Raw genomic sequence first — 68,829 nt, 5'->3', positions numbered from 1 at the left:
TATTCCTTCAACTATTTTTATTTATTTATATGTTCTCACAATTCTTTATGTTGCACAATGTTTTAGATAGATAGATAGATAGATACTTTAAGAACAAAACTTTTTGTGATTTGAATATTATAATTGTTAATACACTGTACTCCATCAGGCCTGTGTAATGTGGCATGTTATCCGGTGACACAGGAGCCCGAATCAATCAGTGTGTTTGTGAGGAGGGCTGGAAGGTCTCTGAAGGACACTGGTGTAGGAGGGAGGAGCTGCGAGCTCTAGATCATCCAGCAGCGCGTGCACGAGTCCAAGAATGACTCGGGATAATACAGTGTACATGATTCCTGATGTTTGAATCCATTCGTTCGGGTTGCGCTCCTTTTGTCTTTCTCCAACTCGGAAAGCGCCGGGCTGAAGGTAAGAACTCAACTGGTCTCTGGTATAGCAGGGTGGATTTAAACGCGTGTGGGTGAATTAAGCGGTCACATTAGGTATCGTAATGTCACATCGATTTAATTTCCCTAATTTATTCTCATTGATAACCTTGCTTAAATTACGCGCAGCCGTGTGATGTCATCAACTCTCGCGTTTACGTGCTTTTGTTGTTATTGAACATTTTTGGCAGTGATGTTGGGCTTGATGGAAGATAGAAAGTAGAAAGTTGCTGCCACTTTGGTTTATTGAATTGCACTGTGGTCGAATCATGCTATTTGTCTTCTAACCGTTTCCTGTAATGTCTCTTTTCTTTATAGGCTGTTTTTACTTTTTTTTGTTCTTTACCGGCTCGTGATATATAGGCTACATAAATAATACAAATTCAATTGTACAATTACAAAGAATATATAACTTAAACAGAGTTTTGATGTTAGTTTACAACATATAAGGCATTTTGGGGCATTAGCCACAAATTCGACACCTAAAGCCGCACTTAAAGGATTAGTTCACTTCTGAATGAAAATTTCCTGATAATTTACTCATCCACATGTCATCCAAGATGTTCATGTCTTTCTTTCTTCAGACAAAAGAAATTAAGGTTTTTGAGGAAAACATTCCAGGATTTTTCTCCATAGATTAGTGGACTTCACAATAGGGTTGAAGGTCCAAATGTCAGTTTCAGTGCAGATTCAAAGGGCTCTACACGATCCCAGACGAAGAGTAAGGGTCTTATCTAGCGAAACGATCGGTCATTTTCTAAAAAAAATAAAATAAATAAAAATGTATATACTTTTAACTACAAATGCTTGCTTTGCACTAGCTCTGCGATCCGCACGCATGACGTAATCACGTTACAAAGGTAATGCGTGACAATGGCGGAAGTAGCGATCCAGTGTCTACAAAGCGAACGTGCAAAGATTAAGCTAAACGCCCTTTATATATGAAGTTGGAGGAGAAAATTAGATTAAGTTTTTCACCCTACCGCTGTACTTCCGCCTATATCACGTGTAACCTTTCAACGTAATGCATGTCGCAGAGCAGTGCAAGATGAGCATTTGTGGTTAAAAAGTATATACATTTTTATTTATTTTAAAAAACGATCGATTGTTTCGCTAGATGAGACTCTTATTCCTCGTCTGGGATCGTGTAGAGCCCTTTGAAGCTGCACTGAAACTGACATTTGGACGTTTAACCTGTTGGTAACTGTTGAAGTCCACTATATGGAGAAAAATCCTGGAATGTTTTCCTCAAAAACCTTAATTTCTTTTCGACTGAAGAGTAAATTATCAGGAAATTTTTCGTTCAGAAGTGAACTAATCCTTTAATGTATAGAAGTTATTGCATTTGGCTAAGGAACTAATGTTTAAATTATTAATCAACAACACAAACTGTTTAAAATGAAGGCAAAAAAGAGTGCAGTGCTTTGTAATTATCAATTGTGTGAACACGAAAAAATCACATTAACATCAATTGATGCAGTTAATGCAAAATTAATTGCAAAATGGTGCAGAAGAACAGTTCTAAAATTGATTTTAATGATGCTACTCGATATATTGTTATGTCTAGGTTCTTTTGGACCACTGTGCTGCATGCTGTAATGAGTCTTTAATGTTTAAATGTTTAATGACATTGATGTATCACTGGCAAATTAGGGTACTTAAAATATTCTGACTATAATGCTGTGTTCTGATGTTAAAAGTCCATTGATTCTCTTTCTAGCTCACTTTCACAGCAACACTTTAGATTGTCAGTATTTAATGCACCTTAAGCCAAAGCTTTACCTACGTTAGCTTGGAATTTATAGCTAGCCCTTTCAAACACTAATCCAGTACATTTCAATAACTGCATATCTAGCCTAACATATCATGCATATGTTTTAGTACCATTTCAGTTGTCCGTACTTCAGAAGAATTCACTGCATACTCATGTGGGGTCTTTTCCAACAACAGAGCCATAAACCTCTGGCTGCCTTCTGCCTGACCGCCGCTCCACATGTTTGAAACTCAATAGACTGACCATCTTTCAGAAATTATACTCGATAAATACAGAAATCAAATATAATTGTCTCTAAATATTAGCTCCCCAGTCTGGCTTCCTGCAGACCCATGAAGCTTTCTTTTGTGAAGTGTAAATAGAAACGGCTGCGCTTTGCCAAATCAAACTGTATGTTAGATTTGAGCAATGAGCATGTGTGCGCTTTATTAGACAGACTGTTAAGATTTAGTGATCGCGGCCAAACCTAAGGGCTTGAGGGTTGGCGCTGTGCCTCTGGGATTAGACTGCCAGCTACTCCAGGCTTTATTACTCGTAAGCTGTCTCAAAATACAGGATAATACAGAATACAGTTCTTTTGTGAGCTTAGGCTACGTGGCATATTGTTTTTTTTTGGGTTTTTTTTGGTGCTAAACTACATCTATAGCAAAGGTTTAGAAGTATACATTTATGTTTGTTGTAGTGTCTTCTAATAAAATGGTCTAAGAAACAATTCTCTAAGGTTAGTTTGTGAGAATTGGGATGACAAGTTTTTTAGGGGAATTTTTGAAGAATAAAATGTTGTTCTTGGGTTTTTTTATTATTACATGGCTTTCTCATGGCATTCTGCAGTTAAACTATTTTTGGTCTATCATAATGACATCAATTAAAAAAATTTGTGTGCATATGGTTGGAAGACGAGATCTTAAGAGAGAGAGAGAAAAGTTTAGCTAGTTTATTGTTTCTTGCATCACCTGTTTCCACCTGGTATTAAGATGTGTTTTGGTTGATCGGATCACAAGTGGATGACGCTAAATACAGGTGTAAACAGGGTGTAAAATGTTTTGAGCTTGTCCACTTTTGACCACCAGAGGTAGTCGAAAACGCATTCGACCGGATTTCTTTCGTAGTGTAAACGCTCATGTGGTCGAATGAGCCACAAAAGACCGTCTACTGTTCACTTACTGAGCTAACGTGTAAACATTATGGGACGCGCGCTAGGCAGACAGGATTTAAACTTTGTAGGTTGAAGACCCAAGTTTGGTGTGAAGACAAAAAATGCACCAAGCACAATGTTCTCTCACCTACCTGATTTCTAGTTTATTCTAGTAATTTCTAGTAAATTTCCGGAAAATTTCCACGGGAACTTAACCTGGGGAATTTTGGAAATATTCCAATTTGGAAACTTAACAGGAATTTACGGGAATTTATGAGATTTTATGGGAATTAATTGGAAATTTTGGGAAATTTATATAAATGTATAATATTTATATAAAATGTATCATATACAAACAAATATAAACATTTTGTTTTGTCATAACATGAAATAAGTTATTTCTTTTTCGCATTCAATAAATTTTAATTTATTAAATATGTAAAATAAATATATTTTTAGTGCAGCAATTGTTATGTGTTATTTATTTCAGTGTCACATGATCCTTTAGAAATCATTCTAATATGCTGATTTGATACTCAGTTATTATCAATGTTGTGCTGCTTAATATTTTTTTGGAACCTGTAATACTTTTTTCAGGATTCATTGATGAATAAAAAGTTAAAAAGAACAGCATTTATTCAAAATAGAAATCTTTTCTAACAACATCACTTTAATATTTATAAATTTCACACATAGTTGCTGAATAAAGTATTAATTTCTTTCAAAAAAAGAAAAAAAACAAATTACTGACCCCACAAATTTGAACGGTAGTGTATATTGTTACAAAATATTTCTATTTTAAATAAATGCTGTTCTAGCAATTTGTATTCATCAAAGAATCCTGAAATAAAGTATCACAGGTTATAAAAAATATTAAGCAGCACAACTGTTTCCAACATTGATAATTGAGTATCAAATCATCATATTAGAATGATTTCTGAAGGATCATGTGACACTGAAGACTGGAGTAATGATGCTGAAAATCCAGCTTTGCATCACAGAAATTAATGTATATTAAAATAGAAAACCATTATTTTAAATTGTAGTTATATTTCACAATACTACTGATTTTTCTGTATTTTTGATCAAATGTGCATGTTATGGACTGGGGGAATGCACAGTGCATGCAGGGGGTGTGGCCTCAATAGCCCTGTAGTAAGTAGTGTGCTGCGTAAATGTGAATGAGGAATGTGCAAGGTAAAAATTCAACTGAAATTGCATTAAATCTGGTTGTTTTAACCAAAATTATGCTGTAAGATGTTTTTTTTTTCAACTACATTTAAGTACCCTGTTATAGGCTAACCTGCAATTTTGCAAATTCCCTGTTTATTCCCATTAATTCACGTTAATTTCCATGGAAAGTTTCCAGCTTTGAAAATTCCCGGAATTTTGCAACCCTATTTCTAACACACACTCACAGCGTTCGGCCGGTCTTGCGGCTGTCAGAGCAGAAACGAAAGCTGCTGCCCTCCATATGTTTTTCCATCATCTCTGGGCGCGTTCATATGTAAATTATGTGAGCTTATTTTGTCCATTAGATTGAAAGATCTGAAAAAGCCCATATTTACCCATCTATAGACCCTCCCCTCGAAGAAATCAGGACAGAAGTGGCTGAAAGTGGACAAAAGAGACGGATTACAACACCAGGTGTAAACGGGAATGTGTCTCCCTCATCTACTTGTGATCCGATCAACCAAAACACATCTTAATACCAGGTGTAAACAGGGCCTCTGTGGTGTCTTTCTTAACATTCATCAAAGCAGTATTTTATGTCCATTTATTTATTCATTTGGTAAGTAACCATCTAATAAGCAAGATAATGTACAGTCTGCAGGTCATTATGGGTGATAATTACCAACTAATGGAGATTTACAATCAGATCAGAATCTAATTAGATTTAGAATTTGATTAAAAACCCATTCACTTAAAATCTGATTAAAGTGCAGTTCCATTCATACTTTCACCTGCCTTAAGAACATCTGTTGTGTCTTTTTACTTTCCATTCCCCCTTTTGACCTTGTCAATATGGAGGATGACATGAGGTTTCCTGATCTAATTGGAGTTGGCTAAGTCTTCTTTTAATCCGATTCCTCAAAGCAATCCTCTCTAGATCTGTTAAGGATCTTTGGTGTCACCTTTGGCCCTGTAATGGTAGAATTGCATAGCGGTTCACATATTATAAGTCTGACAAGTAGATTTCTGCAGGTTAGGTTGTCTCTGTAAAATAAACTGGATTGTGTGCCAGGATTTTTATATTTTATAGAAGGAACTGTTGCTTCTTCAGAGGGTTGAGAGTTTGATGTAATATGTTAGAGGTTTGTTAGCAATTATTTCCATCCATGAAGCATTTTGCACAGTCTAGGCTTTATTCACACTGCTAGTACTTCAGATTTTGTTTCTAATCTTATTTTTAGGACTGACTATCCGCATTGTATAACCATTATAAATGGTTCCAGTTTTTGATTCTGATTGGCGGCTATGACCGCGCCCTACGACCGCGTTTTCCCGTGCCCTGACACTGACAGCGCTAGTGTTCACAAATCACAACAGTATCAGTCCTTTAAAAATAAAAGTCTTCCCTACTGACTGACTCACTCAAACAGTCTTTGCCACCATCTGACTTTTCCTAGTCTGTTTTTAGTTGATCTCCATGAGATGACGCATTCTGTTACTGTTCACGGTCAGGGGCTATTTTTTTCCAGCGGAAGGAAGGTTGAAAAACTTAATGAAAGTTGCATCGATATACATATAGTTGCTTTAATATTTGTATATATGGAATGACCATTTTATTAAAGCAATAAGCCCTTGAAACCGTGGTTTACAGTGAATTTATAACAGCTAAGGGGTTTTTAGGCAACAAACACTTACCACGGCTTCTTGGGGCTTATTGCTTTAAAGGGTTAGTTCCCCCAAAAATGAAATTTCTGTCATTAATTACTAACGCTCATGTCGTTCCACACCCGTAAGACCTTCGTTCATCTCCAGAACACAAATTAAGATATTTTTGATAAAATCCGATGGCTCAGTGAGGCCTGCATTGCCAGCAAGATAATTAACACTTTCAATGCCCAGAAAGCTACTAAACACTACTAAAGACGTATTAAAGACGTATTTAACAGTTCATGTGACTACAGTGGTTCAACCTTAATGTTATGAAGCGACGAGAATTCTTTTGCGCCAGAAAAAAACAAAATAAGGACTTTATTCAACAATATCTAGTGATGGGCGATTTCAAAACACTGCTTCATGAAGCTTTACGAATCTTTTGTTTCGAATCAGTGGTTCAGATCGCGTATCAAACTGCCAAAGTCACGCCCCCCAGTGGTGAACCATTGAAATTTCGAAACACTTATGATGTAACGAAGCCTCGTTTACTGAAATCACATGACTTTGGCAGTTTGATACGCGCTCCGAACCACTGATTATTTCAAGTTGTTATTTTGTTTTTTAGGCACACAAAAAGTATTCTCGTCCCTTCATAACATTAAGGTTGAACCACTGTAGTCGCATGAACTGTTTTAAATATGTCTTTAGTAGCTTTCTGGGCATCTGAAAGTGTGGCAATGCAGGCCTCACTGAGCCATCGGATTTTATCAACAATATCTTAATTTGTGTTCTGAAGATGAACGAAGGTCTTACGGGTGTGGAACGACATGAGGGTGAGTAATTAATGACAGAATTTTCATTTTTGGGAAACCTAACCCTTTAATATTGACTCGCTCTCATGCCACACATCCATATTCTCACGCAGTGAATAAACATCGAGGAGCAAAGAGGACACGGACAATGTGCTGACAAACAAGACAGAGCAGGTTACTTTTGATATGAAACAAAGTCTCAGCTTTCAAAGTTTGTAAGTTTTATTACGAAATTCAGTCAATAAATACCATTTTGCCGTTTTTAATGTGCCGTGACAGATCGCTGTAGTGCACATGAACCAATCATCTCTTCCTCTTTACTACTAAATAAACATGAACATCAGAGGGTATGTCAAAAGAACCGGTACGACTTACTGAAGTGTATTATGTCTCATGTAATCGCTCAATCAGTGTTGGATAAAATAGCTTGTAAACAATGTCACATAACATTACATTTACCTCAAAAAAGCCATTCATTGTCCATAAACTGTAAAGTTAGCAAGAAAAATGTACTCTAGAAAGGTGTTTTTTTTTTTTCAAGAAAAAAGAACGCCCACTATATTACATACTCCTTATATTTTTACCATTAAAACATTATCATTAGACGATAAAAATGGCCTTATATGCAGTTGAATACAAATTAGTTGTTACTGGCAGGGTTCCCTGTATCTTAAAACATTAGTTTTACAACAATAGATTTTTTTCCTTGAGAAAAATTAACATGTACTATATATCCATATCCAAATGGATTGAATCGAGATCGAAATCGAATCACAAGCTCATGAATTCTCCAAGCTGAACTCAAAAGTTGGCAACCCTGTATGTTGTTCAATGAAGTCAATATTTGGTATATCTACATCACTTGCTACTTGACTTTCTTCTGCAACAATTTAGAGTCACTGTCAGTGTGGAAAGAGAGGACATAAAACTGGTCATTTTGCCCCCGCTTACATCGTATGCATCCATACATATGCTGTTTTTGAGCAGATAAACCAAATAAAGAAATGGTTTCAGTTCGAGACATTCCTGATTCTGACTAATTCAGAGAGAACATGAGATTAACGTACATTAGTTCTCACTATGAGCTTTATGATATGATGAACGAGCGCAGCAGGATGGAGTCTGTCAGTAGCTCTTGCGTCTGGGACTCAGCAGGGATTCTTCGGTTGCGTGTCGTAACGTAAATAGGAAGTGTTCTATTTGCTGAAAGGGCAGAATATTAACGAAAGAGTAAAAACAAATCTGAGGAGTAGATACTCTTGCAAAAACACTTTGAGAAGCCTGGAAGGAAATGGCAGATCTCATTAAATGTGTTTTGGACAGAGCAGTCAATGATTGAGCTCTTCTTTTATGTAAGATGAGGTTGATTGGGCTTTATTTGATTACTGTTATGAATTAATAAATGTATTCTATTTTAAATTGTAATAATATTTCACAATATTATACTTTTCACTGTATTTTTGATCAAATAAATGCAGCCTTGGTGAGCACAAAATACCAATAAGTTCATGTTGAAATTTACTATGAAAACATCATTGTTTTTGATTACTCCAAAAAGTTCCTCAGGCAGTGTTGAGTTAAAAATAAACCCGTCCAGAACTTGTACAATTAAACCTTGATTACATTTCCAAAAACTCAAGAAACTCAGTATATTGTTTTGTAAAACAATCCGTCTGAATAGCCTACTTCTACAAAAATTTATGCCATAAAACAAATAATTACATATGCAGATCTTTTTGAATAGCAAAAACATGGATATACAGTAATAAACTGTTCAACAACAAAGAAATAAGACACGAGACCCCTGAAGCCAGATGTTTTGCAGAACATAGCTGTGTCAGTCTGCATTTATTACAGAAACAATCCCACAACCCTTAATTAGCAGAAGAGGTTGGATGCAGTCATCCTCATATAAGACCACAGGGTATAATGCTGTGTTCATGTTTTGTGTAATGAATTATTGTAAAAAGGATTTATGCAAGGAGGCCAGACATGTACTCAGGCTGTAAGTGAGATTATGTCATGTCTGTGCTGTGTGACAATGCCAGTTGTGTTTCTGACTGAATCGTATTGGTCTGCTGGAAACATTCACCCATCTGAGTCACTCATTGTAAATTATGTTTTTTTTTATCTTTATTTTCAACTGTAAGTGGACCATTGAATCTTTCAGTTCCTTTTATGGGAATGGAGATGAATGAGAATGAGTCTCAAATTAGTGGCGCCGGAGTCATTTAAGTCGGTTCTTTCTAGTGATTTAGTCAAACTGGTTCACGAAGTATTTGCAAGTATTGGCAACAACATTTTTACACAATCTATGATAATAGCTAAATTGATAAAAAAAACATGTTATCTATCAGTGTGTGTTTATGTGTGTGTATATATATATACAGTCAAACCAAAATTTATTCAGACACCTTGAACATTTCATTCATTAATTCAGTTTATTCACTATAGTTTAAAAAAATGGTAAATATGACAAGATCTCAGAGTTAAAAAATTAATCTTAATTATGTCAGATAACACTTAAGCAAAAACATGGTCAGGTCAAAGTGTCTGAATAATTTTTGGTCCCAAATTTTAATCAATTTTAGTGGTAGTCCACTGTATGAAGAATTGTTGGGTATAATATGTCAGTTTACTTTATTTTGCTATCCTCACTTACATAAATGAACTATAGTGTCCTGCACCCACTTGTAAAAATATATCAAAAAGTATATCTAGTGTCTGAATAATTTTTGGTTTGACTGTATATATACTTATATTAACTTTTTTGCTCACCAGTCACTTTGGCTAGTGGCTTTCCAAAGTTACTAGCCACTCGGCATTTTCACTGGCCACAATTTTGACATCAATACTATAGCTAAAAAACTGCCACATAGATATTTTTAATATTATCTCATAATTTGGCAGCAGGTATATTAGGCTGCTGTCACTTTAAGACCTGACGCACTGATCCATTACGCTGCATTCACACGGGGCGTAGGCGTTAACGCTTCTCATTTACTTCGAATGGGTGCATTGCCGAACTGAATTGTGGGTTCCGTCATATCGCTTCACTCGCGTTGCAAGCGGCAGAAGATGAAGATTTCTCAACTTTTCAAGTGCCAACGCAGGCGCCAGCCAATCAGATCGCCTTATGCAAACACTCTAGAGCAGTCGCTAGGCAATTGCGTTCATGCAACACCGGAAAGTAATGTGATTGGCTGTTATCACTATAACAGTCGTGTCAACACAAGCTTCAGACACGCCTTCCGTCAAGCGTTAACGCTGACGCCCCATGTGAATGCAGCGTTACACACATGCGTTTTCTTTCTCAACTGTTTACGTTCACTTGAAACATAACTGACTGTTTACATGAATACTCTCCAAGACCGGAATTTTGACATTATTTTGTGTGTATTTGACTGTTTAAGCGCAATAAGCAGCGAAAAAAACTCAATTTTTTTTTCGGAGAGATGAGAGAGAGAGAAAGAGCAGCTGGTATCATGTATCTGTTCTGCAGAAAATGAGTATTGGAAACGTTTCAGATATTTCAGTATCTAATATATATCTAAAAATCAATATTTTTGACACTACATTGCACTTAGTTTATTATTTCAGATGCTTTTTTAAAAGACTAAAATTTAAATATGTATATATTATATATAAAATTCAACACGCCAGTAGTGGCTAGTAGAAGTGACTGTGTTACACCTGCATTTGATGGTTAATGTCAAGCCCTGTGTGTATGTGTATATATATATATATATATATATATATATGTGTGTGTGTATATATATATGTATATATATTTGAATAGCAAAAACATGGGTATACAATAATAAAATATTCAACAACAAAGAAATAAGACACGAGGCCCCTGAAGCCAGATATACACACTCTTCTTATGAATAATAAGGTTATTGAAACAACCACCTGATTTAAAGTAAATGTATCTGTTGAATGCTGACCAGAAAAACAACAACTACCGAATATATCATATATATATATATATATATATATATATATATATATATATATATAGATAGATAGATAGACATAGATATAGATATAAATATATACTGTGTATAGATACAGTAAGAACTGAAGATGCTTTTCAGGAAAAATGGTGTTTTATTAACCACAGATGCAAACCCTCCTAAACAAGTAAAAGTAGCACTATGCAAACTACATTAATGCAAAACCTGGACGGCAGAAGAGTTACAGTGTGTATCTTACCGTTGCTGTGAAATTCACTCATGTATTTGCATGATGAATCTCTTAGCATTTAAAAAAAGAATATCATTCCCATATGCATTTCCTCTGTTAGGTAAATAATTTAAAAAAAGTTATGGTACGATATGGTAATTTATGGTATAACACCATATTTTTATTTTAATTCACATTAAATCCCAGTGAACACTCCTATATTACACGTTGCTAAAATATACAGTGTTGTTTTATTCTTTTAAACAGGCTTCTCTTTTCACTTGGAGTTGATCATATGTAAGGCATCTCGTTGGTTGCCCTGGTAACGGCGGAGCTGAGCGGGAAGGTGTGAAAGTGCAGGAATACGGGAGTTGTTCCTTTGTCTTCCTTCAGATCTCAAGACCTGCTCCTTCACTGGGAACATCCGGCAGGAATTCTCTGGGTAATTCTCAGTGTAGCCACTTTTTAGATCTTATGAGTTCCATAAATAGTTGGAGCGACACAAATCTTTGATCTTTTCTTATATTTCTTGAGAAGCGTTCTGAGTGAGGAATAAATACAAGCAAAAGTAAGACCTTCATGGAATTTGTTTATTTCTCTCTTGGGCTTGGGTGTTAATTTTAGATTTATGAGGGATTGTGGTAGATTATGCCCACTAGTAGCTGTATGATGTGGTTTTAATGGGAAATTAGATGGCTTGAATTCATGTTAATGATAAACACTGCTGACACCGACTTTTCCTTTTTCCAGTGGGTTTAGTATAATACTGCTGTTATTTACACCAGCCAGCAAATCAGATTACAGGAAAAATCTGGATGGATGGGTTCACAAATGTGCGTTTGATTATGCTGCAGGTGACATTGAAATGTTGCTTGCAAATTTTTATGTCATCAGTGGCTCATATTTGTTCATTGGTGCTTCATGTAAATTTGGTACATTTCCATAAAAGCTGCATGTCATGCCTTACATCTCTTTGCATCTCTTGCAGGTTCTGTTGTGGTGAAGAATGCAGAGAGAAGCTGTTTTCTTACGATGCAGTAAAACCAAAACATAATCTGCCATAATCACTGAGGATTTTGATTAGCAAAAAGAAACAAAGGGAAGTGACAATGGGGCGAAAGAAGATCCAGATTACCCGCATAATGGATGAGAGAAACAGACAGGTAAGATGAGGACGTCTGCTTCACACATCCAAACTGAAACCTGTAGTAAAAAATCTGTCTGGTTTAAGTAGATAAAAGAAATCTTTGAGTTGCTTCAACAGACCAATATATTCGCCAGACTTTGCCAAATATAAGTGAATCGGTGCTGAAATCTACAATGAGCCTTGCACATTTTCCGTTTTCAGATAATTAAAGATAAACATTGTGTTCATAAATGTCCATTTCAGTTATTTGCAAAAATGATGTTAAATATATACATAACTGTTCAAAATTTCGGGGTCAGTAAGATTTAAAAAAAAAAGAAATTAATACTTACTGTATTCACTATTCATTAAAGAATCATGAAGATAATGTATTATGGTTTCCTCAAACACATGAAGCAGCACAACTGTTTTCAACATTGATAATAATATTACAAATGTTTCTTGAGCAGCAAATCAGCATATTAGAATGATTTCTGAAGGATCATGTGACTGAAGACTGGAGTAATGATGCTGAAAATTCAGCTTTGATCACAGGAATAAATTACATTTGAAAATATATTGAAATAGAAAATAGTTCTAGAGTTACTGGTCTCTAGATATCAACGTTAAGATTTGGTTTAATTTTTTTTTTATTTCCTTGCTGGTTGCACACAACAAGCATTCCTCAAGACCAGTAAAATCCGGTTCATGAGCAGATGACTACAGTATTATGAACTATTTTTTTAAGGGGATTGGTCGAAAAGTCTGAAAATCAGACACAAACTTATGAGTTAGCAGTTTGAAGCGATTCAGTGGCTCTGAGTCATTCAGAGCGTTTCTTCACTAAACCACAATTAGTTGGGCTAAAAGAATGAATGGAATCATTAAAGTGGACCTATAACGCCCCTTTTACAAGATGTAATATAAGTCTCTGCTGTCCCCAGAATTTATCTTTGAAATTTTAGCTCAAAATACCCCACAGATCATTTATTATAGCTTGACAAATTTGCCCCTATTTGGGTGTGAGCAAAAACACGCCGTTTTTGTGTGTCCCTTTAAATGCAAATGAGCTGCTGCTCCAGAAGAGGGTGGAGCTTTAACAGCTCGTGCTTCGGTTGCTCAACAACAACAAAGCGGGAGAATCTCACGCAGCCAAAATGAGGATTGTCAGTAACGGTGTTCAGCCTTACATTGTTCAAGCCGGAGTCGACACTGATGGAGAAACTCAGGAAGAAGTTACAACTTTTAGAATGAAACTGGACGTCTCTGAATGGTTAGTGGATAAATGTATGTAGTTGCTGTGGAGTTGATTCAACTCATCGACTAGCATGTGCCGTCATGTTAATCTTTTGTGCAAATCCAGTGTTGAATTGACCCTCGTTTGTGAAGCAGTCCGGCGTAAAATGACGGCATGGTAACAACACTCTACTACAACAACTCTTCCTCTTCTCTAAAGCAGCCCAACATGGCCTCACCCCCTTTGTTGCGTGTTCTCGGGGGTGGGGTTTATGTAAATTTTAGGGTTAGTGATGTCATTAACCTGGGAATAAGCTCGTTGTAGTCCCTACCAGCCGTTTGTTGTAGTCCTTAAACAGTGATTTCTGTAAAAGAAAATATCTCCCTTTGCATGAACTTTGAGCGTCGTAACTTTGCAGATGTTGTTTATGCTCAAACAGCAACATTACACACTAACTAAAGTTAAAAAAGTCAAATCATAATCAACCACCCCATTAAAGGGTTAGTTCAACCAAAAATGAAATTTCTGTCATTAATTACTTTCCCTCATATCGTTTCAAACCTGTAAGACTTTCGTTCATCTTCAGAACACAAATGAAGATATTTTTAATGAAATCTAAAAGCTTTTTGTCCTTCCATTGACAGTCTATGCAACTACCACTTTCAAGCCCCAGAAAGTTAGTAAAGACATCACAAAGTAATCCATGTGACTCCAGTTTAAATTTAAAGAAGCGATGCGAGTGCTTTGTTTGCAGAAAAAAAAAGATCTTCATTTATGTTCTGAAGACGAACAAAAGTCTTATGGGTTTGGAACGACATGATAGTGAGTAATTAATAACAGTTTTCATTTTTGGGTGAACTATCTCTTCAGAAATCTGACCATTAAAATCCTTACAATTCCCATATTTAATGAACAGCATCAGATGCAGCCAACTGCATCACCATCAGCCCAATCTGTTTAGATGCCTTTTTTAAAAAGATTTCTTACAAACCCCTTCATCTTTGTAAACCGTTGGAGCACCAGCAACGTCCCTCAACTTCACTGCTAACATACATGATTTATATGTATTCAAATGATTGCTCAGGAGTGTTTAATGAATGTACAGGTCAGACTCTGGGTCTGTAGTGGTGAGACTCGGCTGATCCAGCACACAGCAGCTCTTGTCTGGGTTCCTCAGTGGACTGCAGTCCCTGTGGTATGGTAGCAGTAATTAGAGCAGTTCAGGGCTCCACATCTCTCATTAGAAAACTGGTCAGTCTGAGGGCTTGTACAGTCTCTCTCTCTCTGCCCCTGACGGCCATCACTCACAGCAAAACCACAGAGACACGCCTGAATTTACCCAGTCTGCACTGGGATCAAATACTAACCAGCACCACAAACCATATCTTGTCTAGGCGCTCTTGTTCGGTAGATTATTTTTGGTACACAGTGTTTTTTATTATCACTGAAGGTTTTTAGTCAGTGACATACATATGTGGAAATATATTCCTGGGTAAATGAGTAATTCCTCTGTACTATGCCGTGATTTTGGTGACTGTTTTATACAGTTATTAATAGAAATTCATTATCAGCAAGTTTATTAAAGGTTTCATTTATTTTAGTCTGATGTAAGAAGCCTTAAGACTTCCTGTTCATAATCATTCGCCAGAAAAAAAGGTACAAAAGCTGTCACTGGGGCGGGACCCTTTAAAAACCAACTAATATGTACCATTTAAGTACTAATATGTACACTTCAGGTAATAATATGTACCTTTAAGGTACCAATATACACCCTAAATAAGATACAAAGGTACCTTTTGAAAAGTTACCTCACAAGCTTTTGTACCTTTATTTTTTATTAGAGTGATAGAAAAGTAAAGTTTGGGGGTTTTGAAAATGTTTTTGAAAGAAGTCGCTTATTGCTTATTAAGGCTGCATTTTTTGGTCAAAAATACAGTAAAAACAGTAATATTGTGAAATATTATTATAGTTTAAAATAACTGAAGAGATAGTTCACCCAAAAATGAAAATTATCCCATAATTTGCTCACCCTCAAACCATCCTAGGTGTATATGACTATCTACTTTCAGCCAAACACAATCAGAGTTATATTAAAAAATATGAGTGAATGGTAGCTGATATTTTGAAAAAGTGCATCCATCCATCATAAGAATAATCCATACGGCTCCAGGGGGTTAATAAAGGCTTCTGAAGTGAAGTGATGGGTTTTTGTTAGAAAAATATCTATATTTATAACTTTATAAACTATAATCACTGGTGTCTGCTAACAGCCGTACACAAATCGAGTTCCAGCAAAAGAGTGACCTCTGACCTAACGCAAAACATAGGATGTATGACAAAGGTGTACTGTAAGTGATACTGTAACTGTACTGTAACTGATAAACGTGGAAGTGCAGAGGATAGAGCAAAACAAAATGCCGGTCATTAATTAGAAGTTTAAAACAAGAAGTTTTAAAGAAAAATGTCAGAGGATTTCGATATAAGAGAAGAGGAGCTACGTCATACGTCGGGTCAGAGGTCACCGTTCCGCCGGAACTTGACTCTATCGTGAACGCACGGACGGCTGTTGCCGGAAGCTATTGATTACAGTTTATAAAGTTATAAATTTGGATATTTTTCTTACAAAAACCCATCGCTTCGCTTCAGAAGGCCTTTATTAACGCCTGGAGCAGTGTGGATTACTTTTATGATGGATGGATGTGTTTTTTTGGGCTTCAAAATCTAAGGTACCATTTACTACAATTATAAAGCTTGGAAGAGCCAGGATTTTTTTAATATAACTCTGATTGTGTTTGGCTGAAAGAAGATAGTCATATATATCTAGAATGGCTTAAGGGAGAGTAAATTACAGGATAATTTTCATTTTTGTGTGAAATATCCCTTAAAGTTTTTCAAATGTGATTATACACTTTGACATTGACAACAAACATGGAAAGAGATTTTTTGTATCAGTGTTTAATGCACTGTTGTGAGAATTTGGCCCTCAGCTGTGAAGTGGGAGCAAGCCTGAGATTCCTCAGGGAAGCTGATAATTGGCAGGAAACATGAGAAGATCTGGCAACCCTGACAGCTGGGTCCCATCAGACAGTTGTGAACAATGACTTCTTCTGATACTATTAATGAAAAATAACGGCACATTACTTTTTGTAAGAGTATTAAAAGCTTGGTGTTGTATTTAATTTTATTTACACTATCGTTTAAAAGTTTGGGGTCGGTAAAAGAAGTCTCTTCTGCTCACCAAGGCTGCATTTATTTTCAAATATACAGTAAAAAAAGAAATATTATGAAATATTATTACAAAATATTAAACAAGTGTTTTCTATTTTAATTATTACAGTTTGAAAAAAATATATTCTTTTTTTAATATATTTTAAAATGTAATTTATTCCTGTGATCAAAGCTGAATTTTCAGCATCATTACTTGTCTTCAGTGTCACATGATCCTTCAGAAATCATTCTGATATGATGATTCACTGCTCAAGAAACATTTATTATTATTGTTTACAATGTTAAAAACAGTTCAATACAATTTATTTTATTATTTTTACTGTTTTTACTGTCACTTTAGACCATTTTAATGCATCCTTGCTAAATAAAAGTATTAATTTCTAAATAAATAGTGTCATGTAGAGGTAGACATTTACATTCCACATCCATAATTTACAGTTTTCTGTAAATTATTGAGTGTTTTTAGATATAGCTTTTGTTCAGATGTATCTTTTGTTTTGTGCAAAACCACATCAGTCAGCAGTGAGCAGATCTCTTCAAGTTACTTGAATACTTTATTTGATATCTATGACATCTATGATATCATATACACCTATTTCTCCTATCACTTTCATAGGTGACGTTCACAAAGAGGAAGTTTGGTCTGATGAAGAAGGCGTATGAACTCAGTGTTCTGTGTGACTGTGAAATAGCCCTGATTATCTTCAACAGCTCCAATAAGCTCTTCCAGTACGCCAGCACAGACATGGACAAAGTTTTGCTGAAATACACAGAATACAATGAACCACACGAGAGCAGAACCAACTCTGACATTGTGGAAGTAAGTGGCTACACATTACAGGATTAGTTCACTTCAGAATTAATTTCCTGATAATTTACTCACCCCCATGTCATCCGAGATGTTCATGTCTTTCTTTCTTCAGTCAAAAAGAAATTAAGGTTTTTGAGGAAAACATTCCAGGATTTTTCTCTATATAGTGGGCTTCAATGGGTTGAAGGTCCAAATGTTAGTTTCAGTGCAGCTTCAAATGGGTCTACATGATCCCAGACGAGGAATAAGGGTCTTATCTAGCAGAACGATTGGTCATTTTCTAATATTCAAATTATTTACTTTTTAACCACAAATGCTCGTCTTGCACTGCTCTGCGATGCTTTGAAGCTGCACTGAAACTGACATTTGGACCTTCAACCCCAGTGAAGTCCACTATATGGAGAAAAATCCTGGAATGTTTTCCTCAAAAACCTTAATTTCTTTTCGGCTGAAGAAAGAAAGACATGAACATCTTGGATGACATGGGGGTGAGTAAATTTTAATTCTGAAGTAACTAATCCTTTAAGACATTGTGTGAAGTTCAAAAGCAGAATAAAATCACAATGATTTGTTCTATTTTAAATACCAGTTTTAAATTGAAACAGAAGTTGTGATAGTCTTTTCTTCCCGAATGTGATATATATCCGAGTGAAAAGTCTTCTTGAACAAGAAAAACTGTAGGGCGGGACTTGATTTTGTCCATGGGGAATTGATGTGGTTTGCTGTTGCTGTGATGTCATGTGAGTGACAGGTTGCCCCGCCCCTCAGAGAAGAGATGTCGCTACAAGTCAAAGATTACGAGGACAAAAAAAAATTATGTGCACGGATAAATTGTTTATAATAAACTGCAATATTCCATAAAAAATGTCAATTTTGATTTCATGATGAGTTTAAGATATAAAGATTTGTGCTCTCCTATAAATTGAAAGTCAGCATGAAATGAAAATATACCCTCTATTTTCTAAATGAATGTTATCAATCTTATTGTGAACGATTCATCCATGCATGTTTCATTTTTTAACTTTTTTTTCGACCTTGTAATTTTTAATCAAAATGTCATAACTGGATCTTCCAGTGAAAAGTCTTCTCGAGTCATTTAGTCCTTTTAAAGGGTTAGTTCACCCAAAAAATTAAAATTTTGTCATCATTTACTCACCCTCAAGTTGTTCCAAACCTGTATGAGTTTCTTTGAAGAATTGTGGGGCACCATTGACTTCTATAGTATTTTTGTTTCATACTATGGAAGTCAATGGTGCCCCACAACTGTTTGGTTACAAACATTCTTCAAAATATCAAAGAAATGTATACAGGTTTGGAATAACTTGAGGGTGATTAAATGATGACAGAATTTTGGGTGAACTATCCCTTTAAACCACACTCAAGTTCATTAGTCTTCATTTTTGAATGCATCACCCACATCTAAAAATCCAGTCAATGACTGGCGGAAAAAAACCAAGTCCCCGTCCTACATTTTTTTCTATTTTATCTATTACACTTGTATCATATGTACATCACAATAACAAAAGAAAACATCTGTTTCATTGCAAAAACAAATCCCAGATATTTAATTTCGTAGTGGTTGATTTATCCTGAATCTTATGACCCATATCTGATTGAATAGTACCTCACAGAACGGCCTTTAACAGATTACACAAATGCATCTTGTAGCAGCGGCATCTGGAGAAGCGGGCTGCATTTACCGTTGTTGTAATACAGTTAACAAACAGTTGGGCCACATTTCGAGCATGCAGGCTGGAGTAATTATAGATCACTGTCTTCTGTGAGGCATGTGCTCAAATTACATCTTCATTGTCACATGCATTTGCTCCATTTACAGTTAGCATGTGAATCTAGCCAAGGCTGTTCTGTGCTTTTCCTTTTGCCAAGATATATAAGCACCTGTCATCTGTGTTTACATTTATTCATGGAAGCTTTCATCCAAAGCGACTCATACACTTTTGTGGTCACTGTGATACAATTTTTTCAGGCTTCTTTAGTGAATTAAAAGTTGAATGAACAGCATTTATTTGAATGCAAGACATACATGCAGTATTTGTTGTGATTGTTTGTGAGACTGTTTTCTGTTGAGATGCCAGGTTTAAAGTACATGGTGAATGTTCAGCGTCTAGCAATCTGTAGCTAAATCCTGGTGCTGAAGTCATGCGAACAGATTTTCTGCGAGTGGTGCTAATTGGTTGTAGCTAAAAATAAAGATCCAGTTTTATCCAACATTCATACCGAGGAAACCTGAGATACTATCAGTCAAGGACGTGGCACTTTTGGCAAACGCTGCACTCATTAGCCTCTATTAATCACAAATGGCTGGCGTGTACCAGCAATGCATTTCTGAATCAAAGTTATGTGTGCTGCTGATCTCACATTAGCATACCCTATCTTGTTTTACAGTATACTGGCATGCAAAATACTGTAACTATGAGCTCAGTTTCCACTTTAATTATTTGATATTCTGTTATAATATGGATTATTATAAAGGAGGCTAATCTTGAAGCTGTTCAGACAGAAAAGTAATAAACCTGAAAAATTCAAAATGCAATCTATCTCAAGACACTTAAAGGGGACCTAATATGCAAAATTCACTTTTACATGGTGTTTGAACATAAATGTGTGTCGGCAATGTGTGTACACAACAACCCTAATTATGGTAAAAATCCACCCACTCCTCTTTCTTTAATCCCCATAAATCATAAGCAGTGTCTCAGAACATGCAGATTGTAGCTTTTGTGACATCACATTGCTTAGGCCCCGCCCACAACTGCTGACGGACTCTGTCCTATTAGCATAGACCCCGCCCTGAGTGAGCTGTACACAGTCCGCCATGTTTCCTCGCCAGATCATTTAACAGCAGCATTCAAATAAGAAATGTATTCTTATTAAAGCTACTAAAGTTATTCAGTCAAGAGCAATGAGTGATTTTCTGTTTTTCTTTTGTTGTTTGATTCATATTAACAGCATATACAGCAGTAGATACTGTACATAACGCTGCTTTCCCTTTAATACACAGATCTAATATATACATGTGATTTCTTTACTTGCTGTTTACGTTCACAGACATAACCGACTATGTTTATGTAAACTTTGTGTATTTGACAGTTTAAGCGCAGTAAGACGTGAAAGAGAACTTAGTTTAATACTCACATGATGCACTGTCTGACTGACAGCTTTCTGTGCACGTTCTTTGGATGTGTGCGCTCAGAAAACCATATCTCAGAAGTTTATACTGATATGGCTTTAAAAAACATGCAGATAATAAACTTTCATGATTATGAAGAACTGAAATGTCATGTGAACGTGACCGCGATAAAGATGATGATCAAAACCAAACAGATGTTTTAGTTTTTGGCAGAGTATCTGAGGCACAAGCTGTACAGGCTCCACCCTCTTCTGGAAAGGGGAGCAGCAGCTCATTTGCATTTAAAGACACATGCACGAAAACAGCATGTTTTTCCTTCCACTTAAAAATGGGCATTTACAACATGGTATAATAAATGATCTGTGGGGTAGTTTGAGCTGAAACTTCACAGACACATTCTGGGGACACCAGAGCCTTATATCACATCTTGTAAAAGGGGCATTATAGGTCCCCTTTAAATGTAGCCTTCTGCTTCTCATATTTGTGTCCTCTATAGTATATCAGAAGATTTTTCATTGGGATTTGTCAATGATTGTTGTGTAATTTTTGTATTTATCAACTTTTATTGGAGGTCTACCATTGGTGGACCCTTTCACATTGATTACTCAATGACTAGATCTAGGAAAGTGGCCATAAAGTGCATTAACTTCTCCAACATCCTATAACCATCAAACCTGGATGGCCTGGAGTCGGTGATGATGATTTAATTGGGGCAGATCCTGTCAAATCAGTCAAAATTTTCACTGCATATCTTTTTGGTTTAGTCAGAACCTCCTAGTTGAACTCTTCAACCTCTATCTGAATCATAGGTGTAATTTAAAGCCCATTTATAACATTAAAGCACATAGTTACAGCATTACAGACGCCTGAGGATGAGATAAGCCTCTGATTTCCGTTCACTCTCATAAGGGCTCTTAAACTGCAGCAAGCAGGTCCTCAATCTACTGTCCTGCGCTTACACTTTTGCTTTTGCTTTAGCGCTTTAACATTCTGTAACAGGTATGGAAATATTCTGCATAGACTGAATACCTGCACTCAGTTTGACCTTTCATTTCCAGTGTGATGTAGATTTTTAACAATATCCTACCGTCATTCTTTGCTGCTCCCTACAGGTGCTGAACAAGAAGGAGCACAGAGGTTGTGACAGCCCAGATCCAGAGTCTTCATATGTCCTCACACCTCACACAGAGGAGAAATATCAGAAGATTAATGAAGAGTTTGACAATATGATGAGAAATCACAAAATTGTAAGCAAAATGTGATATGTTTTTCATTGTAGCATCTCTGTTACATACACTACTTAAAAAAAAGTAAAAATGTAGTTAATTTCAATGTTTTTGAAAGTCTTATTAAAGTCTTATGAAGTCTCAGCCTCACCAAAGCTGCACTAGTTCCAACTAGGGCTGCACGATTTGGGGAAAAAAATCAAATTGTGATTTTTCTGGTTAAAATTGCGATTTAAAAAAAAAAAAAAAAAAACCTCAAATGAATATATATATATATATATATATATATATATAACACCCAGTTTGTTGTGCTTATTTGTAGGGCTGCTGCACAATTTGATTTTGTGCTTGTATATTAATATGACTAATAATAATTATTATAATTGTTATTATTGCTAAATAAAAATACTAAACAAAAATATTACTATTGTAATAACACTTTCATTATTAAAAATAATAAAACAGAGTATTTAAGAATAAATATAACAATATAATAATAAGAAAATAATAATAATAATATTTTTATTTTACAGAAAACTTATTTTACGAAAAACTGCAAGGTTACCTGTTAACATGCACGCAGCCTATGACTATAAATCATTACAAACGTCTAAGGATTTATTATCAAATATTATATTATTATGATAAAAATCTGTGACAATATTTTGCAATATGTCTCATGCAGAAACTCTAAATATGCCTCACAGAAGTAATATAACTTATGACGTTCCAGGAAATCCCTAATATGGACAAAGGCATCAAGCTATCACTGTAGCTGAATAAAAAGAAGATAGAAATGCTTTGACTGATTAAATATGAAGACAATATACACACGACTTCCGCAATATATTTGAGTTCTTTAAGCCTTCTCAGGTATTTTCATATCAATAAAGTATATTTATAATGCAATGCTAATCGACATAGCATTTAAAGGTGAAATATGTAAACTTTTTGCAGTAAAATATCCAAAAACCACTAGGTCAGTGTTATATATTTTGTTCACTTGAGTACTTAGAATATCCCAAATGTTTCCAATTATTTGTAAATCGTGAGAAAATTGCAGTTTTAACCAAGGCTCCGGGACGTGTGAGGAGTCGCCTGTCAATTGCGTCATACCAGCGTTACCCTCGGTTTCCGGTTTTATTTTGTAGAAACCATGGAAACACCAAAGACACTTTAATATTTACATGTTTTAATAGGCAAGGGAACAACTGTTTTGATATATTTATAGTCAGAAAACTAGTTGTTGTTATATAGCTCAATACATTTAGTCTTATTGTTTAAATCTAATTTTCTTGATATTTTGTAAGTACCATGCTTTACCATGCCTCAGAGAAAAACACTATTTTGTGAACTAGCTAACATAGCATAATCAGATGCAGCTTTATTTTTAGTAACAGTAATACAGCATTTTCTCCATCATACAATACGTTTTAAAATAAATTGCATGCCATTTATCAACACAAGCCATCCAGCATTTAATATGATATTCTAAAATCGATCTATTTTACTGCAGTGTGTCTCAAACAAGTGTCTCACAGCAGCCGCCGAGCGAACGCACAGAGTAACATTATAACATCATTTTCAACACTCTCAAATGTATCTAATATGATAAACAGAGCTGTGTTACCTCATACTCATGACCGGAAAAGCGGAAGCGGCGCCGACGACTGTGGCATAATAAAAGTTCCGCTGCTCACGGCGTGTGTTGCGCAATCGCTCCAGCGGCCTCGTTCAGCTCCCACAACACTCGGTCCTGCTCTGCTTCATACTACAGTAACGTTAATAATTGCATCCATGAACATGATTTCTTCCCGAGTCCTATCCCTATTCTTTTGCACCGTCCTTTGAGTTGAAGACCACATGTCCCAAGATTCCGCGCTCAAACTTGCCGTCATCAAGCTACGCCTTTGTTTTGAATAGACCTCTAGCGGACAGAAATCCTACATACTGCACCTTTAATTACAGTATAGAATACTATAAAATTATATATTGTCTGCCTCATTCTATGATATGAAGCCACATTAGCTCACAAAAGGAAGTTATTTCAAACACTCGACTGACGTTATGAAGTGAGTTTGGAGTAAAAACATGTAATTAAATGTCTTTTTTGGACAACAAGTTTATGAACGCCTCGCATTACAAGTTTGGGAAGATGTTTGATGCATGTTTCTTTTTCAAATGCATGTTATAAGTGACTCAAACTCGCAGTGCTTTCAGATGGAGCAGCATTTACTGATGATCACAGAGCCGCTCTTCACTAACTTCACTGTGCATATATTTATTTTAATTAAAAATCACAGCCTTCGTGATTACATAATCGCACTAAGCCAAATTGCGATTCCAGTTTAATTTCTCTTAATCAGGCAGCCCTAGTTCCAACCATTAAGAGCATCCTAGCAACACTCTTAAAAAGCAGTCCCCCTTGGCAGGAATCACGGCCCCAATAGTCCCGGGCCTGCATCCAGAAAACCATAGCAACTTCATAAAATGTTTTTATTATCATGATTCTAATGTCGGAAACATTTGAAATGTTTTCTTGTTTTAATCTGACTTCATCCCTCTCGATATCTCTCTTCTCTGTTTCCATCAGCCGGCCTCTTTGGGTCACCAGAGTTTCTCCATGCCATTGACTTTGCCCGGCACCCTGTCCTACAGTACAGACAGCTCACTGGACACCCCAGCGTCCCTCAGCGGGGCGAACATACCGCCTCTGTCCTCCAACGGCCTCCAGAGCACCAACAGCACTGCTGTCGTGGGTTAGTATCTACATCATTACCATACATTTTATTTATTGCGATACCATAATGCTGTGGTGTTCGGTGCTAATTCCAGTGATGTTTTGAGGTAGTATGGAATGCCATGTAAATAGAGTGGTTGATGGATATGATAATCATTCATTTCCATGGTAAATATAAAAATATTATTGTATTACCATTGCTTTTGATTCATGGTGTTTTTGTCTTGTCAAACTGTGCTTAAAGAAATCGGTCTCATACGTTTTGAAATGAAACTTTAATTTATATCTATAACTAATCCTCACAGGTTTGAGTGCCTTAAACAGAAGGTTTTGTTTGTTTGATTCATTTTCATATGTTCAGATGGTTTGCCAGGATCCTCAGATGTTACGCTTCCAAACGGTGTGCAGTCCAGTCATGTGGGCAAGTGCTTTTTTGGTTAACTTATACAGTGTGTCTGACCGTGATGATAAAGTTCCACTAAGTAACAGTCTGTTTAAAGAACACACATTAAAAATAAGACTTATTTCTATGCTTGCTGTGTAATTCTATTTACATACAAACCACCTACAAATCAGGTGAATGTCTCTTAAAGAGCAGGATTTGTATGTTGTAGACAGATTTACTGGATTATGAGCATGAAGCTATCAATTTTTCACTATACTGTACTGCACATCCTGTATACTGTATATGTAGCTCATAAACCTCTATGAAAGTACCTGAATGTTAGAGTATGTGTGATTATATGTTTTTTTGAATCAGCTCTGTGTATTAAGTCCTGGTGTTGACTGGTGTGAGGTCACGACCTCATGGAAGTTAAGACAAACTGATCTTTTTATCCACTAGTTCTTCCTGCATTCCTGAGGCCATTTCTCTGTGTTAATGAAATACTCCAGGTTAAAGACAAGTGAAGCTCTGTAAATGGGTCGATCACCATCAGCAATGATGCATTGACGTAAAGACATTTATAATGTTACAAAACATTTGTATTTCAAATAAATGCTGTTCATTTGAACTTTCTTTTCATCAAAGGATGCAGAAAATCAATATATTAGATTGATTTCTGATGGACACTGAAGACTGGAGTAATGATGATGAAAATTCAGCTTTGATCACTAAATTGCAAGTTTATATCTCACAATTCTGACCTTTTTTCTCAGAATTGCAAGATATAAACACGCTTGCATCAGAATTGGTTGATATAAAGTCAGAATTGTGAGATATAAACTTGCAATTGTGTGTTATAATGTCCAAATCTGAGGGAAAAAGAAATGTTCTCAGAATTGTGAGATATAAACTCACAATCTCACTATATAACTCACAGTTGCTTACACAAACACACAATTCTGAAAAAAAGGTCAGAATTGTGAGTTATAAAGTCAGAATTGTGAGATAAAAAGTCACAATTACCTTTTTTTATTTTAAAAGTCTTTAAAATTCTTTTGTCACCACTGTGTGGTTGCAATTCGAAGCCCTGCCCACCCAAGGTTTACCTTTTTGACTGTGTAAGTTCATAGTTAACTACTACATTAACTACGCTAACCTGTGACTATGTTAACCTACATCTCACCTAAACTTTTAATAAATTCAGTTTTAATTGTGCCTCATTCAGCCAATGGCTTCGTCTGTGGTTCGGAAGGAAGCAGTATGGGAAGAGTCGTTTCTGCAAAACCTCAAGCGTCGTCTACAGTGGGCCGCAAACCTGATCTGAGAGTGCTCATTCCTCCTGCATGCAAGAGCACCGCTGCTTCACTGGTGAGAGCTCCTTTGTCTGCCGTCAGCAATAGATCTGCTATATGTCAGCGAAACATCCTGAAATAATTAGACAATGAGAGAGTATTATTGACCTGCCTGAAATGGCTCTTAAATCTTTTTCTTGCAAGCTGCCAGAAGGAGAGGAGCATTTGGTAAGGGGTATTTGATAATGTTTTATTCAGAAAAGCTTTTCAAAAATGACTCATTGTCTAGGTCATGAAAATTTTAAGAAAATCACTTTTATTACAGCTGCTTTATGTTCAACACTTACATGCTATGAGGCCATCTAGTGGTTCTTTGACACATTACAGCCAAAGCTTACAGTGAAAGTAAGTTTAAAAGCACAATATGTAAGATTTTTTAATTAAAATATCCAAAAACCACTAGAACAGTTATATATTTTGTTGACTTGTGTACTTACATTATCCCAGATGTTTCCAAAAATGTTTAAATCCAGAGAAATAAGCAATTTTAAGCATCATCAAGCTGCACCTTTGTTTGAATAAGTGACCTCTAGCAGCGAAAAATTACATATTTTGCCTTTAAGACACTATCTATCTATCATCCGTCTGTCTGTCCATCCATTCGTCTACTCCATCCATCCTTCTGATGTTTTATTCAGAAAGTCTCCAGCTCTCTGCATTATTTTGCAAAACAGTGTGTGATGAATAGTGATGTATGATAAATAATGAATAGTGAGTATAGATTGAATATAATTTTTGCTGTTGTCTGTAAATAGCTTTTTAGCCCATATATCTCCATACAAATCATCCCCTGTGTCTTCCTCCATTTTTATTTAAACCTCAGAGAACAGACAACTCTCAGTCCAGCCAATCACTGACCACACCTGTGGTATCCATGTCAACCCCCAGTCTGCATCCCCAGGGCCTTGTGTACTCAGCCATGACCTCATCATTCAGTACAGGTATATCATTGACCTATACATAATAAATCATCTAATAACACTAGGTTCAATCATGTCACTGTGAATGATTATTTTTCTTGCAGATTTTGCCTTGAGCAGTGCAGAGGCCAGTTCTTTACACGGCTTCAGTTCACCAGACACTGTCACATCAGGTCCAGGGTCTTCATGGAAACACAGCCAACATAGCCAGCCCGGGTTCAGTGCTCAGAGGTGAGGACATGACAGAGAGGTGTGATCAGGGCCGGATTTATGCATAGGCAATCTAGGCAAGTGCCTATGCCTGCACTTCCAGGGGAAGGGCAATTACAATGAGAAGAAATATATATATTTTTAATGATTATTATTTCACTCTAACAGTAAATCACTGTAAGACAATTATTTAAATTAACAAAATTTTAAATATCGGGCAGAAACCTTGTATCATTTTTTTCATAAATCATTACTATTAGTTACCCTTTAAGTCTGTCTGTGGGTTTTGCAAATATTTAACCACTGAAACGTATTAAAAAGAGCTTGTAACTGAACCTCGTTTCTCCATTGGATCCTCAAACTGTCAGTCAAACCTCATAACTCAACCCACCTCAAGCTTGCATGAAGTGACTCACACAGTTTGGATCTTGTCTCTGCTTGTTTGCAATGCAAGGGTAAATTAAGTACTGGTTCTCTGAATAAGTACAGCGTTTTCTTTACTCAAGAAACACTTTATATAAAGGCTAATGTTTTATGTATTTGAGGAGTGGAGAAGTGTCTTAGTTTAGCATTTGTCATCAAATCAGAGCCAATACCGTCTTAGCCTGTGCGAAGCTCTTCATCTTTTATAACATGAAATTTTGGCCAAATGACAGAAATTGAGCTACAATAAACTTATAATATAACCTATAAGTTGATGAAAATGTATTGCGATGCACTTACTCAGATGCAGCCGTACTAATGACGGACAAAACACAAAGGCCATGTCCGACATTCTACGAAATTCTTTGGTCAAAAACCTTGTAACTCTATTTGAGCTTGATTTTGGTAGAATGTTAATAATATAATGACACTTGCAAGTGTCTGACCATATAAAGCCAAAACATCAACGTTATTTATTTAAAAAATACCCATTTCCTGAAAAGTAGTGGTTTTGGACATATGAGGTTTCCGCCCGACAGTGAACGATATACAGTATGTAGTGTTGGGTGGGCCCAAAAATGTATTTTGCCTGTGGCACAGTATGCGGTAAATCCAGCCCTGGGTGTGACCACACTGTGGTCCATTTTGGGCATGCATTTCCTTCATTCACCCAAAGTGTTAAAGCACAAAACATTAACAAATACTTTCAGTCTTTTGTCATTCAAAAGAAGGGTTGAAAAATAAGAGAACAGTTGTTTGACAAGTAAATCAAGTTATTACGTCTGGTCCCAGCTTTCATACCAGTCTAAGATGGTCAGGCACATTTTTTTCAGGATTCTTTGATAAATAGAAAGATATAAAAACAGCATTTGTTTGAAATAGAAATCTTTTGTACATGCTGGGTTAAAAACAACCCAGGTTGGGTTGAAAATGGACAAACAAAGTTTGTTGGGTTGTTTTAACCCAGCAGTTGGGTTAAATGTTTGACCAATCCTGCTGGGTAGTTTTATTTAACTCAACTATTGTTTAAAAATTACTGTATTGCTCGCTTAAAATTAACCCAAAGTATGTTGGAAATGAACATTTATTAATATGTTTAATCAACAATAATTAAGTACTAAACATTTATTAAATTGCTTTTTAATAAATGTTCACCTTTTGATTATTATTGTTGCTTCTTGTGTCTGATTTTTAATTTCCAACCTAGTTTGGGTTCATTTTAAGCCAGTTATATAGTAATTTTTAAACGATAGTTGAGTTAAATAAAACTGTCCAGCAAGTTGGGCAAACATTTAACCCAACCGCTGGGTTAAAATTTTTAGAGCATTTTTAGAGTTTAACATTATAAATGTCTTTACTGTCACTTTCTATCAATTTAATGCATTCTTGCTAAACAATATTAATTTCTTTCAAAAAATTTTACTGAGCCCCCGGTATAGTGTAAATACTTATAACCATTATTGTTATACCTCTAGAAGCGCACAACCTCAGGTTCAGGCCTCTGACTCTTCCACCATCTCCATCAGCATCAAATCAGAGCCCATCTCTCCTCCCAGACACTCGGTGTACCCCAATATTAGGCCTCGGCCCAACTCCAGACAGGAAGTCGAGAGCTTCAGCTCTTCTGCTAGTTCATATGAGGGCAGCGACCGTGAGGACCAGCGGCTGGACTCTCACACGGCCACCGCGGTATCAGCACAAGGCAGCAGATCATCGCCCGAGACGGAGAACCAGCAGGATCCCTCAGTCAAACGCATGCGCACAGACAGCTGGGAAACTTAGGACAATGGATGGACTTTAAACAAGTCCAATTTCTGTCAACAGATATGCAGACTGATATGCCAAGACTCCTCTAAAGCAGCAGGTGTAAGTTCTTGTGAATGTGTGCAGGTATTTACAAGAATTTACATTGTTAAAAATATAAGTTATGAAGTGTCTGACACTTATTTTTTTTTTATTGTCGATAGAGGGTTAGCCTTGCTGCATTATTTGCAGTATATTATTTTTGAAAGCTTTTGTCTTTTGTATTTTTAACTGAATCCTCAATCAAAGCCATATAAATATTGATTGGGACTTGCTGTTTGTTGTGATGAAGTGTATGTGTTTGATGCCCTGGTGATTACAAATTTTATTTCATTTTTTGTGCTATGGCAAGTTTTAGATGAACCTCAGGTATCTGCATGTCAATCATCAACTGGCAGCCAAATGACACTTTCAGGTTTTTCAAGGTTTGTGGAGAAAAGATGATAAAATGGTCACCCTAGTGGATTATAAAATGAGCTAAAAATCATAAAATTGCCTTTTCGGCCTAAAACAACAATCCCTCTGTAAGAGAACGCAGTATAATTATGTCATTTTCGCAAAATAATTTGGAAAATTAGATGATTAATATAATTTATGCAGTGTAAATACTGTTACTTTAAAAACCCTGCATTTAAAAATATATATAAAGAATATTTAAATGTTTTTATCCTTTATTCAGACTTTATATCCATTTGCTAGTTGTTATGTGAACATTGAGCCCACTGTCTCCCATGAGATGCTTAGGTATTTTGCTGCTAATACCAGGTTTTATTTTACGGCTGTTCAGTAAATCTTTTTACATGCCATACAATATCACTTCTCACTTGATGACAATGCAATCTATGGAACTCTACTGGATGTCAAATTTTGTTCTCAGATCTAGAAGCTGATCCCTTTTATTGTTTGTACACCATGATAAATAGCAATAAACATCATGTTAATCACCTCTGTTGTTTTTAGCTGCTTTGGAGTTGTATACTTTTCATGTGTAAATTATTAACTAGGCCATTTACTTCAGTAGAAGGTTGTTTATGGGTATTTAACAGGATGTGAATTCTTTGATGATGTTTGAGGTTTTTTCCTCATTACCACAGAAGCATGCAGGGTTGACACTGTTCCTACTGTTTTCTCTTTTGTTTTGCACTAAACATTACTCCACTGGTTTTAAGTTTAGTCAAGGGGATTTTTTTTTGTTAGTGATCAGAGCAAACTACCTTTGCATAATACACGTGAATTCATTTCTGCAAGAATGTATTATGCTTTGAGTTACATTTAAAGGGTTAGTTCACCCAAAAATGAAAATAATGTCATTTATTACTCACCCTCATGTCGTTCCACACCCGTAAGACCTTCATTCATCTTCGGAACACAAATTAAGATATTTTGATTAAATCCGATGGCTCAGTGAGGCCTGCATTCAAAGCAATGACATTTCCTCTCTCAAGATCCATTTAAAATCCATCCGGATTTAATCAAAATATTTGAATTTGTGTTCCGAAGATGAATGAAGGCCTTACGGGTGTGGAACGACATGAGGGTGAGTAATAAATGACATTATTTTCATTTTTGGGTGAACTAACCCTTTACACAAATATGCATTTAGTGATGTATTGCATCAGTAGAATATAAAGTAAAACTAATTTGTGTTTTAGTCAATGCTTTTATCTAAAGCTTCTTGCATATGCTTATTCAAGGGATGTTACATTTGGATCAATCTGCAGGTCAAGTGCTCCAAAATATATGATTATATATAATATACAATTACTATATATGTAATCACTAGGCGACACCATCTACTATAAATTAGTGCATCAAAACAAACTAATAATACATTTATTTATCCAGTATTCATTCTTACTTGAGACAATATTTGTCATTTTCATGATGCCGTGAGAAAATGTTTTATGGTCCGAAGAGAGAAAACGTGCAAAAAGTCTGTTTATATCCCAGCTAATGACAACCTTATCTCACATCCGGAAAAGATTTACAGCAGCCTGACTGTTATGAGAAACTCGTAAGGATTACAATCTGATCCATGTGACTCTCAGATTGCACCAGCCTTGTTTAATATGGGCCAAAGAACGACCCTGTTGGGCGACAAATTAACTATTTCCATTGGGACAATAAGCGTATGTTCCTCCAGGGGGCGCTTGGTGGCTCACAACGACAAATTATCCATTGAAACCCATTCAAAACTCAGTAGCATTTATATCTTTTTTTGAAAATGTATACACTAAAATGTATAACCGTTTCAATTTTGGTTTACATTTCTACTTGGCTTACAAATGAAAACCCATATCATCAATCGCTATAAAATTATTTAGCCATTGACCACAAACAACTGTGATTGGTCCATCCTTACCAGTGCTGAGAAAAGTAACAGGTGTCGCCTGACAATGCTGTCAGCGTGCTAGTTGATTAGCGGTCTGGACGTTAAATTTATAACTAAATAATGGAGCTAATAAACATTTATATTGATTAAATATGCAATTAATAGTTATATTAACATATATATTTTTTTAGACCCAGCTATCATGCCCAATTAAGGAAAACTTCCGGGCCAGCAATAGTATCAACTATTGAATCATGCTAATTGCCGTTCTACCCAATTGTATTTCGGTAACTCATCACTAGCTGAAGTGTTGCTTCATTACTCATGTAACTCGTACTAGAGTAGGAAGTTAGTGAAGGTACTGTTGTGAACACATGAGATGTTTTCTCTTTGGTCCAAAGCGTCTTTGGTTTAAATGAAATGGATTAAACGCTGCAACTCAGGTAGGAATACTTCTGATATACTTCTGTGATTTATTCAAATGATTATTTATGCATTCAAATGAATTAACGAAATGTTTGAATGTTGGATCATCTACCTATTGGGACTGTCCCACAGGTAATGTGGATGAATTTGATAGATTTTAATTTATTTTATGACACTTGAAATGTGTCTTTTTTTGTTTACTTTAATTGTTAACACCTTTTTCCATATTGTGCAAATATTGTGGCAAACAGACAAGATTATATCATAATGCATTCTGCACATTTTTCGGATTGTCACTTTGTAGACCGTAATAAATCCTCCCTTGTGGAAGTGAATGGCGTTTCATTGAGCTGTGGGAGGGACAATGTATAATAATCGCGTGTTAAGTTGTCATTAGTAGGAGAAAATAATGTTGTGTTGACATGCTTTTGTGAGTTGAAAAAGCTTTAAATTCTTGTGCTTGGAATTATCTTACAGTACCTTCCATTTGCAGAACACTAGAACAGGATTCCCACAGAAAGTCATGGAAAAAACACGGAGGTTCAATAGTCTAAATGTGTGGGAACCAGATAGATGGTTAAATTACACACCAATTGTGCAGCATTGTGGCCTGAATTCAGTAGGATTTCTTTCACTTTGTTATTCCCATTATTTCCAAATTGTCTAAAAATTAGGCCTGAAATATAAACACAGCAACCAAATGGGAAGGAAACTAAACAAACTCAGGTGTGTATATATGTACAGATGGATTATAAATATCATTGCTCTGACAGCTGCATGTAGCTCACTGTACAGCTGGGACGGAGCCTGACTATACAAATGAATGAAGTGATAATACTAATGTCCAATGAACCAAGTGGATGCCATTTGGACCAATCCACCGTAACTGTTAGCTCAAACCCAGCTTTATGGTCAACTTTGTTTACTTAAAAGTTAATGATTATATGCAGTTTTAGTAAGCGGTTGTATCTCGCGCCCAATTTGGCTGATGTCTATGTGTCTATGTGTGAGATATCAGTGTTGTCACCAAAGAGATCCTGTTTTATTGGTTGTCTGATTTGAAATGTTTTTTAGTGTATTCCAACATTTAAGATTTTTAAACCATGATTTCTTAGAATTAGACTCAAGCCTTTGTTCAAGAGATTTTAGTTGAGGTTATGTTGTCATTAAAGGGATAGTTCACCCAAAAATGAAAATTTTGTCAGCATTTACTCACCCTCATGTTGTTCCAAACCTATAAGACTTTCGTTCATCTTCGGGTTATATTTTTAATAAAATCTGAGCCAGTTCTATACTCTCCATTGACAGCTACGCAACTTTGCTTTTAATCACATATAAATGGTTCAGCGGACATAAATGGAAGCTCAACCGAACTTGCTTGATGCGCGAGAGCAAACCTCAATTGTGCTGCGTAACACATGAGAATGAACCTCATTGGTTCTTGCAGAAGCTCAAACGTGCTGCGTAACGCGAGAATGAACCTCATTGGTTCTTGCAGAAGCTCAAACGTGCTGCGTAACGCGAGAATGAACCTCATTGGTTCTTGCTGAAGCTCAAACGTGCTGCGTAACGCGAGAATGAACCTCATTGGTTCTTGCAGAAGCTCAAACGTGCTGCGTAACACATGAGAATGAACCTCATTGGTTCTGGCTGAAGCTCAAACATGCTGCGTAACATGAGAATGAACCTCATTGGTTCTTGCTGAAGCTCAAACGTGCTGCGTAACACGAGAATGAACCTCATTGGTTCTTGCTGAAGCTCAAACGTGCTGCGTAACACGAGAATGAACCTCATTGGTTCTTGCTGAAGCTCAAACGTGCTGCGTAACACATGAGAATGAACCTCATTGGTTCTGGCTGAAGCTCAAACGTGCTGCGTAACACGAGAATGAACCTCATTGGTTCTTGCGGAAGCTCAAACATGAAAAAAATTAGGACTAAACCGCTCAATTCATATGGATTAGTTTTAAGATCCCTTTATGAACTTTTTGAAGCGTCAAAGTGTCAGTTGCTTGGCTGTCAATGGAGGAACGGAAAGCTCTCAGATTTCATCAAAAAGATCTTAATTTGTGTTTCAAAAATGAACGAAAGTCTTGCTGGTTTGGAATGACATGAAGGTGAGTAATTAATGACAGAAATTGTATTTTTGAGAGAACTAACCCTTTTAACTGCAAAGTGAAAGTATTCATGAAATTTGGTGTAAATAAACTTTTGCAACATATTTTCTGAAATTTGATTGCAAAATATTAGTTGTAGTTCCTCAAGTAATTGTAAAAGTAGAAGTAATATATTAATATTTTCTCAAAGTGTCGTCTTTTGTGTAAATAACTTCAGGATAGTGAAAGGGAAAGTGACATGTGAAGGCCAAGTATGGTAACCCATACTCGGAATTTGTCCTCTTCATTTAACCCATCCAAGTTAGTGCACGCATATTAGGAGTAGTGAGTAGTGAGTGAAAACACGCACACCTGGAGCAGTGGGCAGCCATTTTTGCTGTGGCGCCCACAGAGTGATTGGGGGTTAGGTGCCTCAGGTTGCTCAAGGGCAGCTCATTCATTTCCTGCCGAAAGATTGAATGCAGAAAGTTTTGCCATCATGACAGAGTTTGAGGCTATTTTGCATGTGAGCATGATATCCTGCAGCTTCAAACTTTAATCTATTTTGATAAGTGCAGCTTAACAGATTATTTTCCAACATTTTCTACTCTCTAGTCTCTTTCCTGAGTGTTTGTGCATTTGAAATGCTCTGGAAAGGTATTATGTTTTCTGTTCTTAGACTACAAGCATTGATAGCTGGTTATAGTTGGATAGCCAGGCAAAAATCATGATGCAGTAAAAATGTAATCTCTATCTCACTGGCTTATCATATGCATCATTCATGTCCGTAACACAAACGCTCTGAAGTTTAATACTTACTTGGGTCAGGTCAGAGCGGTTTGTCATATCATCAAACCTACGTATATGAGCCATAGTTGACTTAGCAAGCACCTGTCTCACCTGTCTCTTTTTCATTATCACTGATGTGTGAAAAAAAAAACTGACATGCAGCTGTAAAGTCAAATTGTGCATCCGCACAAAGACACAGGGATGAGCTTGTGGCTTGAATTACACCCACAACATGTTAGGCCTGTTTTAAACAAATGCAAAAATGACTAATCAATCTTTAGATGACACTATAGAACATGAATCACAGTGCAGATTCATGAGAGTCTCAAACATGTATGTTCATGATTGATTTTACTCCCTCAACTAAAAAAAGGAATGGTAAAAAAATCGATATGAAGGTGAAGTGAATGTTTGGCCACTTTTAGATGATTAATAGATGTACCATTGTTTTTGAACAGGCTTCCCTGAGCCTCTAACAAATGTAATTTTTATAGATATGATTTGAATAAGTATTTGGGTAGGTTAAATGCTTTTGGAAAGTTGACATGTAAGGTGACAGTATTCTTCATCTAAAAGTATTTTAAATAGCATTTTTTTCTATGATTATTTTATAGTTATTATGCATGCAGATTTAATAAAATCCTGAATGTTTGTTTGAATTGAGAGGCTATACACGGAATATTTAAATTAATTTGTCATGGCACAGGGCCATTTAAAAGGAACTAGTGAAGACAAAAGGTTGAAATGGATATTCAAACTTAAAAACAATGGTAAACACTAAACAGTTCAAGGACCTGAGACTATTAAAGGTGTTTGAAAATGAATCTGAAACTCAAAAATGTTGCATTGTCATTTTTAACAGCAAGTCAAGTTACATAAATGAACAAGCAGATTGACATTTGTCAGTTTAAACAGGGTTTAGTAATATTACAACAGACTTTGCACTTTATTTGGGGTCATTTGACGCAACGATTTTCCACAGGTGAAAGTAAACATATTTTTCATAGTCGTGCACATTCAGAAAGCCATTGCAGATGACTTTACCTGTTAAAGGTGCAGTAAGTGATTTCTGAGTATCATTGTTGAAAACTGTTGATATTTGAATTCAACCCAAACAAACACACTTCAGTGCTCCGCCCTCAAAATCCACGAACACGCAATGGAAGCGTGGATGTCTCTTAGCAGATGCGAAGCAAAATAAAGCTTCGTGAAAAATAAAGCAAAGATGTTAGGCTGCTGTTATCCACTGTTTACTTAAGCTATAACCGGCTATGTTTACTTGGATACTCGCAAAGGCGGGCATTTTGAGATAAATTTGTTTGAATTTGTCCGTTTAGGTGCAAGAAGACGTGAAAGACAATTAATTTTATTATTTGCACGCTGTGTGAGACACAGGGCCGTAACCACCATAGACATTGAGGGGGACAAGTCCCCCCCCCAATAATTAGAAATGGCCAAATCGTCCCCCCCCCCCCAATATTTGAAATTCTTGCACTGTTCTGCTGCACTTCATTACAGCACTCTGCATGTTGTTAGAATGACAAAAAATGTTTAAAAGTTACATTTTTAGTACGGTCTGCCTCAGCGGTCTAAGAACGTTCGTCAATGTCAAAATGATTGAGATGGCCAATCAAATTAAAAAGTAGGCGGGGTTTATGTTCTCTCTTTGCTCGTGCATTAAGTCTTCACAGCACAGAAGGGCGCGTCAATCGATCGCTTAACACCGCTGCGGGGGTTCTATTTTTCCGGTAAAATCACAAAACAAATGCACACAAACGTGTCCCTGCTCTTGACATACACCATTGAAGGACATCTTTGATTTTAATGAGGAAAAAAAAAAAGTATGCGAGGGCGGATTAGAACATGCAACCTTTGATAAGGTTAACAAAAGTTAGACCGCTAGGGAATTCTAATATTTGTTGTGGATCTATATATTTATTCACATTGAAGAATCTCAGAACTAACAATATATTGTATTATGAAATTATCACATTAAACATGAGTTCTCAATGTACTATTGAAATTGATTTCTGGACCTCATAATGTTATTTATTTTTTTTCTACAATTGTTATTGTACATATCTGATATAGCATTGTATTAGCAGCATTTTCGTTCACTGTTTTGTTTCTTTATGCTTTATTAAAAAAAAAAAAAAAAAAAAAAGGTTCCCTCCCAATGTTCAAGACAAGGTTACTGCCTGAGACATGCAGCTGTTTGTGCTTCGGGTGTGTGTGCACACAAAACTTCTCATACAGCTCGTGAGTTCTCTTTCGCTTGAATGCTTAAATTGGCAAGGCTTGATAACACATGCAAATGATAAACTTTAGTGCCTGTGCAGCGCTGGCCCGATCAGGACAGTGACAGTTCCTTCAACTGTCTGGAACGTCTTTCACACTAAAAGGCGCATCTGCATCCGCCAAGTAAAGCACTGAATAAATGACAGGGTCCCTGCTGTCGCACAAGGTAAATAAGAGGATGACATCCAGTGGAGAAGACTAGTAATATGATTAGCCTCAATCAGATATAATGTTCAATGTTTGCAGAAATAAATATGGAAAAATCATGAGTGGACATGCCCCCTACTGCTGATTGGCTCACTCAATCCTTGCTCATCATGAGTGGACACACCCCCTACTGCTGACTGGCTACAAGAGTGTTGTGATGCTCGGTCCGATCCAATTTCAACAGCATTTCTCAGAAATCACTTACTTCACCTTTTAATACATGCAAACAGTACATGTAAGCCTGGAGCCGTTTTCCTTTGTTTAGCATTACAGGTGCAATATGTAAGATTTTTGCAGTAAAAACACTATTTTGTCAAGTAGCTAACATAGCATAATCAGATGCAGCTTTATTTTTAGTAACAGTAATACAGCATTTACTCCATCATACAATACGTTTTAAAATGAATTGCATGTCATTTATCAACACAAGCCATCCAGAATTTATATGTGATATTCTAAAATCGATCTATCTTACTGCAGTGTGTCTCAAACAAGTGTCTCACAGCAGCCGCCGAGCGAACGCACAGAGTAACGTTATAACATCATTTTCAACACTCTCAAATGTATCTAATATGATAAACAGAGCTGCATTCCCTCATACTCATGACCGGAAAAGCGGAAGCGGCAACTGTGGCATAATAAAAGTTCCGCTGCTCGTGAGGCGTGTGTTGCGCAATCGCTCCAGCGGCCTCGTTCAGCTCCCACAACACTCGGTCCTGCTCTGCTTCATACTACAATAACGTTAATAATCGCATCCATGAACATGATTTCTTCCCGAGTCCTATCCCTATTCTTTTGCATCGTCCATGAGGTGAAGACCACATGTCCCAAGATTCCGCGCTCAAACTTGCCGTCATCAAGCTACACCTTTGTTTTGAATAGGCCTCTAGTGACCCCTAGCAGACAGAAATCCTACATACTGCACCTTTAAATGATTTTCACACAGTATTTACAAGAAATTGGTATTAACAGTTAAACTTCTCCACTTAGGTGCAGGCTTTACAGAAAAGACAGATTTTCTAATAAATAATTTGAATTTACAATTGCGCACCAATAAACAATGGGAGGAGTGACTAGAGGCCTTGGTGACATCACCCAGAAAGAAAAATGTTTTTACAGTCGGTGCAGTCTAGTGAAGTTTTTAAATGCTTCAAACAGCATTCAGTTTTTTGTAATCTCAGAGGGTATGCATAGGCGTCACTTTCCCGCTGGAATGCGCTCCCTCAGCTGGACTGAGTGGCAAAAGAACCTGCTGCATGACTGAATTTAATAGGGGAAACTGCGAAAATGATTAAACTAAAGGTTGGGCTCGAAAGTGTTCCTTATGACATGTCAAAGAAACCTAATCCATGGGTATTGGCATGCAGCCAGGAATCGTGTTTCCTAACATTTATATGTGCCTGATTTCGACGCCGGGGAAATGCATAAAGCAAATCTGCCTGTGAATGCTTTATATAAATACAATATAGGTAGGTCTAAATCGGAGTGATCACTTATATCAATGTTTTATATTTCGACACAGACACAGAAGCGCTCTCTCTCGCGTGCGCGCTCTCTCTTTTCTTGCGCGCGATCCCAGTTCTCTCAGACAGAGCGCGACCAGTTCTCCTCGCACCTTAATGGTCAAATGCACACGTCAAAATTTATAAAATTTACAAAATGTATTTCTTTATAGTATTTATTGTATTGTTTGTAATTTGTAAATTTCTTTTTATATAACAACAATTATATATATATTGGTAATTATGCCCTTTGAAGGTTATTGGACCCTGTGAAATGTTGACAAGCACATACAAATTATTACTTTTTTCATTAGAGTAATAATAAAGAAGCTGTCCTACATTCATTAGTCTCGCTGTGTTGTGCTTGGAAAACTGCAACATCACCAAAAAAAAAAAAAAAAAAAAAAAAAAAAAAAAAAGAGAGAGAGAGAGAGAGAGAGAGAGAGAGAGAGAGAGAAGTTAATAAATGTATAGGCATCGGTATCGGCGAGTACCAGGGGAAAAAAAAGTATCGGTACTCGTATTCGGTCCTTAAATGGTATCGGTGCGTCCCTAGCATTAAATAATAAGACCTTATTGTAAAGTGTTACCTGTTGTTCTTTATAGCCTAATTCTTTTGCACTTTAATCTGTTTGAAAATTTTACTTTATATATTTTTTTGTGTATTGTATTTAAACATTCAGAGTTCTTTTTGTTATTACAAAAAGAGTTCTTAAACCTGTTATAGTATGACAACACTTTTTTTTGCAACTTATTTCAATATCGTGATAATACCGTATACCGTGATAAAAGCTTCAGCAATTAATCGCAACATGAAAATTTGATACCGTCACATGCCTAAATTGTTCTGAACACCTTTTAAGGAAGGGCAATTCACTGAAAATCTAATAATATTATTAATATATAATTTAATATATTTTAAACCAGCAATAAACCCGTTTACTGTTTTATCTCAAATCACACCAAAACAGTTTTTTTCTTCTTCCTTTTTTTTTGTTCCGGTTAATGTGCCTTCGTAAACAAACAAGCAACACCTCCATCAAAAAGATTTGATTCTTTTAACTAAAATGCGGGACTTTCATCTCTACGGCCACAAATACCATTTCTCTAATTAATTTTTCTATGAGTGGTCAATTTCCTCCTCTTTTATGGTATTTTTGTTTTCATTCATTGTAAAATCAGGAATATGTGCTACAAAAGTTTTCATTGTTGACTCTAAACTGAAATTGCGAGTATGTACACTTGCTTTCACTATGTCAGTTTGTGACTTTTTTTCGTGTTTAATTTGCAGGTCTTGGTCACAAGCCAGCTCTAGTGTGTGAGAGAGAGGCCTTCACGACCGACTTGCGAAATTCACCTAAACACACACTCTTACATCCTTCTCATGGAGGACAAAAAGTCTGTAATGGGCACCTTACGCCAAAAAGCCAGACTCTTTCGATACCAGCGGGTTGGCAGCGACAAAAACCCCAACAAGCCAGAGGTCAGGGAGGAACGCTTGTTGGACCAGCGGATGAACTGTTCTGTCGCAGAAGTTCTGGAGCGGAGTCGAACATCCTCGTTAATAAGCCCCTCCCACCAGCAGCCAACTGACCTCCGGCCATCCTCCGTCTGCAGCAGCAGCCCAGCAACCCCCCTCAGCGTGACTCTGCGAAAGAGAGGGGGCGGAACCGGGCTAGCTGATTCGATGGTGGACTCGAGCAGGTGGCCGTCGCAGGAGTCAGACACTGAGGAGCACGACGTCTCCACAGAGTCCACAGAGGAGATGGATCAGGTGCTGCGCTTGAGGGACACGCAGCATCCTTCATCAGAGAGCTTGGCAGAGGTAAAGAGCGTCGGCGATCTTGATCTTTCAGTTGGGTTAATCATCACGGGAGGGAGGAAGTTTTCTGTGACTCTCCTTTTTATGGGCACCATCTATCAAGATTGTGTTACACAAACCTGTTTGCTCTTGATGCTTTAGGTGTACTTAGTACTTCCTCGTGTTTTTTTCACTTTTTATGAACTGCATATTTCATTGATATGACATGGAAAACTTACTTTTTCCGTTTGAGTGGATAACATTTGCATGCTTTTCTTGTAGCTTTCACTTCTTTGGCATGCTGTCAGCCTTGTAATTTAAACGAAAAGTATTTCTTTCAAGTTAAATTCAGTGGAAAGTTTTTTTTTTTTTTTTTTTTTTTTTTTACCGTCTTCTATTTTGTCTGCCTAACCCCAGGGAAGAGTGCAGAGCATCACTCTATTGTGAAATGCAGTTCCTCTGAACATGAGCAAGTCATCACTGCAGGAACTTGTTATAACATTTCTAAGCCCTAGAATGTGGTAACGCACATTTAGAGTTGCTTCTCTATTTGTTTAACATGCAAATTATCACCCGGGAAGTGGCATGCTACCTTTACGGTACTGAATGGCACCAAAAATAAACACTTTAATGGTCAGATAGAGGTAGAGGTTTTGTTAGTTATGTAACATTGCGTTGGTGATCTTTCTCTTTTATTGTAGTGGAGTTATCATATTTTTGATGCTTCATATGGGCACCGCTTGTGTGGATAGTATGCGAGAATATTTATTTTTACGGGTGAGTCAGCTGCTAAGTTTTCATGGTGATTCAGAGAGTTCAAGATTAACTTGGGATTTTCAGTAAGGAAGGAAAACCCCATACTTTGCTTTGTTTGTCAAAGAACAAGACTCTTTTTTTACATTAAGGTAATTTATGTCAAGCCTTGACTGCTTTTTTTGAGATTTCCTAGCAGTGGAAACTTTTTAATTACTCGTGTTCTTTGCTTCAGGTTTTCTGGCTTAGCAGTCATGTTCCCTGGGGCTAAGGAATTTTTAATAAACTTATTAAGACCGATGATCTTCAGTGTTATTATCGAAACATGGGACATTAAATTAGAAGTCAGCAAGACAAAGTAAAACACATTTTATCACTGTTGACTTCAAGTGACTGTGAAAAAAGAGGAAATGTAGTTAAACCAGGGGTTTGTGAATTTGTGGCTTTTTCATATCTTAAAATATAATAATTTTACTTATCTGTTTGTTTTGTTTGGGAAACAGAAGCTGCTTTTTAACAGAAATGGTTCAGATACGTTGTCCATACATGACAACGAGCACAATAATGTAAGTATTTGTGTGTGTGTGTGTGTGCTTTATATGGTTTATAATAACATGCATATTACACTGGTAATACAACGTAAACATGGTTTATGAGTCCTCGTAATTAAAATGGCTTAAAAACATTCTAAATGTTTTATTAAAGATGTAAAAATGAAGAAAGTTTTCTGTGATTGGTAGGTTTAGGGGTAGGGTTAGTGTAGAATATACATTTTGTACAATATAAAAAACATTACGCCTATGGAATCTTCTATTAGATAGTATCAAAGGATATTTACTAGGGTACATGTAGCTGACATTGTACTTTAAATGCCCATGAAATGGACCATACTGTGCAGCACATTGTTCTTTTCCTGAGCTGACATTGAAGGCTCAAGGTTTGCTTTCTGACCATGCTGAAGTTGAATAAAAAAACATAGCATTTTACCGTGGTAGCTGATAGTGCTACCTAGTACTCGGTTTTAATTCAACATCAAAATTTATATTTCCTCAATGAAAATACCAGTGCTCGCAAGGTTGCAAAATATTAGGCTCTGTTTACACCTGGTAAGATGCATTTTGGTCGATCGAATCACAAGAAGTTGAGGGAGACACATTCTCTTTTGTCCACTTTCAACAACTTCTCTTCTGATTTCTTTGGTGGGAGGGTCTATGGGTGGATAAACGTATGGGCTTTTTCAGATCTTTTGATCTAATGAATGAAATTGAGAGTGCAAATTAATGTATGTTTAAATGTTTGGGGTCAGTACAATTTAAATTTTTGTGAAAGAAATTAATACTTTCATTTAACAATGATGGATTATATTGATCAAAAGTGACAGTAAAATACATTTATTATGTTATAAAAAAAAATCTATTTAAATAAATGCTGTCCTTTTAAACTTTTTATTCACTAAATTTTTATTCCTGAAAAAAAAAAAAAAAAGCATTGTGTTTTCTACAGAAATATTAAAGGGTTAGTTCACCCAAAAATGAAAATAATGTCATTAATTACTCACCCTCATGTCGTTACACACCCGTAAAACCTTCGTTAATCTTCGGAACGCAAATTAAGATATTTTTGATAAAATCCGATGGCTCAGTGAGGCCTCCATAGCCAGCAATGACATTTCCTCTCTCAGGATCCATTAATGTACTAAAAGTATATTTAAATCAGTTCATATGAGTACAGTCGTTCAATATTAATATTATAAAGCGACGAGAATATTTTCGGTGCGGCAAAAAAACAAAATAACGACTTACATAGTGATGGCCGATTTCAAAACACTGCTTCATGAAGCTTCGGAGCGTTATGAATCTATTGTGTCGAATCAGCGTTTCGGAGCGCTAAAGTCACTTGATTTCAGCAGTTTGGAGGTTTGGCACGCGATCCGAATCATGATTCGACACAAAAGATTCATAACGCTCCGAAGCTTCCCGAAGCAGTGTTTTGAAATCAGCCATCACTATATAAGTCGTTATTTTGGTTTTTTGGCGCACCAAAAATATTCTTGTCGCTTTATAATATTAATTTTGAACCACTGTACTCACATGAACTGATTTAAATATGTTTTTAGTACATTAATGGATCTTGAGAGAGGAAATGTCATTGCTGGCTATGCAGGCCTCACCGAGCCATCGGATTTCAACAAAAATATCTTAATTTGCGTTCCGAAGATGAACGAAGGTCTTACGGGTGTGGAACGACATGAGGGTGAGTAATAAATGACATTATTTTCATTTTTGGGTGAACTAACCCTTTAAGCAGCACAACTGTTTTCAACATTAATAATCAGAAATGTTTCTTGAGCAGCAAATCATCATATTGGAATGATTTCTGAAAAATATATTTTGCATTACAGGAATAAATAAAAATTTAAAAATCTATTAAAATAGAAAAGTGTTAAAATTCTAATGATATTTCACAATGATACTGTTTCTGATCAAATGCAGCCTTGATGAGCATAAGAGAATAAAACATCATTTAAAAAAATCAGAAACATTACAAAATCATACACACCTCAAACTTTTGAATGGTAGTGTAAGAAAAAACCCAATCACAAATCATATGCAAATTTTACATTGACCTCATAGCTGTTCGAGTATGAAAAATGAGCACTCTATCAGTGTTCGTTAATGGGAGAGTTTCAAACTTTAACATTAAATTTCTTAAAAAGTATGATGAAAACAGTAAAAAAAAGAAGTAAGATGGATAAAGTGGCTTGAAAGTACTATAAAAAGAAACCATATATTTGAGATTTTTTTTTTCACTATTTTTAATGACTTTTTAGGTTTTTGCAGTTCACTAAATAGCCAAAAATACTAATATTAGTTCATAAAGTGTGTAACATTTGTACAAAAATATTGCTTAAAATAGTTTTAACTGTAACATGTGACACTACTGTCAGAAGAGTATAGCGTTTGAATGACCCATATGAAAGCTTGTTGTAAATGGTTTTCTCATTTACTTTTGACTTTTTTCTTTTTTTTAAATCAGAATCTGGACATGAGGACAGAGACAGCTGGAGTTAGTGAGCATCAGAGGGAAACTCAGAGAACATATCTGCTCACTATATTTCTAAAGGAGGGACGTGGACTAGTCATTAGAGACCGCTGCGGTGAGTGTCAAATATCAATGTATAAACACAACACACCCTGAAGCACTACACACATTTTAATAGCAATCAGTGGTCTTTGAATTGGAGCTTATTTGTTAAGGTGCAGCCTTAGCCAGTGTAGATGCGTTAAGGTGACGTGTGTATTTTTGTCATTGAAATACTTCTTCCTTCCTGAGTTTACTATATAGAGACAAATGTAAATAAGCTTTCAAAACATTGCTCTGTTTGAGAGGTCTGACATGTCTACTTCTGACTTGACCAGTGGCGTGAGTTCAGGGCAGGACTATTTCTAATAAGCCGTTCAGCTAGGGCCGGGCGATATGGCTGAAAACTGTATCACGATATCAGTGTTTCATATCGGTCGATATCGATAATTATTGATAATTTTTTCTGACCCATTTAAAATAAGGACCAGGAGAAAAATATATTACATTTAAACATTTTTATTTTAAACTTAACCTTCCTCTGATCATAATCCCCTCAGTTATTAAGACAGAAATGTCAACAACCATGGAAAACTCAAATAATTAAAATGTTGTGCGGTGTTGCAGCTACAGATGTTGTTGGTTGAATACGGCTGTGCTCCAAAGGGTGAGCACGGCTAAGGTGGTACATCAAGTTCGTGGTATTACCAGTCTTGCATAATTTGCAGACGACATTGGTCTGACTACGGTCAGACTTATAATATCCAAAAAACTGCCATACTGGCGAGCTGACATTTCCTCTTTTATTTACAATTTCCTCGCTCGCTGCGGCACTCATTTTCTGCTTATCAGTTGCCGGTTACTGAAGAGGAATCCAGCAGACCAGCACGAGACAACAATATGGTGCAACCAAACATGATACTGTTACATGATTGGCTGTTAGCGTGTCACTCCCTACGTTGCTAGGTTACCAGAGAGCGAGTGCCTTTGTTAATGCAACCAAACTTGCTTCGCAACCTCTGTTTTCTTCCGACGAAGAATAAAAAAAATATCAAACGTTTTATCGAACACATTTTTTATTGATATCGATCACGTGTCTATCGCGATACATATCGTTATCGTTTTATCGCCCAGCCCTACGTTCAGCAGGGAATTTACTTATTTGTCCGAACAGACGGGTTAGAAACTCATTATTTTCAAATAATTATTTTTGCAATTCCATTGAGTGTCAGTGATGGCACAGACATGACCCTCTTGACCTTTAAAGGTGCATTAAGTGATTTCTGAGAAACTCTGTTGATATTTGAAATCGACACCCAAACAAACATACCCCTCCCTTATTTGCTCTGCACCCCAAATAGCAAACACACAATGCAACACATGCAACCACGAAAGCCTCATTTAGACTGTCAGTCCAAATCCGATTTTTGTGCATATCCGATTGGAATCTGATCATGTTTATCAAGTGTGAACTGCAAAAAATCACATGAAATGCGATTTTTACAAATCCATTTTGAGCTATATGTGGTTTGAAATCCCATTCAAATCACATTTCTGTCATGACAACTCGTGTTTAGCATGGTAATGGGTATGACAACCTTGATATATTTAGTTTTGGCGAATAGATCTGCTACACTGTTGCTGCTTTTGGTTATTGCTGCTGCTGCTGTTGGTTATTATTGCTGCTGCTGGTTATTGCTGCTGCTGCTGGTTATTATTGCTGCTTGCTGTTATTGCTGCTGCTTTTGGTTATTTCGGCTGCTGCTGTAATTGCTGCTGCTGCTGCTTCTGTTATTTCTGCTGCTGCTGTTATTGCTGCAGCTGTTATTACTGCTGCTGCTGCTTTTTATTATTTCCACTGCTGCTGTTATTGCTACAGCTGCTGTTGGTTATTGCTGCTGCTGCTGTTATTGGTGCAGCTGCTTCTGTTATTTCTGCTGCTTCTGTTATTGGTGCTGCTGCTTCTGTTATTGGTGCTGCTGCTTCTGTTATTGCTGCTGCTGCTTCTGTTATTGCTGCTGCTGCTGCTGTTATTGGTGCTGCTGCTTCTGTTATTTCTGCTGCTGCTGTTATTGCTGCAGCTGTTATTACTGCTGCTGTTGCTTTTGGTTATTAATTCTGCTGCTGCTGTTATTGCTACAGCTGCTGTTGGTTATTGCTGCTGCTGCTGCGGCTTTTGGTTATTGCTGCTGATGTTATTGCTGCTGCTGGTTATTATTGCTGCTGTTGGTTATTGCTGCTGATGATGTTATTGCTGCTGCTGCTGTTGGTTATTTCTGCTGCTGATGTTGTTGTTGCTGCTGCTGCTGCTGCTGCTGCTGTTGCTGCTGCTGCTGCTGCTGCTGCTGCTGCTGCTGCTGGTTGTTGCTGCTGCTGCTGCTGCTGTTGGTTATTGCTGCTGCTGCTGTTGGTTGTTGTTGTTGTTGTTGTTGTTGTTGTTGTTGTTGTTGTTGTTGTTGTTGTTGTTGTTGTTGTTGCTGCTGTTGCTGCTGTTGCTGCTGCTGCTGCTGCTGCTGCTGCTGCTGCTGCTGGTTATTATTGCTGCTGCTGATGTTATTGCTGCTGCTGCTGGTTATTATTGCTGCTGCTGCTGGTTATTATTGCTGCTGCTGCTGGTTATTATTGCTGCTGCTGCTGGTTATTATTGCTGCTGCTGATGTTATTGCTGCTGCTGCTGCTGGTTATTATTGCTGCTGCTGCTGTTGGTTATTGCTGCTGCTGATGTTATTGCTGCTGCTGCTGGATATTATTGCTGCTGCTGCTGTTGGTTATTTCTGCTGCTGATGTTGTTGCTGCTGCTGCTGGTTATTATTGCTGCTGCTATTGGTTATTGCTGCTGCTGTCAGCTGTGCCCTATAGAGAATAATGTGATTGCAAGCAGGTTGAGTTAAAGACTTACTAGCCTGCAGCAGCTAAAGTTTCATGACTGATCTTTGTATTTCTGGAAATCCTTTTCAGTCTAACTGCTTTAATTGTATTTTGTCATGGTTAACATCACTTTCTCTGCCACGTAGAATGTAAACATGTCAGACATTTGTCAGATACCTGAGTTTTGCTTTGGTTGTCTTGTCTGTGATAACACCAGAACGTGTGCATTGGTTTCATACTTCAGACAACATTCCTCCCAGCACATTCAAACCTGTCTGTGGCCACACCTGCATAAATGCGAGGCACACCTTGAACTATGACTATTGACATTTAAGACAGAAACAGACAGACAAGTGGGAACTAGGATGTGCATTGGTGTACTTCCAAGTTTATTTACTGCTGTTTACTGTATTGCGTCATTGCTACGTGGCTCATTGAACAAACTCTCTTCCTGTTTACCAGTCTGTGTATTTTGCTTTAATTTCATGATTTGTGGCCATAGGCCTCTTAAGTTTTTCAAAGCTGTCCTGTTGGCACGTTTTCTCAAGAAGATGAAAGCCATCTTAATTGATCCTCCTTTACCAGAGTTTAGAAAAACACTGTTAACTTAGAAAGATCAGGATATTGTTACTGACCTTTTCCCACCATTTGTTTATTGGCGGTGTCTTTTATACGATAGAGCAGCTTGAGGTTATACAGTCAGTATTTGCATATTATAGTCAGTGTTTGCACACATGCCCTTATTGTTGATTATATATTCGCCGTTTTAAAGTCAACATGAATCGCTGATTGCAACTCATTTTACTTCTGTACGGAATATAAACAGGACATTCAAATATATACTGCCGTTCAAATGTTTGGCTTGCGGATAATTGTTTTGAAAGGAGTCCCTTATGCTCACCAAAGCTGATCAAAATACTGTACAAACAGTAATATTGTGAAATATTATTACAATTTAAAAAAAAAAAAAAAAAAAAAAGTTTTTTATTTGAATATATTTTAAAGTGTAATTTATTCCTGTGATTAAAGCTGAATTTTCAGCATCATTACTCCAGTCTTCAGTGTCACTTGATCCTTCAGAAATCATTCTAATATGATGATTTGCTGCTCAGAAACATTTTTATTATTATCGATGTTGAAAACAGTTGTGCTGCTTCATATTTTTTTAGGATTCATTGATGAATAGAAAGTTCAAAAGAACAACATTATTTGTTTATTTTTTCAGCATTTATCTTTACTGTCACTTTTGTTCATTGCAATGTGTCTTTGCTGAATACAATTATTTTTTTATTTTTTTATTCTCAACCCCAGACTTTTCACAATAGAGTGTTGTGGATGAAAGGGCAAATAAGGGAGCAACTGAGGACTTGCACAGACTTACTGAATGCTGCCCTCTACTGGTGCAACAGGGTTATCAGGCAGATAGGCGGGTTGCTTAGGATCTTCTTTACAGCCTTATTGAAGCCCCTATTTGATCCATCATTTTATTTATTTTTTTATTATTATTTTTTTTTGCAGCTGACCCTACCAGAGGTAGTTACATTACAAACTTTTCTTTCTCTTTCAAAAAGATAGTCTTCTCCGGAAGCGGGCTGGTTTTGCGTCATGCACTGATGTTGCACTTAAGTATTAACCACATCCTTGTCAGGCAAACCCACACACAACTAAACTAGCTGAGTTTACTGCACATGACTGCAGGGAAAACAGTTGGGAGTGCACTTGCATGAAGTATTCAGAGTTCACTGAAAGGCAATGAAAAATAGTCTTTTAATATATCATCTTGAAGGAACACTTGGGTTACATATTTATATCACTGACACACTGCGATGTCTGTCTGAGTTGGCAGATTTTTAAAAACCTTCTTTAAGTACTAATGTTCCAAGTTTGCCTTCTTTGGTTTCAGTGGTATCAATGGTAACAAGTGATATAACCATCAAGTAAAATGTAATATCACATTTCTTTACACACTGAATATATATGTGTATGCATCTTAATCATTATTTTTATAAACATTTTTTAAGGTAAGACACATTTTTGTATGCATTTCTTAATTGTGCATATGACATTTTTAGGGGGTTATTCCTTTTGACATTTGGCAACCTTAACTAACTTATTGAGCCATAAAAGGTCATATTACTTAACCCTCTACGGACACAATGATGCTTGAGTTGCCTTTGGCTAGTAAATGTTTTATTTTACTCTCCAGACTTTATAGATGGAATGCAAGAACAATGCAATTAAAAAAATTCTACATAAATATAAAATATAAATTTCAAACACTAAAAGATGCAAATTCAACATTAAAAACACATGCAGCAGCAGGAATATTAGGCTGCTGTCCCTTTAAGACTAATGCACAATATACTGTTACACACAGCATAGTGACATAACTGACTGTGTTTATTTGCCAAGACGGGCATTTTGACATAATTTTGTGTGAAATTGTCTGTTCAAGCGCAAGACATGAAAGAGAGCTCAATTCAGTGCTCACATGCTGTAGGACGCAGCTGGGCGCGTGCTTTGGATGTGGGCGCGCACAAAACTTCTCACACAGCACACGCACAAGACTTTTGCATCCTCCTGCAATTGAATGTTTAAATTGGCAAGGCTTAAAAATGCGCGCAAATGAAAACTTTTATGACAAAGCAGCACTGGTCCGATTGGGACAGTGACAGTTATGTCAACGAGCCCTACATGTGCTCTCTCTTTCTTTCACGTTGACTGTGCATGCATGAGAGAAAGCGAGGGTAGGTAATGAAATCATATCTGCGCTAAACTCAATTACAGGCGACTGAAATCGTACAATTTACTAGCCATTGGCTAGTAAGACTTTTTTTAGTCGCCTCTCGTGAAATTTGTTCACATATGCGAGCGATTTACTTGCAATGTAGAGGGTTGATTACTTAATGTGACATTACCATATCATGAAGGTCTACAGTGGTTCTCTCTGTGATGTCATTTCCTGTTTTATGGTTTTGTTGTCATGTAACAAGATGGCCTGCATGCACTGATCTTAATGACTAGATTGCTCATAATGTCATACAAGTGAAGCCACCATATTGGTATTCCCTAGTATTCCCTCACGTTCTATTGAATTGATAGGAAATCATCTGATTTTAATGAGAAAACATTACCTAAGGAGTCAGCGTTTTATATCTGAAGTCTCCCTGTGCATTCTTACAGTGCAAACTTCCTAAACATTGACAGTGCCACTTGAAAGTTTGTGAACCCCTTGCAGAATCTGTGAAAATGTGAAAAATTTTAACAAAATAAAAGAGATAATACAAAATGCATGTTATTTTTTATTTAGTACTGTCCTGATTAAGATATTTTACATAAAAGATGTTTACATATAATCCACAAGACAAAAAATAGCTGAATTTATTACAATGACCCCATTCAGATGTTTTCACCCCCCGGCTCTTAATGCATCGTGTTTCCTTCTGGAGCATCAGTGAATGTTTGAACCTTTTTTTAATAGTTGTGTTTGAGTCCCTCAATTGTCCTCAGTGTGAAAAGATGGATCTCAAAATCATACAGTCACTGCTGGAAAGGGTTCAAATATGCAAAAAATGCTTGAAATCTGAAGAATCTGCAGGACCTGGAGCATTTTTCTGAAGAACGCTGGGCAATTTAACTGCTCAGAACAAACAAGAGACTCATGAACAACCATCACAAAACAAAAAAACAGTCGTAGATCATCCAGGTAACCACACACAGTATTAAGAATCAATGGTTCACAAACTTTTGAATGGGGTCATTTTAATAAATTCAGCTATTTTTTTGCCTTGTGATTTATATGTAAACATCTTTTATGTAAAATATCTTACTCAGGACAGTACTACATAAAAAATAACATGCATTTTGTATTATCTCTTTTATTTTGTTAAAATTTTTCACATTTTCACAGATTCTGCAAGTGGTTCACAAACTTTCAAGTGGCACTGTATATGGTCATTTGTTTAAAGTCAGAAATATATTCATTTATATAGAAGAGTGCCTGCATGTTGAATATACGTGTTATGGTTAGTCAACAAAAGTTGTTTAAATATTAGTGATATTTTAAAGTGAAACTGCAATAAAAATAACTGTAAAAAAGTCTAATTATTCATTTGGCAAATTGTTTATAATTTACACCACATTTTTTACTTTATACCTGAACCCTATAAACAATATCAAAAATTTTCATTCAGAAATTGAAAAAAAACCCAGTCATCTTAGTAGACATGTAGGCTATTCAAGTCATTGTCTGTAGGAACTGTATTTATTTTTAAATAAAAATAAAATTAACCAAAATTAATTTATATTTTGGAAAAAAAAAAGAAAAAGAAAAAAAGAGCAACAGGTCCCTGACCTTTAATACATGATGTAATGACTATAGCTCAAAAATATTTAAGCAAATTTGCAGGTGGTCAATAAAAAAAACTTCTGTCTCCATAGGCACAAGTGATCCATATGTGAAGTTCAAACTGGATGGGAAGACCTTGTACAAAAGTAAAGTGGTGTATAAGAATCTCAACCCTGTCTGGAATGAGTCCTTCTCCTTCCCGATCCGCAACCTGGACCAGAAACTCTTCATCAAGGTATGTTTACTTTGCTGTGGCATAAATGCGTTAACTTTGTGATGTGCTATGTTGGTACATTAAGCAGTCCCATCCATCGATTATTCAGGTTTACGATCGAGATCTGACAACAGATGACTTCATGGGGTCCTGCGGTGTTGTGCTGAATAAACTGGAACTTGAAAAGTAAGTCAATCCAAAATGTTTGTGTTCATGGTGAAAGCAAGAGTGTGGTTTCTGATGCTTTTGTTCTGTCTGTTCGACAGGACCAGCGAGATGGTGCTTCCCTTGGACGACCCCAACAGCCTGGAGGACGATATGGGGGTCATAGTCATCGATATCTGCTTATCTGTGAGGGACGGCAAAAACAAAAAACATGTAAGCGACTTATTGAATTTAAAGAGAATTTCAACAACTAGCTAACTAAACGTTTGCTGCTTGTGTTCACATTATTTGTTTCTGTTATGAAGAGATGGGTCAAGAGGAAAACAAGGAGCCTGACGGTGAGAAGGTTTAGTTTTGAATGACATCTAATCTCTTACTAATCGTTTCTTGATTCTTGGCTGGTTGTGTCAGCACTCTCTCATGAATTTATCCGAATACTAATAATATATTCCAAGCAAATTATTCCACAAACAATGATGTCTATATGTTAAAAGATTAGTTCACTTTCAAATGACTTTCTTGTTTCTGACAAAGACAATCTGAGAAATATTAATAAACATCCTGACGCATCCGAGCTTTAAAATGGCAGTAATGCGTTACCAAACGAGTATGAGCTGAAGAAAGTGCCTCCATCCACATCCATCCATCATAAACATATTCCACGTGGCTGCGGAGGGTTAATAAAGGCCTTGAGGTGATTTTCATTTGAAAGTGAACTAATCCTTTAATGTACATGCAAAGACAATAAAGATTAAAGCAAACTAAAATTCACAACCAATATAACAGTGGTTCTCAACTTGATTGTATTTATTTATTTTGCACATCAAATGGTGGCCAAAATGTTTTTTTGAACCTTGATGGTTTCCTGCTCTCGGTAGCCAATAATAGACCACAGAAAGCACATTGTGGTCTATTGCAAATAGAATGAGGCCGTGCCGCCCAACCTGACCATGCTGGCATCAGCCTAACTTGACTAGCTTTTACCAAGTGAGTTTAATCGGAAGCATGAACTGTGATGTCATTAACTAAAGATATATAAAGTGTTATTTCCCTTTCAATTTTAAAAGTTGATAAGTCTATTTATTTTGCTAGATTAACTATGCATGCATTTCAGGGCTTGACATTAAGCCTTGTCATGTGTTTGTCCTTCGGTCATTCACTTGTCTAAGTAACTTTAGTTAGTGTGTAATGTTGCTGTTTGAGCATAAACAACGTCTGCAAAGATACGACGCTCAAAGTTCAAAGCAAAGGAGATATTTTCTTTTACAGAAATCGCTTTTTAAGGACTACAACAAACGGCTGGTAGGGACTACAACGAGCTTCTTCCCGAGTTGGTGACATCACTAACCCTAACATTTAAATAAACCCTGCCCCGAGAACACACAGCAAAGGGGGTGAGGCCATGTTGGGCTGCTTTAGAGAAGAGGAAGAGTTGTTGTAGTAGAGTGTTGTTGACAGGCAGTCATTTTACGCCAGACTGCTTCACAAACGAGGGTCAATTCAACACTGGATTTGCACAAAAGGTTAACTTGACGGCACATGCTAGTCGATGAGTTGAATCAACTCCACAGCAACTACATAAATTTATCCACTAAACCATTCAGAAACGTCCAGTTGTAACTTCTTCCTGAGTCTCTCCATCAGTGTCCAACTCCGGTTTGAACAATGTAAGGCTGAACACCGTTACTGACAATCCTCATTTTGGCTGCGTGAGATTCTCCCGCTTTGTTGTTGTTGAGCAACCGAAGTGTGAGCTGTTAAAGCTCCTCCCTCTTCTGGAAAGCGGACCGGGAGCAGCAGCTCATTTGCATTTAAAGGGACCCACACAAAAACGGCTTGTTTTTGCTCACACCCAAATAGACGTTTTAATTGGGCTACTTGTCCAGTTTAAAAAAATCCACTTGTCCCGGACAAGCGTTAATGTTTAGCCCTGCATTTTATTATTTGCATTTAGAATTCTTTTTCCCTGCAACCCACTAGTTGAGAACCACTGCGATTATAGTATCCAGAAACTTTGCATAAGAGTTTTCAATATCACATCCCAATATTTTTACTGATCCTCAGGGAAGTACAACAGAGCATAGCAGACGTCTCACAGAGTCACTAAAGAAGAGTCAACTCTGGACCGGCGTCTTTACCATCACTCTGGTGGAGGGGCGGGATTTGCCGCTGGATGGACAGGGCGACGTGTTTGTTCGCTTCAAACTGGGAGATCAGAAATATAAAAGCAAGGTACTTGTATGACCTGTTCAGCTCTTCGCTGATGTAGTTACAAACTCCTTAATGTCATATAAACATTACAGATTTAAAAAGCAATTTAATTAGCAAAGCAGTTTTTCTGCTGTAAGTTTGCCGTCATTTTCACAGAATCAAGTGAAGAAGGTCAACACACAGTGGAGAGAAAAGTTTGACTTCAACCAGTTCCCTGACGGGTCCAGTATTCTGGAGATTGAAGTGGTGGGAAAAGAGGGACGGAAAAATGAGGAATGTTATGGACAGTGAGTTCAAGAAATCTTCAAGAAATGTTCAAAATAAAATAAGCTCTATTGAGTCGACATAATATCAATCACATCTGAAAAGAATGTTGTTTTTGACAGTTTATAGTAAGGCACTAGAAGTGGAAGCATCGGCCGAATAATTATGTGTTAAAATGTATGCTCTTTCTAAAGTATAGCCACAAGACTGTATACATTGTGTCATGAGACTAGTTTGTCCAAAGTTATACAGTGTCCAATATTTCAACTCCTGCCATGACTATATAAAACCAGTCGATGCACATTGCAAGGATACAAGGATATTTTTTACATTGAAGTAAAAATATAACTATAGGAAATGCATAACTAGTACTTATATACATACACTACCGTTTAAAAATGTGGCGTCACACTTTTTTTGTTGTTGAAAGAAAGAAATTATTACTTTTGTTCAGCAAGGATGCATTAAATTGATCAAAATTTCAAATAAACATTGTTCTTTTGACCTTTCTATTTAAAGAATCCTGGGGAGAAAAAATATATCACGATTTCCACTTTTTTATTTAGCAGCACAACTGTTTTCAACATTGATAATAATAAATGTTTTTTGAGCAGCAAATCATCATATTAGAATGATTTCTGAAGGATCATGTGACACTGAAGACTGGAGTAATGATGCTGAAAATTCAGATTTGGTCACTGGAATAAATAGACATATTTAAATGATATGTTACTTTGAGGTTGAACTAATATTTAACAATATTACTGTTTTAACTGTATTTTTGATCAAATAAATGCAGCCTTGGTGAGCAGAAGAGACTTCTTTCAAGAACTTAAAAATTACCAACCCAAACCAAACAGTAGTGAACACCTATAAAAGTAGTTACACCACAAAACATGATGAATTTTACAGCTCAAATAATTTCAAATCATATTCTTCATAATTAATTTAAGTGGTTTAACAAAAATACAGGTCACACTTTAGTTTAGGGTCCAATTCTCACTATTAACTACGACTTTTGCCTCAATGAACTCCTAATTACTGCTTATTAGTAGTTAGTAAGGTAGTTGTTGAGTTTGTTGGGTAAGATTAAGGGGTGTAGAATATGATCATGCAGAATAAGGCATTAATATGTGCTTTATAAGTACTAATAAACAGCCAATATCCTAGTAATATGCATGCTAATAAGCAACTAGTTAATAGTGAGAATTGGACCCTAAACTAAAGTGTTACAAATTGAAATTATTCCTGTGGTAATCAACATTTATACCACAAATGCTGTCAATAGAGCTTAGCTTGAATTAATCTCAGAACATTAAACTCAAAAGACTTTCTCAGGGAACGAATTTCCTGCTTGTAAAGACTGGTTTTGTGTTTAAGGCCTTTTGTGTCTGTGCACATTTGCAGAAATGAGATCAGCTTGTCCGGGCTTCCACTGAACAAACCCACACTGTTTACATGTGAGCTGGACCCGGGCAGAGGCAAGCTGGTGTTCCTCGTCACTCCCACTCCCTGCACTGGAGCTTCCATCACGGATCTCGTCGCCCCTCCGCTGGAAGAGCCTCATGAGAGAGATAATATGCTGGTTAAATACGTATGTTAATCCGCCCACTCTACCGCATTACTTCTTTGAGCATAGTACACAGTATATACTGCATATGGTATTTTGTGTATAACAATAATCCTGATCCCTCTTAAAAAAATTTCTTGGCAGAGTATCAAGAACTCCCTGAAGGACATAAGAGATGTTGGTTTTCTTCAGGTTAAAGTGATCAAGGCCACTGACCTCATGGCTGCTGATCTAAATGGTATTATTTATTATTTGTTGATTACCTAGAGCTTTTTTTTTAGTTGTGAGCATCAACAGCCACATTCATCGGATCTTCTGTATATTTTTAGGAAAGAGTGACCCATTTTGTGTCCTGGAATTGGGAAACAACCGGCTACAGACCCACACCATATACAAAACCCTCAACCCTGAGTGGAATAAAGTCTTTACTTTGTCAGTATCACCATAACTGTACTAATGTACACTAACGTTCAAAACTTTAGGGTCAGGAAGACTTTTTTTAAAGAAATTAAGATATGTATTCTGCAAAGGATGCATTAAATTGAATAAAAATGACAGTAAAGACATGTATAATGTTACAGAACTTTTCTATTTCAAATAAATGCTGTTCTTTCTAACTTTTTTCAACTTCGATAATAATAAAAAAAAATTAGAAAAAAGATCATATTAGAATAATTTCTGAAGGATCATGTGACACTGAAGACTGGAGTAATGATGCTGAAAATTCAGCTTTGGTCACAGGAATAAATTACATTTTAAATATATACTCAAATAGAAAACAGTTAATTTAAATTGTAATAATATTTCACAATATTACTGTATTTTTCCTTGGTGGAAACATCTTACAGACCCCAAACTTTTGAACAGTAACCAATGTCAACTCTATATTTACAGGTATATTAAATTAATAGTGACATTTATTGAATTTCTCTTTACGAGCAGCCCGGTAAAAGACATTCATGAAGTTCTGGAAGTGACTGTGTTTGATGAGGATGGCGACAAAGCCCCAGATTTCTTGGGGAAGGTGGCTCTTCCTTTACTTTCAGTAAGTGCAGAATATTGACATTCTTCTTTGCATTGAGAGCAAAACATCTTAATTGATTAGAACTGATATATTAATATGTTTGAATTTAGTTTAATGTTTCTTGTTGCAACAGATTCGTAATGGTCAGCAGGTTGCTTGTCCTCTGAGGAAAGAGAACTTGGGAGGACTGTCTAAAGGAGCCATAATACTGGAGCTGGAAGTCATCTACAATTCTGTGAGTCTTGACAGATATCAACTGAGAGATTATGCCTTTAATCTATAGTTTAATTAGTCTTTCTTAGTAATTCATTTAGCACAAAACCTAAATTAAGTTTACCTATTAATTTTGAATGTACTACAATTCATGCACTGCTACACACTACATTATGCCTTCAGTGGCTTTATGTGCAATAAATACATTTCAAAGTACAATATATATATTTAAATGTGATATATACGTATTTAATGTGTAATAGTAAATAAAAGTAAATATTTGATTAATAATTGTTAGGCAGTATATTTATGCATGATATTGTATATATGTATGGATTGTGTATATACAGTGTACTTCTCTATATATAATTTTAATTCTTAAATTTTTACTTTTTTTTTGTATGTTCATATACAGTATAAGTGTCTCTTGCTCTCTGAGAGTTGCCACTCTAAATTTCTTTGTATTATATACAATGACATTAAAGCATCTTACTTACAGAATATGAGGAAAAAAAGTTGAGCAAATAAAGTATCTGTGAAATATTTAATATGTTTAGATATTGGGTATATTTTTAATGTTTGTTTGATCAATGTTTTGACCAGGTCAAAGCAAGCATTAGGACCTTCACGCCCAGAGAACAGAAGTTTCTTGAGGACAATGTCAAGTTTTCTAAGAAGGTATGATGTTCAGAGGCTCTATAGCTGGAGTTTTCAAGTCAAAGACAGTGGGCCTCCCTTTTGACATAATATACAAAATGGCGCCTCCCCACCCCCCAATATTTACTAATTTTCAATAGCGATCAGTGCACCGAGCGCGCGGCACACACATGGTTTGTTTGCGCATAAATAATAACGGACTCTCATCTCCTCATCTATCAAAACTTTACTAGCTTTACGACACTGGTTTGCTTTATCCAACTGAGAGATGTAATTTGCGTATCACATGCTCATGCAGCGGTTGGGTGTTTTAAACCCCGCCGTTCAGTCTGTATTTCACAGCATGATGAGAAATGGCTTGGGCTGCTCTGAAACAATCACAGAATAGGAGAGAGATCGTGCTTTGAAGCCAAATACACTATTCTTTCCGCCATCTCTGATGAAATTGGCTGTGTTTTCTCTGCATTTTAGGGCTGTTTTGGACTGACTGTTTGAATGTGTTCGCTTATGGTTTAAAATGATCTGATCAAAAACAGAGGAGTGGAAACATAACAACGTCTCTTGTCAAAAAACCTGCTTTTTGGTTTTTAAAATTTTTTTTTTTTTCGTTATAATGTATTGATTTAAATTATTATTATTATTATTATTATTATTATTATTATTATGAATAATTATTCAATTATTATTATTATCATTAATTATTTTATTTATTTTACCACTCTGCGCCCCAGACTTTTAAAACCCCTGCTAGCATCAGTATAGTATATACAGTCAAACCAGAAATTATTCAGACATTTTTGATATTTTTGATATATTTTTACAAGTGGGTGCAGGACACTAGAGTTAATTTATGTAAATGATAACAGGGTCATTTAGAAAATAGGCGTGGTAAAATATACTCAAAAGCCTATAAATCCTAAAAGAAAACTCAGAACTTCACGAAATTAAGTGAGCACATGCAGCATATGACTCTAAAGAAGCATGCCAACTTTTATGGAGATCGGACCATAGGTGGTGCTATAACTGTTAAAAAGCTTTAAAAAACATATTTTTAATGGTTTTGGATGAAAATGTATATAACTTTGGGTGTGGTCGACTTATTTTCATGGGAGTCACGTCCTTAGACTCCTGAAACCTTGTCGAGTCCAACGATTCCAGACATGCCAGGTTTCGGTTTATGGTTTGTGCAACGTAGCGCTTAAAAACTTTTGCGAATATCTTCAAAACCGTTAGTCCGATCGAGAAGAAAACAGCATAGGAAACACGAAACCTAAGTTGGTTAACTAAAAGCTATAGCCCAAATGTCATAATTTTGATAGGAAGTGCCAATCAAAGTTGCTCATGAGTAATTTTTTATGCTCTCATATATATAAGTATCTATAACTTCAAAATGAAATGAGATATTTTCACCAAAATTAACACGCATATGTATGGGCACACTCTGAGGACACCCCCCCCAAAAAAGTGGTGGAGATCAGGCAATAGGTGGCGCTATAACTGTCAAAAAACCTTTAAAAACCATAATTTTTCTTACTAAATTGCCTGTATTGGCTGTAAATGGCCTTTTCCATCTATGATCTAAGTGCTTACATGCTTGCTAAATGAAATATAATACCTGTTTATGTGCTTAAAGGCCTTAAATGCTTGAACCCCGATAAATGCTGCTTGCAGCTTTAATTAAGATTCATTTTTTAATTTTTTGAACAGTTTAACTCTGAGATCTTGTCATATTTTATTACCATTTCTTTTAAACTATACTGAATAAACTGTATTAATGAATGAAATGTTCAAGGTGTCTGAATAAATTTTGGTTTGACTGTAGCATGAGTTGGGTAACATCCACACAGAAAAGAAATTTTCAGTAGTATCTTTTCGAAAAATATGAGCAGCTAATTGGTATATCAACAGGTTCTTGCCAGGAATGTTGTTCGCGTGAGGAACCTTTATCGTGCAGTGTGCCACGTCAACCAGTTCATCAAAAGCTGTTTCCAGTGGGAAAGCGTGCAGAGGAGCATCATAGCATTTCTGGTCAGTCTCATTCATGATTTATTTTTGTGGTCATGTGCTATGTGATTCAGCAATAAATCTGTTTTACTTTTTTATAGCAGCTTATCTTACAGTTAAGACTTGTGGTTTCAGATGGTACTAATTCAGTACCATGGTATCATTATATTCATATACTCTGATATTTGCATAGTATTGGCAAAAGGTATTTCAAAGAATACCACGGTACCATGTCCAGCAAAATGTAAATGCTTTGTAGTACTTTTCTGTTATCTAGTAAAACATTTTGGATGGTCACCTTTAGACATTCTGTTGACTATAAGTAACATTGCACCTGTCTATTTATTCTACTAACCCAAAACCTAACCTAGTCTACTAATACTTTAAAGACCTACATCTTCAATGTGTTCTCCTGCAGGTCTTTCTTCTTACAGTGTGGTACTGGGATTTCTACATGCTGCCCATGTTCATGGTCCTTCTCATCACATGGAACTATCTCCAGATTGCTTCTGAGAGAGTCACCAGAGACCTAGTGGGTGATTTTTGGCTTAATTGCACATTTTAGTAAGACTGCAGACAACCAGCTTGTTTTGTCTTTCATAACAGAACATCAAACAGAGTTTCAGCTATGAATTTAAGCCCTGTTTACTCCTGGTATTAAGATGATTTTTTTTTTTTGTCGATCAGATCACAAGTGGACGACGTTAAATACAGGTGTAAACGGGGTGTAAAACATTTGAGCTTGTCCACTTTCGACCACTTCCAGAGGTAGTTGAAAACACATTCATCCGAATTGCTTTCAAACAGCCACAAAAGACTCTCTGCCTACTGACCTAACGCGTAAACATTATGGGGAGCATGCTAGGCCAGACAGGATGTAAATGTTGTTGGCTGAAGATCCAAGTTTGGTTTGAAGAGGAAAAATGTACCAAGCACAATGTTCTCTCACCATTCCTGATTTCTTTACAGCATTCGGCGTAATCTTGTGGCTATCAGAGCAGAAATGAAAGCTGATGCTCTCCGTATGTTTTTCCGTCGTCTCTGGTCACGTTCATCTGTAAATTGTGTGAGCTTACTTTGTCCATTAGATTAAAAGATATGAAAAAGCCCATAGACCCTCCCCTCGAAGGGACAAAAGTGGTTGAAAGTGGACAAAAGACACCACATGTAACTGGGAATGTGTCTTCCTCGTCTTCTTGTGATCCGATTGACCAAAATGCATCTTCATACCAGATGTAAACGGGGCCTAAGTTTAGCATTTGTTCTACTGGTTTGAAACGGACTGTAAATGTGACATGAATGAGCAGAGTTTGAGTTCCTCTATGTATCGTCATCTCTTTAAAAGCATTCTCTTAACAAGACCTTGCTAACTTTCATTTTAAAATTATTAAAAAATAAAGCCTTTCTCTTGCAGGACACCATGGAGTTATATGAAGAAGAAGATGAAGATGAAAAGGTATGATTCTTTCCAGTTCACAAATTTCCTCACATTCATTCATTCCAATAAATAAGAATGCCATTTTATGTCCTAGGTCTTTAGTTTTGATTTAAAATGTGTCTTCTTGTAGGAATCTGAAAGAAAAGGTTTGATGGAGAAAATCCACATGGTTCAAGAGATTGTCATTACAGTCCAGAACCTTCTGGAAGAGATAGCATGCTTTGGTGAAAGAATAAAGAAGTATGTGTTGTTTTTACTCCTTCATGTACATTTCTGCTCTCACGTACAGTATTATGTTTGTCAATTTGTAATAGATATTGAGAGAATAGAGCTAAATGCATAAAATACACACTACTGTTCAGAAGTCTCTTATGTTCACTAAGAATGCATTAAACAAATATCCAAAAGAATGCATGGATATATTTCATTTATTTTGAAAATTAGCACAATTCCATTGACCCAGAAGCTTATATCATGAAAGAATATTTGAACTCTTTTAGCAAGATGACGCCCTCCAAAAGACGAATTAATTTCATTGTACTTATTGTAAAACTGCAACATGTCTTTCTTTCTTTTTTTCTCCTCAGTACATTCAACTGGTCAGTGCCGTTCTTGTCTAATTTGGCCTTTCTGGTTCTCATTATGGCCACAGTGATCACTTACTTTATTCCAGTACGCTACATTATTTTATTATGGGGTAAGATTACAGCTGTGTTACTTTCTAACAATGAAATATGTTTTCTTTCAAATCAGTGAAACCATTGATCTCTAGGCAAATTGAAAACAAATACAAAAGTTCCTTAGACTGTGCTGTGAAATCTAGAGATATCAGTACTATTTTTATTGTAATTTTTATTCAACTTAATTATCAGTTATCAGTACTAGAGATTGTTCAGCATTATGTTCATTCTTTTAGGTATACATAAATTCACAAAGAAACTGCGCAATCCTTATGCCATTGAAAACAATGAGGTGATGGATTTCCTCTCCAGAGTGCCTTCAGATGTCCAAATGGTAATTACCACAGAATTTACTAAAAATAAGGACTATACACTAAAATGGTGGAATCTGTAAACTTTCCGCTTTTTTATGTCGTAATGTGATGTTTTGTGTATGGATAAGATCATTGCCCATTTATCAATAGGTATAAATATGTCAATATAATTTAAAGGTCCTGGCAAGTTTTCCCAAAAAAGTTAACACCTAAAGAAATAACTAGTATTTTTATTGTACATAAATTGAGTTGCCCTCTCACATTGGCTGCCATGACCAGTCATATAACTCATCCTACAATTGAACACAATAATAAACAAACTTCTCTTAATTCAGACTCTGACAAAAAGTCTGGTTTCCACCACAGAATAAAAACAAAAAAAGGTAATTGCGACTTTTTCTCACAATTCTAACTTTTTTCTCATAATTGCGTGTTTGTCTCACAGTACCTCACCAAGAAAAAAAAGTCAGAATTGTAAAAAATAAAGTTAGAATTACGAGATATAAATTCCCAATTGTGATAAACAAAAGTCAGAATTGCAATTCTGACTTTAAGTTTATAACTCAAAATTCTGATATAAACTCACAATTTCAAGGAAAAAAGTCAGAATTGTGAGATATAAACTTGCAATTGTGAGTTATAAGGTCTGAATTGTGAGATAAAGTGTCACAATTTTGTTTTTTTTATTCCATGGCGGAAACAAGCTTCCATAGAAAGGGCTTTAAGAGCTGGTATAAAACTGTTAATAGTTAGGGTTGGGTATCGTTTGAATTTCAGTGATTCTGATTATCAATTATGATTCTTATCGATTCCTATTTTAGATTCCAATAAGGTATCATTCACATTTATTCTAAGTCTTTTTGCAAAACATTTAATTTTAGCTGAATACCATGAACAAAAATCAACAGGCTAAAGAACACTATGGTTTAAAAATACCATAGCAAAAACAACTGGCCTAACTAATATACATTTCAAGCATTACTTAAGACAAGTAAACACTCAATAAACAAATCACAAAGTGAAATGAAATAGTGTTTTAAGATTTCCAGCTAGGTCTAGTATTTAGGTACAGAAACTAATGAAATGTAAAATAACACTGCACTTAATAAATAAATTATACATAATAAATTATACATATACACAAATATAGTTACAAAACTTATTCAGCCAAGAACAGAGAGTGAATTTTCTCTTTGTATTTTGTTGTTTGATTAACATTAAAAAGACAGACGGCAGAAGGATTATTAGGCTGCTGTCACTTTAAGACCTAATGCACAGATCCAATATACTGTTAGACCTGTGTTTACATTCACTTAAGGCAAAACCGACTGTGTTTACAAGGATATTTTGACATAATTTTGTGTGTATTTGTCCGTTCAAGTGCAAGAAGACGTGAAAGAGAACTCAGTTCAGTATTTGTGCACTATATGAGAGGCGGCTTTCTGTGTGCACGCTTTGGATGTGTGCGCAGCACAGAAAACAGTGCGCAAGACTTCTCACGCCTGAATGCATGGTTTGAAATCACATTAAAGGGTTAGTTCACCCAAAAATGAAAATTCTGTCATTTATTACTCACCCTCATGTCGTTCCACACCTGTAAGACCTTCATTCACCTTCGGAACGCAAATTAAGATATTTTTGTTGAAATCCGATGGCTCAGTGAAGCCTGCATAGCCAGCAATGACATTTCCTCTCTCAAGATCCATTAATGTACTAAAAACATATTTAAATCAGTTCATGTGAGTACAGTGGTTCAATATTAATATTATAAAGCGACGAGAATATTTTTGGTGCAGCAAAAAAACAAAATAACGACTTATATAGTGATGGCCGATTTCAAAAAACAGCGTTATGAATCTTGTGTCGAATCATGATTCGGATCGCATATCAAACTGATAAAACTGCTGAAATCACGTGACTTTGGCGCTCCGAACCGCTGATTCGACACGCTGATTCATAACTCCCATAACAGTGTTTTGAAATCGGCCATCACTATATAAGTCGTTATTTTGTTTTTTTGCTGCACCAAAAATATTCTCGTCGCTTTATAATATTAATTTTGAACCACTGTACTCACATGAACTGATTTAAATATGTTTTTAGTACATTAATGGATCTTGAGAGAGGAAATGTCATTGCTGGCTATGGAGGCCTCACTGAGCCATCGGATTTCAACAAAAATATCTTAATTTGCGTTCCGAAGATTAACGAAGGTCTTACGGGTGTGGAACGCCATGAGGGTGAGTAATAAATTACATTATTTTCATTTTTGGGTGAACTAACCCTTTAAAATGAACACAAAGGAATCGATAAGAGGAATCGAAATTTAAATTTTATAACAAGTATCCGATTCCTGTTGCTGTCTGCGTTTCCATCGCGGTCTAAAGTACCATAAAGATTAGTCTGGTGACCTAGGATTGCGCGCGACTTTCCAGTTCCCACTGGATTTCTGGAAGCCTAAACCTCGTCGTCGGTCCATCAGTCATAATTCTTATACTCCATTGTTGATTCGAATAGCAAACAATTCATACTGCACACACCGCAACAAACTTTTAAAAATGGTGGTTGAAATAAAATGCTACAGAGTCAACCAATCAAAAGTCCAATCAAAAGCCCAAGTCCCACCCCCAGAAGTTCCTGAAATTTGAAAAAGTACTACCTCACGAGCAGGGACTTTCTGAGGGGGAATTTTTATCTGGAACTTCATTTAGACCCTGGTACCTGCAGTCGAAACACAGTGCCACCCCAAAGTCCCTAGTTCCTGGCTTCCTGCGGTGGAAACGTGGCTTTAGATGCCTAAATGTTCTGCCTTTTCTCAGTTTGCTCATTTATCTTGAAGCTTCTGGCGTCTTGAATTGTTTTTCTTCTTCATTCAGGCGCAGTACACCGAACTGAGCAGCTGTGGTTTTCACAGTCCCTACAGGAAAAGGAGAGCATCACCGTAGACACTAGAAAGGGAAACACTGATCTCCTGAGAACATTCTGTGTGAAGAACCTTTGAAGGTGCCAGGACTCGACGGCCAGGGAATGATTTGAACATGTATTTAAAAAGGTGAATTGCAGTTGATCTGCTTATTTTATTCGAATGAACTGAAATCATCCCCATCAGATGGTCCGGTCTTTACCGCTGGGTCGAGCTGAAGCACCTTGGTTAATGACACAGACGCATATCAACACTCATATCATAAAGCAGCAGCTCTGTTGCGTTGAGTGATGAAGAAATGTAACCTGATAAACTGAATGGTAAAAATATACACCACACCGGGCCTCAAATATTCATCTGTAGATGCAATGCCTGAACGACACATCATATACAGTATGAGTGCAATACAATGTAATGCTTTGCTTTTGCTATTTTATACTTCATTTTGTTTTTTCAGTCTTGTAAAATGTGTTTTGTAAAGTCTCATTCTATACAAGCCACATATTTTTTGTTGAACAGAGAACTAAATTTATATTGTAACAAAGTTTTCCATATGTGGTTTAGTTCTTTTGAACTTATTTTTATTATGCACACAAGTCTTTCTAATCTTTTATTTACATCTTAATTATTGCAGGGGGGAAAAAATCGCAACACACATGAAAATGAGTGCATTGAAAGTGCCTTTGACAAACTCTAGTTGTGAAAACTGATTTTTAACTACACTCTCCTCTTAAAAATTGTATTTTTGTGCAATATGTTGTTTTGTATATCGAATGGTACAGTAATTGTAGATGAGAGACTGCAAGTACACTTCTGATTTGTATTTTCCAGTGTTTTCTTCTGCTCAGGTGGATATTATGTATATCACAGATGTTATCGAATGGTTATTTTGGTACTCTTTGATACTATGTTGACAGTATACTTTTCCATTTTGTATTACAATCATTACTTATACATACTTAATGACAGAGATGGTTTGGTGTGTACTTCTCATAAGACTTTATTTCTTATTACAGAATAAGCACAATAAATGCAGATCTGTAAGTAAGAATGTGATTAAAGAAACCCTTCAAAAGTCCTTACACAATGGTTGTTTGAGAATATTCAGCCACACAGTGGCAGTGTTTTCCTTTAATGGGAACCCTCCTGCCCTTCATCTTTTGCTCTACTGAAAAAGCTGAACATCTGATCAGGGGTGCGTTTCTCAAAGGCAATATGGTCGCAAGTTCCGTCGTTACCAACAGAGATCAATGGAAATTCAGACTATAGTTGGCTAATGATGCCTTTAGGAAATGCACCCCTGTCTAGCTATTCAAGAACTATAAGGGTTAGTTCAAACAAAAATAAAAGTCCTGTCACCATAATAAGAGTGTTTCAGGAAACCCCCCCCCCCCCCCCCAAAAAAAGTAATTTTAGCACATTTTAATGGGTTTTAGTTAAATGCCAATAAGAGCTGTGGTTTACAGATCAGTTTAAGCTCAAGATATTTTTTTAATTCTTATACATAAAATAGGCTACATCAGTAATACCACCTTGTGATATTTTTTATTTTTATTTATTTTATTTTTTTTGGTGTCTTGAAAAAGACGGTTTCTAACAAGTGGCTAAATGGGACTACAGAGGCTGTCGGAGACTACAAACTATTCTATCTGGAACTTTTTAAAATGTTTTTAAAGACCGAAAGAGTTGTCGGAAGTGATGGTGACGTTGAAGCCCTTCAACCGTGGCTTTTTTATTTCTGCCGATTGTATTAAAGGTGCAATAGGTGATTCTCTACAGAAACATTTTTTGTTTTACTGGTTGAAAGTCTCCTCAAATCCTGATAGCAATCACTATGTTAAACGGTCTAAATGTATTTTTTAAAAATATATATATATATCGTCTGTGGAATTCGTAGCACCATAAAACGTTCATCCAAATACTTATTCGGTCAGAATGAAATGACCACATGATGTCGCCATGACACAATGAGAGCATATCGTGTTTTTGTGTCAATTATGGCAAAGAATAAAAATGACATAAAATCGCTTTGAAAACAGCTGATAAAAAGCAAAAACGAAGGTAAAAATTACATGAACTTATTATCTAATGTTAAACTTTGTTTTTACGTTCATATTCATTGGTATCAGGACGCGCCGACATATTGGAAGTGACGTCAAATGACGCTCTCGCTGAGGTCGGGGTTGATCGACGTACCCCGAGTTCACACGCAAAATGTCCGACTTTGAGTGGCATTCTAGATGTTATTTCCTTGAAGTAGGTGGGGAAAATCCAAATCTGATCTGTCTGGAACGTAGCATTACAATGGCTGCTGCGTGCATGTGTCCGTTAAGTCCACGAGACCGTAGGGTGTCCCATTTGACAATTTTAGGTTTTAGAAGGGTGCTTCTAATGCGGCCAATATGCACCCGCTATGCACACTTTTGCTGCAGCAGACTTCTTTCCGACAGTCAAAACGGCGTTACATCACAAAAGTGTGGACTCGTTGGAAGACCGTGAGTGTTTAGGGTGCCATTTGGGACAGGGCCAATGTCGTACCTGCCTGTCAAGGTATGTTTTTACATACCCTCACGCACCTTATTCGCGCAGCCATTATACGTCATCAGCGTGTTTCATGCTATGGAGAGTTTATGTAGACAGACGTCAGTCATAGAGCACCACAAACAAGCAACAGCCACCTTTTACAGTTCCTACTGAATAAAAAACAACAAGCTTATGCTGTGTTCATGCCATAACTAACGTAATTATGAGATGGCCACCTGTGACGTTCTACCCAGAGCTGTTCACGTCCTCAGACTCGGAATTATGCATTTCCATGTCAACAGTATCAACACCGAAATGAATCTGCAGCAGTGAGGTACAAGCTCTTAAGTTGTTTACGCT

At 36.4% G+C, this 68,829-nt stretch overlaps 2 protein-coding genes and 1 long non-coding RNA gene across 11 annotated transcripts; 2 read left to right on the top strand and 1 right to left on the bottom strand.

Annotated features, from left to right (window-relative positions):
• Positions 1-11,449: 11,449 nt before the first annotated feature.
• mef2ab (myocyte enhancer factor 2ab) lies at positions 11,450-30,713 on the top strand. 6 transcript variants are annotated; one of them, XM_051900621.1, is made up of 12 exons: positions 11,480-11,599; positions 11,908-11,990; positions 12,146-12,320; positions 17,365-17,568; positions 21,823-21,957; positions 24,530-24,695; positions 25,038-25,097; positions 26,287-26,429; positions 26,558-26,581; positions 27,237-27,354; positions 27,438-27,564; positions 29,442-30,713. In XM_051900621.1, the coding sequence occupies exons 3-12, from the start codon at positions 12,267-12,269 to the stop codon at positions 29,746-29,748; spliced, it is 1,338 nt and encodes a 445-aa protein (XP_051756581.1). In that variant the 5' UTR covers positions 11,480-11,599; positions 11,908-11,990; positions 12,146-12,266; the 3' UTR covers positions 29,749-30,713. The 6 variants fall into 6 exon arrangements, with proteins under 6 accessions (XP_051756582.1, XP_051756579.1, XP_051756584.1 ...); XM_051900620.1 differs by having other exon boundaries at positions 11,588-11,725; XM_051900622.1 differs by lacking the exon at positions 11,908-11,990 and having other exon boundaries at positions 11,450-11,599; positions 29,445-30,713.
• Positions 11,567-21,930, bottom strand: LOC127516225 (uncharacterized). The gene is made up of 3 exons (XR_007930951.1): positions 21,798-21,930; positions 12,293-12,360; positions 11,567-11,698 (listed from the first exon to the last, which is right to left on the bottom strand). It is a non-coding gene; the product is annotated as an uncharacterized LOC127516225 (long non-coding RNA).
• A 1,676-nt stretch (positions 30,714-32,389) lies between the features above and the next one.
• On the top strand, positions 32,390-67,024 carry mctp2b (multiple C2 domains, transmembrane 2b). Of its 4 annotated transcripts, XM_051900609.1 has the most exons (23): positions 32,390-32,544; positions 40,710-41,243; positions 42,476-42,538; positions 45,009-45,129; positions 52,362-52,504; positions 52,593-52,669; positions 52,750-52,861; positions 52,954-52,986; positions 54,713-54,880; positions 55,016-55,146; positions 56,531-56,717; positions 56,838-56,931; positions 57,023-57,125; positions 57,636-57,738; positions 57,851-57,952; positions 58,534-58,608; positions 60,496-60,615; positions 61,010-61,123; positions 62,006-62,047; positions 62,160-62,269; positions 62,617-62,726; positions 62,946-63,043; positions 65,900-67,024. In XM_051900609.1, the coding sequence occupies exons 2-23, from the start codon at positions 40,803-40,805 to the stop codon at positions 65,966-65,968; spliced, it is 2,616 nt and encodes an 871-aa protein (XP_051756569.1). In that variant the 5' UTR covers positions 32,390-32,544; positions 40,710-40,802; the 3' UTR covers positions 65,969-67,024. The 4 variants fall into 4 exon arrangements, with proteins under 4 accessions (XP_051756569.1, XP_051756571.1, XP_051756570.1 ...); XM_051900611.1 differs by lacking the exon at positions 42,476-42,538; XM_051900610.1 differs by lacking the exon at positions 52,954-52,986.
• Positions 67,025-68,829: the final 1,805 nt, after the last annotated feature.

The sequence above is a fragment of the Ctenopharyngodon idella genome, chromosome 7 (genome assembly GCF_019924925.1).
Source record: "Ctenopharyngodon idella isolate HZGC_01 chromosome 7, HZGC01, whole genome shotgun sequence".
NCBI classification, from domain to species: Eukaryota; Metazoa; Chordata; class Actinopteri; order Cypriniformes; family Xenocyprididae; genus Ctenopharyngodon; species Ctenopharyngodon idella.
This window is presented reverse-complemented; position numbering and strand designations above follow the sequence as displayed.

Bases quoted from the DNA above. Each gene is read 5' to 3' on its own strand.
- mef2ab (XM_051900619.1), top strand. From the start codon at position 12,267: ATGGGGCGAAAGAAGATCCAGATTACCCGCATAATGGATGAGAGAAAC. The intron at 21,958-24,529 runs GTAAGCAAAATG...TGTTTCCATCAG, and splicing joins TGATGAGAAATCACAAAATT to CCGGCCTCTTTGGGTCACCA. The intron at 26,582-27,236 runs GTAAGGGGTATT...TTTAAACCTCAG, and splicing joins CAGAAGGAGAGGAGCATTTG to AGAACAGACAACTCTCAGTC.
- mctp2b (XM_051900609.1), top strand. From the start codon at position 40,803: ATGGAGGACAAAAAGTCTGTAATGGGCACCTTACGCCAAAAAGCCAGA. The intron at 56,932-57,022 runs GTATTATTTATT...GTATATTTTTAG, and splicing joins CATGGCTGCTGATCTAAATG to GAAAGAGTGACCCATTTTGT. The intron at 63,044-65,899 runs GTAATTACCACA...TTCTTCATTCAG, and splicing joins TGCCTTCAGATGTCCAAATG to GCGCAGTACACCGAACTGAG.